Source organism: Scleropages formosus, chromosome 2 (assembly GCF_900964775.1).
Source record: "Scleropages formosus chromosome 2, fSclFor1.1, whole genome shotgun sequence".
Lineage (NCBI taxonomy): Eukaryota > Metazoa > Chordata > Actinopteri > Osteoglossiformes > Osteoglossidae > Scleropages > Scleropages formosus.
This window is the reverse complement of record NC_041807.1, coordinates 18,523,933-18,590,044: the sequence shown is the minus strand read 5'-3', so window position 1 is coordinate 18,590,044 and position 66,112 is coordinate 18,523,933. Positions and strand designations below refer to the sequence as shown.

The 66,112-nt window shown below is 47.9% G+C and overlaps 1 protein-coding gene across 2 annotated transcripts; it reads right to left on the bottom strand.

The window, feature by feature from the left end:
• Positions 1-27,138: 27,138 nt before the first annotated feature.
• LOC108931598 (GRAM domain-containing protein 4-like) lies at positions 27,139-65,901 on the bottom strand. Of its 2 annotated transcripts, XM_018747477.2 has the most exons (19): positions 65,612-65,901; positions 59,953-60,160; positions 52,506-52,626; positions 40,768-40,888; positions 40,289-40,350; positions 39,081-39,216; positions 37,926-37,951; positions 37,661-37,752; positions 37,095-37,186; positions 36,723-36,771; positions 36,547-36,618; positions 36,411-36,454; positions 35,535-35,644; positions 34,596-34,750; positions 32,825-32,972; positions 32,586-32,679; positions 32,410-32,500; positions 32,199-32,267; positions 27,139-30,048 (listed from the first exon to the last, which is right to left on the bottom strand). In XM_018747477.2, exons 1-19 carry the CDS (start codon positions 65,638-65,640, stop codon positions 29,950-29,952), a joined length of 1,818 nt encoding a protein of 605 aa, XP_018602993.1. In that variant the 5' UTR covers positions 65,641-65,901; the 3' UTR covers positions 27,139-29,949. The 2 variants fall into 2 exon arrangements, with proteins under 2 accessions (XP_018602993.1, XP_018602994.1); XM_018747478.2 differs by lacking the exons at positions 59,953-60,160; positions 65,612-65,901 and adding an exon at positions 52,730-53,675.
• Between the last annotated feature and the right edge of the window lie 211 nt (positions 65,902-66,112).

Below are 66,112 nucleotides of genomic sequence, written 5' to 3'. Positions count from 1 at the left end.
ATCAGTACCCTTGTGTGAGAACGTAGGGGCCACTGTGACTGGGAGACCCCCTGTGTCGGGGATGTTTCTGAACTAACAGAGCGTCCGGAAGATGTTCTCTGCAACCTCAGTCGCCTCTTTGAGCCCCATTCCAGTAAGGATACTTTAAGATGGGAACTGTGCAAATTCATTGCAATATCGTATCTCCATGTCCATATGAGGCTGCCTTAACATACGCACAGCTATATGGAGTCTTAATTGTGGAAACTTTTGTGAACTCTGGATAAGTGTTCACTTGTACTGCAGCAGCATTCTGATCCCAGTAAGGGGGTGTGTCCCCTGGGGAGGGTGCTCGTTCTACCTTATAACATCATCTGTCCTCCAGGAGTCAGGCTGCCGAGTCTGCAGTACAAACATCTATGAGTGGGGAGGCAGGCTGGTACCCTACCGTGACTCCGCTGAAGGATCAGCGCTGCTAAGGGCACCATCACTGCGTGTTAACCGGTTCTTTTGGCATTGTCAATAAAACCCAGTAAGAGTGGAACGTGCGTACTTGATTTTGATACTTTAGATGGTGTCAGGGTGGCCATTCGCAGTGCTGTTGAAGAAACTCTTTGAAGGACCCATGTGATCCTCCTGAAATGATTAAAATAAAGAAATGTTTATAATGCACCTCATCAGTGTCTTTGTCAGTGTTATTTATGCATTTTCCTCGAGTTTGTTCACTCTTCGTCACGGTGTCCAGGCGACTTATGTGGCTCCTCTGGATGGGGGGGGGGGGGGGTTGTCAGCTACAGGATGGTAGAGAGTGCACATTACAGCTGAAGGGTGCGGGGGTTCGTTGCATGAGCTTCAAACCAAATCGGATGAGAAAAGTGTCTGTTACAGCGATGAGAATTTTTGCTCACAATAGTGACAGCTGTGATGAGTTAAAAATTTTGCTGTGCTCTTAGGCCCTTTAACGTCTTTCCACATGATCAGTGATTTTATTTTAACTTGCTGAAGATTTCCAACAAGGTCCCGTTACAGTAATGAGAGTCCATGGTGCTAAAGGGGTTGCAGAGAAAACGTGACATTTTTAAGGTATTAAACACAAAAGATCATCTTGTCTTCATCTTCAATTGTCACTTCTTGATGAGGCATCATGGAAGAATCAGACTTTATTTAAACCTCCTCTGTAACTATGAGAAGCTCTAATGTAAAACTAATGAAGAAATGTGTCCAGACACCATAACTGCACTTAAAATATTTTTATTGTATGTACTGGATTGAGCGTATGTACTGTTTTTGTGCGTTAGTATTTCAGATTTTTAATAATACTGTAATTATGGGTTGCTCTAAAGAAAGGTGCCTTTGATTATAGGTCATTTAAACCTGGATACATTATAGTAATATTTTTAGTCAAAAATGTAATATATATTTAAATGTTTATCTCTACATTAGGAAGGGCCATAATATAAATAATTTCACACACACACACATTTTCTGAACCGTTTGTTTTTCCAAATAGTGTTGAAGACTACTTAGCCTTAAACAAGCTACCATTTGTAGCTGCCATAGAGATCGTTTATGACTGGTTCATAAGACTGACCCCCTGGATGCGTCTCTGTCCCCCGGTGCTGCTCTCAGGCAGGAAACATGGACTGCATTCCCTTCATCCCGAGTCATCAGTTCACCTTAAACTCGTGTTTTTGAGGACCGTGGGAGGGAACCCACGTGAACACAAGGAGAGCGTGCAAAGACCACACAGACCGAGCCCGACTGGATCCCATTTTCCCAACTGCTTTGAGGCACCAGCACTACCCACGCCACCAATGCGCAATCAGAGATGACAATATCATCTTTCCAAAGACGCTTAAAGCCAAAGTTACAAACCACAAGCCATTTTATTTTTGAAAATACCAGGAGACCTTGGGTGACACATGTTCAGAGTTATTGACTCGTCTGCCGGTCTGTTATTGTGCTGTCCTTTAAACCCAATCGCCTGTGTTATCCTGGCCAGCCAACGCCACTCTCAGAGCACACATAGAGGTAATATTTCGGGAGTGCGGCGAGCCGGTTGGCATCCCTCGGTGGCATTCACCAGAATGTTCATATCAAAATGGCAAACGACACCGGAGCGTGTCTCTTGGTTATCTTTAGGGACCTTCAATAACACAGAACACAACACAAAAGCCCATTTTGTTGACGAATACAGAGTGCCTGGAACAGGACAAATGTGATGCTCCACAGTCTAATGGGTTTATTATATAAAACTGACTGGGGGAGAGAAATAAATTTTACCCGGCTCTTTCCCCCGAAGTGTGATGGAAAGATATTTTTGCTTTCTTCCAACGACCGACTCACTCGTCGCTTTAATATCGGCCATACATTACGCTGCTATCTGGGGCAGCATGACAATGAAGCCAGGTAATTTTCCTATCTCCCGACTGCAAAGTAAATTCCATTTCCTACCCTCTTGAACACACTTGAGTATTTATTCATTGATTTATTCAGTGCCTCACAGGTAAAATCTCATTGAGGGCCACTGTCGCGTTCTCAGCCCTATCTCAGGGGACATAACGGAGACAAACAGCCAGTCGGTGGCTCACCGCTTTCAAATGACACTTCGGTGACAGAATGCGGCGAGTGTAATTACGTCCGGCTCGCCACGAGACTATGGCGCACCCCCCACCGAAATTCCTAGCTTAAGTAGCGCTGGGATAAATTTTGCCCACCCATCACCCTCGGTCTTATACAGTGCCGGAACGTAAGCTCAGACCGCGAGAAATGTGATGATGGAAGCAGAGGAACCCTTATGTATACAGTACATTTATAGTGAAAGTACCATGTAGTACTATGTCATGCATCTCGAAGCATTGCTGGGAATCATTTCCTAGGCACACAAGTTCATACAAGTTCTTTTGGACAGTTTCGGGCAAAATTAATTGTGCTGGTTTCTTGCTGAGGCTGTTGAATTAAACCGGATCCAGTCTGGCAGCTCTCTAACTGCGGGGGTGATGAGATGAAGCAGCAGTGCTGTTTTTGCGGTTTTTTCCCTACAAAAGCTAAGCCACAGCGTCCGGCTTTATGGCGTCACCTGTAGTTTGCAAAGCCTGGAGCCTGAGCCTTCTTCCCAATTACATAAAGAGTCACATGTATGTATATACAGTATGCATGAGTGTGTCTATATGTGGTGGGTTGGCTGGGATGCACCTCCTGGCTTTGCGGGTGATTTGAATCTGGAGTTCCAGGCTGCTACTGGTGTTTCATACCTTGGCAATTCAGTGTGGCACCAATTAGACTGTAGTGGTACCGCAGAACATTTTAGCAGGCCGATTGTATTATTACAGTGGATACGAAAAGCTATCAGTTATCAGTGCCATTTTCTATGAATTTGTTCCATTTAAATAGTCATCTGGGGAAGAGAACATGTTTGAGGTAGAGGTGTATCTAGGAATTCTGGGCCCTTTAAAGAATATTGGTCTGCCCCGGGAACCCTTTATATGAAATAATTACTACAGGAATTTTTGTGGGCTTTGTCCAGGTTTGAGCCCCTAAAATCTGTCTCCCAACTTGAATCCTTTTGAAAGCCTGAGTATGAACTGAGGAGAACAGTTCACAAGTGCAAATCTAAGACTATCAAGGGTCTTAATATGTTCTCCATGGAGTCGTAGTCCAGGGTCCCTCCAAAAGTGTGCTCCAAATTCGTCACACTTTACTGGAAGAGGCTCAGTGCTGTTGTCTTTGCAGGGGGAGGATTCTTCAAATCCTAACTGTGAAGGTGCCAATAATTTTGAAACCTACTTTTTGCAGAAAATTAACTCCTCTGCAAAATATTTTGTATTTAAAAAATTACTTTGTTAAAACTGTATGACTTCCTTGTATGTTTGAGGTGAAAATATGACTTGTGTTATTCATTTATTTTATATATTAATTTTTGCTGTTTCGTGAAGGGTGCCAGTACTTCTTGAATTCACTGTATTTTCAGTGACCTGAGTTTTTATGCAGTGTCATGGGAGATATCATTACAAGCCACTGTAATGGCTGTACAACATTATTGTAATCTTGTGGCCCTACTTGGTGGTATGGCTGATTAAACAGATAATATGATCATAGCGTCACGTCAACGCCTGGATCATCGACAGCACCTGACACAGATTAAGCACCGGACACCAATCAGTACATGCACCCTTAAAAGACCCTCCTCTGCTCCTGTTCCCTTGTGGAATCTCACTGAGACAACTGTCCCTCTGCGCTATGTCCTGCTCTTCCTCATCCCTTGCTTCCTGTGTCCTTTCTCCGACTTTCGACCCTTCGCATTATCCTCTGATCACATTCATGGATCCTCACTTTCATTCTGTCCGCTAATAGACCAACTCTTCGCCCGTCCCCGACAACGAGAACTCGTCTGACCCCTTGGTTCCTGACGAACGATGCTGCACTTGGGTCCAGCCACCGTGGTGTCCTCGGTTTTGCGTGACATGTAGACTTTCATGGCGTCACCTAAGGCTGTTATCATGTAATTGTGAAAGGCTACGAACCAAATGGCATGGAGGTGAATTTTAAAAGATGAAAAGGGTTGAGTGTGATGGAACTGCGCACTGCACTTCAAGGTGGGCTTCCTTATAAAGACGGGATGTTTTTATAGCCAAGTGTGTGCTTGTTTTTTTATTGTCTACCCAGAAGATATCAGAAGATTAATCCAAATACATTTACGCCTCCCAATACGGGATCCCATTGTAGGAAAGCAGCCCACCGACAGGAATTTGTCTCCGGAAAGCAAAGCTGGCAGACAGCAAAGCAAAGCCCCATCAAGAATGAGCCCATCCCCTGCCTGTCCCTCCGTTAGACTTGCTTGGCAAACCTGTAGAGGCACAGTGCTGACAATTCCAATCCGACAGTGAATATTCATGTTAATTCAGCCCCTTACATCATTTCAGCAGGACCCGTATCTGCAGAGGATCCTTCCCAGATGGCAGTTTACAAACAGGCCGAGACAGATGGATCATCGAAGGATTTTTATATCCTTGTATTGAGCACAGCTGAAAACATTTGCTTTGTCATGGTCTGCACTCTTCTCAGATCTCATTTATACCTCATTTCTGTCACAGAATTTTTTTTCTCTTTCCTTCAAAAAGGCTCATGTACACATCCCCGGTCCTATTTCGTTCCTGAAAACAAACCGAATATTGAAAAAAACTGAAGATATTGAACGAGATACAGAAAGTCCATGGATTATGAACGAGTTTCATTCATAAGTTTGTGTTTAAGTCGGATTTGTACGTAAATCGGAACAGGTACTCTTCATATCTAACCTCAGTTAGACAAATGTTTTTCATAGTATGTAGTATACAGTGTACCTTTCTATGCATAAAACATTAAACAAACATGTTCAGATACACTAATACATCTTTAACAGAAAAAAGTCTTTGTCCCACTTTCATGCACCCACAAGGCACATATGACCTTCTACGTCCCCTGCATCCGCAGGATTTTTCCTTCTAGAAAAGAAGGATGGAGGGCTCCGCCCCTGTATAGATTACCAAGGATTAAATCGGATCACAGTCAAGTACCCACATCCCTTGCCCCAATCACGGTGGCCCTGGAAAACATCCACCGCGCACAGTGGTTTTCTAAGCTTGACTTCCGGAGCGCGTACAACCTGATCCGCATCCGTAAGGGCGACGAGTGGAAGACTGTTTTCAGTACCACCCTGGGGCATTATGAGTATCGGGTTATGCCCTTTGGGCTGGCGAATCCCCCTAGCGTCTTCCAAGCATTCGTAAATCATGTCCTTGGAGACCTGGTTGATAACAGAGTCCTTGTTTACCTAGATGACACTCTTTTATACTCCTTCACTCTGGACCAGCACATCTGCTCAGTAAGACAGGTGTTGCAATGTTTGCTGTGTAGCCGCCTGTATGTAAAACTTGAAAAATGTGAGTTTCATAAGAAACAGATCTCATTCCTAGGTTTCATCCTCACCCAAGATGGTATTGCAATGGATCTGGGTAAAGTGCAGACCATTCAACAGTGGCCTCACCCCACCACAACAAAAGCTCTTCAACGTTTCCTAGGGTTTGCAAATTTCTATTGCAGGTTTATTAGGAACTTCGGCATGTTAGCTGCTCCACTGACTGTGCTCACTGCAAATAAGGCACCTCGTTTCCCATGGCCCCAAAGTGCACAAGAGGCGTTTGAGACCCTGAAGGAGAAGTTCACAACCACACCAATTCTGCACCAACCAGACCCGGACTTACCTTTTGTTGTGGAGGTGGACGCCTCAGAATCTAGTGTAGGCACTGTTCTCTTCCAAAGACAAGGTAAGCCAGCCAAGATGTATCCATGTGCCTTTTTTTCCTGAAAATTGTCAGCCACCGAAAAGAATTATGATATAGGAAACCGGGAATTACTAGCAGTCAAACTGGCCCTTGAAGAGTGGTGGCACTGGTTAGAAGGTGCTAAACATCCCTTTCTGTTGCTGACCGATCATAAAAACCTGGAATACCTGCAATCAGCACGATGTTTGAAGCCCTGGCAGGCCAGGTGGGTGCTCTTTTTCTCGCTCTTCAATTTCACAGTTTCTTCCAGGCCAGGATCAAAGAATACCAAGGTTGACGCCCTGTCTCGGCTTCACAAGGAGAAACAGACTGACCCCGACCCAGAATTCATTCTGCCCTGAACCTGCTTTGTGGCACCTGTCCAATGGGACTTCTCCCAAGACCTCATCCAAGCCCAAACCTTGGAACCAGAACCACCCGGTAAACCACCTAGAAAGCAGTACGTTTCCCCAGGTCTGCGAATCACACTCCTCCAGTGGGCCCACAACCACCCTACCGCGGGTCACCCGGGCTTTGGAAAGACCCAGGCTAGAATCCAGCAACAATACTGGTGGCTGTCACTCCCAGAGGATGTACAAGACTATGTCCAGGCTTGTCCAACCTGCTCCCAAGCTAAAGTGACGACTCAGAAACCTGCAGGGCTTTTAGAACTACTACCCATGCCAACCAGCCCATGGACGCATATAGCCTTGGACTTCTTGGTGGACCTGCCTCCTTGCGACGGTAAGACCACAACTTTGACTGTCTTAGACTGCTTTTCCAAGGCATGTCGGTTAATACCTCTTCCAAAGCTCCCCACAGCCTTGGAAACTGCTGAGCTTCTCTTCCACCACGTCTTCCCCCTATATGGCTTACCAGAGGACATCGTTTCTGACCGGGGACCCCAGTTTACCTCCCGTGTCTGGAAGGCGTTCTGGAAGAAACTTGGAATCTCGGCGAGTCTGACATCAGGATATCACCCTCAAGCTAACGGGCAGGTGGAAAGGCTCCAGCAGGATATCGGCCAGTTTCTAAGGAGCTACTGTCTCGAGAGACCACACCAGTGGGTCAGGTACTTTCCCTGGGCTGAATATGCACATAATACTCTGACCCACACCTCCACAGGTTGTTCCCTGTTGTTGTCACGAACCACGTTGCAGCTTCCCAAGTTCGCAAATGACGAGACTGACTCCTGGGGTTCTAATAAAACGTTACATTTAATTAAAATACCAACAAATATCCGTCGCTCCACTTGTACACTCTGAGGCAGACTCTTCTTCACTACTTCTTTTTTCATTTACGCAAAAAGACCAAGGAACTTAATTAACGTATGGACATCTAGTGGAAGTTCTAGAAATCGCATTTAAAATTGTACAATTAAACTCAATGCCACTCATTCATCAGCAATTACAAGTTGACAACCAAATACAAACGACACTTTTCCACACAACACCAACTCAGACAATAAAAATACAACATTCCCCATTCCAGTGTGTTTTAGGGTACCAGCCTCCGTTGTTCCCATGGCAGCCCAGCTCTAGTGATGTACCAGCAGTGAACGACTGGTACCAGACCAGCAGGGAGGTGTGGATGTCAGTCCAGCACCATCTCCTCAAGAGTCAAGCGAAGGACAAGCGACAAGCAGACCGCCATAGGTGGCCGCTCTCCTTCACACCTGGACAACGGGTGGGGCTTTCAACCCGGGGACTTCAGGGGCCATATATGTCCAAGAAACTCAGCCCTAAGTACATTGGCCCGTTCAAGATCATCTGTTGGGTCACCCCGGTCTCATACCACCTGCAGCTCCCTCAACATTTGCGCACTTACCCAACATTCCATGTATCCTTCCTGAATCCCTTGGCCACCTCTTTACACCAACCCACACCAATGGCGCCAGCTCCGCTGCCCCTGCAGGATGGGGGCGCTCCAGCTTATGCCGTTCGGGCACTCCTTGATTCCCAGCGCCGCGGTGGGGTCCTCCAATATTTGGTGGACTGGGAGGAGAATGGGCCAGAAGAACGGTGTTGAGTGGTGGAGCGAGACATTCTCGACACGGACCTCATCTCAGACTTCCACAGGGATCATCCGGACGGTCCCGCGCCTCAGCCTCGGGGTCATCCTCCTGGTCACCCTCGAGCATCAGGGGCCGCTCCTGGAGGGGGGGTACTGCCACGCCCACACCCTCAAGCCGACACAGAACACCTGGGATGCGGTGCAGACTGGGGCATAAAAGGCTAAGTCAAACCAGCAGTTTTCCGCTCTGCACTTGGGTCCACCACTTTCTTCCAGAGCCGGCCATGATAATAATGATTTCGTAACCTTGCCATGATAAAATGTGTGGAGTGGCTTGAAGAAGAAGAAGGCTATAATTTACATTTAAGGAGTAATTATAAAATCAAAGCACAATGATGAAAAACAGGACAAAAACACATGAGTACACAGGCGGATCCACAGAGCGCCACACCACTACTGAGAGCGTGGGTACATGGTTCCTATAATTCCATGCATCTCACAGTCACTGTCACTCAGCAGTTTGGTGCAGTTTGGAAATGTGGTCTCAGCTTATCACTGAAGGCTGTGATTCAGGACCTGATTTCAAAAGATAGAAAAAATAAAAAGTCTGGACTGATTAACACACAGAGAAATGGGAAGAGTTGTTCTGAAGCCCTTTGCCTAATCCAGGTTGCAGAAATGAAAGCAGAACTCCGTTATCCTCTCAAGCCTTGTTATCCTGCAGATCTAATGATGCTTAAAGCAATTACACCTTGTAGTGTTACTTTCCCTCTTCCTCTTCACGAGATGCGACATGTTCAAAGCCCACTGTACCGCTTACAGCTAAACGATGCAATTAACTATCAAACATTTGCTGACTCACGAGCTGCGCAAAGGATTCATTCACAGGCAGTCTAATTGACGAAAAACAAGATCCTCTTGAAAAACGGCACACCTGGAAACTATACCGCGGTATGACAGTGCATAATTTTAAGGGGTTTTTTTTGTCGGGTCTATCTAAGCGCTGGAAGGTGAACCTGCTGAACTCAGTTCCTACAAGAGCGCCATCCCCAGGGTCTCACATGAGCACTTTGTTGCATGCTTGGTGTACTGTCTGATTAAGTTAATACTCAACTAACATGACTCTCCAGTTGTTCCCAGTGCCTCTCTCCTCTGGTACGTACTGTGTCCTGAAGCAATGAAATGGCATTTCAAGGTTCTCATTAACACACCTGGTTATGTAAAGCAGGTAAACAGTGGTATACACACACACACACACACACACACACACACACATACTGAAACCGCCTGTCCCAAGCGGGTCTCGGTGAACTGGAGCCTAACCTGGCAACACAGGGCACAAGGCTGGAGGCGGAGAGGACACACCCAGGACAGGACGCCAGTCCATCACAAGGCACCCCAAGCAGGACTTGAACCCCAGACCCACCAGAGAGCAGGACCTGGCCAAACCCTGAATTGATACAGTAAGATTACTGTGCTATGTAAATTCATAAATCATTGCAAGTTTCTTTGGAGAAAAATGTCAACTAACTGAGTAAATATAAACATCTCCTAGCAGTGTGCCGCAGTGTGTCTGCACTTGTCTTTGCTTTGTGGGCTTTCTGACCAACTCACAGTTCAGGGAGCGAGGCCACATACCTGTCTCTTACGCTCTGATATCGAGATCATCCAGAATATTCCACCCCAGTTGTCCTCTGTTGTCTCTCTGTGGAGCAGAGGATGGCCTCTGACAGGAGTGTACAGCTTCTCCTGCTCATGCCGCTCTAACAGGTTTCCAAACCCACGTTGTTCGGAAGAACGGGCTGCCAGCTCTCGCGGGCGCAGTGCTTCAGGGACACCTGGGAAAATGTGGCATAAACCGAGAGGGGGAATAAACATCGAGGTGGAAGAAGCATGAGCTCCCGCATCTGTGACCCCCCCCCCCCGCCTCCACTCAGGCCCCTTGGACCATGGCTGGCCACAGCTGTCTTTCCTGCTCTCAGGCGTGTGGAACGAGTCCTGCGGTGCCCCCAAGTGGCCACCAGGACCAAAAACAGCTTCTCTTCTCTGTGGTTTTTTTCAGAAACCACAGAGACACAAACACCTCCGCTAAAAGGGCCAACAGTCTTTCACACCGACAGAAAACCACATTTACTCACATGTAAAGGACAGAAGTACTGTAAATCCCCAGGGCGATGGTGAATTTGAAAGACAGCAAGGCCCTCTTATGTACAGCTTAGGTGTCTTTAAGCGGGTGGAAAACCGACTCTGAGCTTTCCATGGAGCGCTGGGCAGCGGTGGAGTCAGCTTGAGGAACCAAGAGGCCTCAGCATAACCTTCACTGCCGCAGAAAGGCAAGAACACAGGGCTGCTCCAGACGAGAGCACAAGAGGCTCTTGGTTTTCATCTACATTTCCCGTGACTCACATTCACATATACAGCTGCTGGTGTGTGCAGCTACTTCAGTTGCTAAGGGCAACAACTTAAGGTTGCTGGTTCAATATATAGGAGAGCTCCAGCTCTGGTAACTTTGAACAGCCATCTCACCAGTGAAATATTTAGCTGGATATGTAGGTAAAATTCTTCTTCTTATTATTATTATTAATATTATTATTATTACTACTATCCTCCATACCCAAGAATGGCGTATGTTTTAAACTCCCTCACTGTTTATTTGAACAACTGTCAGCCCCAGGGAGACCATGACCACTCGTAATGACCACATTGATCATGTTTAGCCTCTGACATGTCACACTGCCTCCACGTTCCCGCACACAATCAAAAGCTCATCTTCATCTCTTCTCAGGCCACTGCCCATGGAGAACATTGTTCCCACAACCCTCTGCCACACAGCCAATCCACTGCGGGTCATTTGCCCCCTCCTCACTCAGGCGAATGGAGTTCGTTCCCTCCAGGCTCACCGAGTGTTCATTGCAGTCCGGATGCGTGTCTGTCGTCTCCGCACGTATGCGAGCCAGCGGGACCCTGGCTACGAACAGCCCGTGGCCAACTGATGCGTGTCACTCACTCTGCAGCCTGAAATAGACCCCTTTCCTGCCACGCGCTTCAGAAATCAGCAGACTCTTCAAACAAATTATCATCTGTCTGAAAAGTGGCGTCGATGGTAATTTGTCCCAAATATGATTTAAATCACAATTTTATCCAATTTATATTCCAGTGCCCTCAAGAAAACCCAGAAGAGAATGAAAAAATATTTTTCTATTAAATCGAAATATCTGCTAGATATCCAGAGCATTAGCAGCAGTTTGACGGTGGGGGTGGGGAGAATGTGGTGAATGTCGCAGCAAACGGCTCCTGCGAATTAGAATATCATCTTGTGCATTGGGTCTCTTCCTTCTCACTGGAGATGTGACTCTGCAGTCAGTCACATCATAGTCACGGTACCGAAATGGCCATGGATGGATTTCATAGCTGTGGACTGCAGTTCCGTACAGCTGCTGCTACTATACGGTGGAGGAGATACCTTTAGCATCCCTTTCCTGTCCACCATGTGCTCCCTGACCTCCTCGTCAGTGCCGCACATCCTCCTGGCTGTCATCTATTGGCCATCAAGGGATACGATAAGGGGAGCCTCCTGTCATTTTGTGCTCAAAAAATAAGTATTAATTTGCGAATCGACACCCCCCCGAAATGCAATGTTGCCAGGCTATCGACGTGTCAAGGTGTTGGAGGTTTGCCAGGGAGCTGGGGTGGGTACCAGGGTCCAGTGGGTAGTAACCACACGCAGCATTCAAGTGACGGTCACCTGTCCTGCCGCAGATTCGAAAGGCATTTGCCGTCTTCTGCATCTTTTCCTCATTTTCATGTCTGACTATGCTGTATGTTTTCCTGCACATTTATCAGTGCCTCCATAACAGAGCTGTATTTTCCAGGAGGGCAAGGTGGAGGCCATGGCCAAGGTGGGGTAAGGTGCTGGGATTGGCTAGAGAGCTCAGGAAGATGTCTCTCTCAGCAGCCCTCTTGCACCACAGCCCACAATCCATTACACACGCTCCTGTGGCTTTGCGGCGTCGATGTCCAGCTTGGAATGGATGCAGCCAGCAGCCGGCCGGAGCGACAGCGCTGGATTAATGCGGCGGATTAATGTCTGGCGAGCTCCTGCTAACTAACGACTTCATCAGCGCAGAGGGATCAGCTGTCACATCATGTGTGCAGGTTAGTGTGTGAGTCTGTGGGATTACATGTGCACGGGGGGACGCATGTGCTATTCCATAGCTCCTCTTCCCCTCTGGAGAAATGCCCAGCAACCATTAAACACGGCCAGTTACCAGAACCACATGCTTCCTTCGCCATCCTTCTTTCAGGCCCAGTTGGGGGGGGGTGGGGGGTTGCAAAGCAAGAGGCCTGTGTGTTATTATTTCTTTAATTTAGCTTCCTAGTACTTTACACACTGATGCACCTCACCTGTTTCTTTGTTCACCTGACCGTTGCTGCTGTATTGTACTTTCTGTGTTGTCTGATGTACTTGTACTTGTCTTCACTTATAGATACATCTGCATAAATCCTCTGTATTCACACAAACACACCCAGGAGGGGTGGGCAGCCACTGCGTCAGGGACGAACACTGGAGACAGGTAAGTGGAGGACCCAAGTGCGGGTGAGTTTTTATTCAAGCAACCAGGTTCCAGGGACAAGGCAAAATCAAGGTCGGGGACAGGCGAAGAAGGTCCGAGAGGCACAAACGTCATAAACGGGGTAATCCAAGTCATGGTCGAGGAACAGGAAACAGAGCCCTTTTATGCCCGGTCTTCTTGAGTAGACGCAGGTGCGGCTGCCTGGACCGTACCCGGGGGTGTGACACACTGGTACTTGGACCCCCATAGGTTTATTTTTCTCCCCATCATCTCAGCTGGGAGCTTTTTGTTTTCCTCTCCTCAGCTGTCAGCTGCCCTATTTGCCTACAGTTTAATACATTATTGCTGCTCTTATTTCTGTTTTATTAAGATCAGCTTTGCTCTGTTCAGCACTGAGAAGAGCTCTCTGTAAAAATAAGTTGTTCTGCGTTGTGTTAGGAGCACCTTCCCTGCCTCCTGCACACAGCAGGGGTCCGAACTCCCTGTTCGTTTCCTGTGTCGGACCTTTTCCTCTCCTCCCTCATGCTTCCATCCAGCTCCCGACTAATTACTTGTTTCCTGTGTTTATACAGAGGCGCCAGTGACGAATCCCCTGTGATGGGGCTCCTCATCAAATGACAGTCACATGGAAACAGGTAGCGGCAACTAGTTAACTGGATGCACGGACAGAAGGTTTCAAGCTCAAACATCCGAAGGGAAATTCCTTTTTCCCCCACCGTGGGGTTCGAGTTTGCCCAAGTACATATGAATTGTTTCGGTAAATATCCAGCTGTGCATAAAATTGCAAGCTGTGCAAATGAATGAAGAGTTGAGGGGAGCGTAGCTTGATGAATAGAATCCAGCAAGGCTGATTGCTGCTTCTCCCCACCACGCGGAAGGAAGCCTGCCACCAAATACAACTTTCCACTCACGTCCTCCGTGAGGTTTCGCTGGGGGAATTTAGGACCGGCTCCAAAGGCAGCAGAGTGCCTCCTTATCGGGGTCCGGGGATGAGTACACTGGCCCCGATCGTTCCACCCACCAGATGTCTTCTGTCCTGCCCTGGTGACTCTGCACATAAAGGACCCCCACCAAATGAGGCTCAGACTTATACATCTGGAACTCGGTGACCTGACTGACTACTGGTTGAGAGAAAAACCAAGGAAGAATTAATGTTCTCAGCAAACCCTGAGCAGCAGAAATAATGACCAGCCCGTGCTGTTAACTGAGTTCATTATCAATCTTTCTATGACCATCAAGGGCCACAATTGTTGTATCAGCCAAGGAACTGAAATACTTCTGCTGCTTTACCAGGAAAAAACATTCTGAACTGTTTTATTCAACAGCAGTATTATTGTTCTCAGCTTTAGATCTTTTTATGCGTGTTGTAAAATTGCACAAATGACAATGAGTTTTTTAATCTTAGAAGGTGACTGGTATTGAATGGAAAGATCATCTTTCTTTGCATGCTGTATATGTTTTATGTCCTTAGATCTATGTATATTTTAATGTAAGGGACAGTTCGAATGTGGTATGTATTTAAGTTTATTTATTAAAGTTACTGAGAAAAAAAAAATCCTGTTCTTGGCTTTTCGTAAATAGAGCCATCAGACGAGTAGCCTGGAATCCATCTTCATTCCACGCTCTCTGTATAAAGTCAAGTTTGGTGTGAGTAAAGGGGTGGGGGGGCTTTGTGGTACTGATCCGAGCACACGGAACCAAGCTCTGCGGGACCCACACAGGTTCTCACAACTTCCCGGGGAATGGGAGCCGACTCCGGCCCGATGGTGATTTATGGCACCCTAGCAGAGGCAGTCTTGCGAGAAGATGAATATTCGGCCCGAGCGCAGGAGACAATGTGATTACGGCGCCGATGAGCTTTTCATCTTCATTCTGCGGCCTTTCTCGCTCTTGCCGTATTGATGACAAACACCAGCTGCGAGTATCAGTATCCCCCCATCCAAACTAGAACACCCCCCCCCACTCAAATGGAGTGGAACGCACTGTGTGTCAGCACCCGCTACACAGACCCTGCGATCCAGAGACGAGGACGAGGGCCAAAGATCAGGCCAAAAGCCCAAACCAAAGACCATTTCCCAAATCCAGTTCAGGCATGACAACTGATAAATATGCAGTCTGACTCCACTCAATACCCAACTCTTTATCAACTTCCAAAGAGGGGTGAGGGTGTGTTTACTCCTCCCCACACCCAAGCACATGCACCCCCACACAACTGTAGCCTCCTTGAGCAATTCCAGTTGGCAGGAGGTCTTGGCTCTACTTGCTGCAGACTGTTCACCAGAGCGCCCTGCGGCAGGTCCCACCCACCCCAATAAATCCAGGCCTGCCTCCAAGCTGTGGCCATGGAGCCTGAGCAGCTGAGTTTCAGTGACCCCTGGTATGGCGACACCTGGGGGGATCTCTGTGGAATCATCGTGACCCACACATCAGCTTTTAGGGGCTACACTGCTGCTTGAAAGTATGTGAACCCAACAGGGATGGTCATTATTCTTCTGTAAAATGTTAAAATAAACATTTACAATCTAAATGTTACCTCTTAAAATAAACTTACTTATAAAATGAATAAATTACCATGATTTACAAATCTGATTCTACTTACTTACTTGATTTAACCAGTGCAACTTGGGGTCCACTTTACTACATTTTTGTACCTGCACTACTTGCGTGTTTCTAGTACACAAATGATTTGCTCTAAACTTACATGTGGAACTGGTCATTACACACCTGTTATGTCACATCAGAAAGACTGATTCTTATTAAATACCTTTCCATGGTAAAGCCAAGGGACACAAGGGTTTCACATACTTTCAAGCAACACTGTACATGATGACAGATGCCAACCTTCACATAAGGGCCTTTTATATGAAAACACAGCTAAATCCAATACGTGTTGATATCTTATGCTGTGGTTTGCGATTCCCAAACCTCTGCTGGATTCTAGTCTTTCTAGAACCCCCAGTGATGTAGCTCACACAGCGACCTGTTTGTACCGAGAGTTATGCGTTCAGTGCGGTTTAATGTCTTTGAATATAAAATGTACCCTGAAACTGACCTGAGACAACCGGAACCTGACGCTTGGTCTTTTACATTGAAAACCACTCAAGATGTAGTTTAAATTATTACATATTCTATATAGTAATTATAAACTACATATTATTTAAATTAGGTATGTAAGTATTTAACAAGTATTCAAGAAAGCTAAAAATTTAAAATATTCAAATATTTACATTTCTAACTGAGCATCAAGATTTCAGTTAAATGTTTGGTATGTAAATAACCAACCAACCAACATCAACAACTGCTTGTTTGCAGCGAGCTGGAGCCTATCCCACAAACACAGGGCACAAGGCTGGGGGAGGGACCCTGGACGGGATGCCAGTCCATCGCAGGGCACCCCAAGCAGGGCTTAAGCCCCAGACCCGCCACACAGCAGGCATCGGCCATCGGCCAAACCTACTACGCCACCACACACTCCCCCCTTGTATGCACACACACCATCTGAAACCGCTTGTCCCATACAGGGTTGCGGGGAGCCGGAGCCTAACCCAGCAACACAGGGCAGAAGGCTGGAGGGGGAGGGGACACACCCAGGGTGGGACGCCAGTCCGTTGCAAGGCACCCCAAGCAGGGCTTAAACCCCAGACCCACCAGAAGGCAGGACCTGGTCCAACCCACTGCACCACTGCGCCACCGCCTCCCCCTTGTATGTAAATATTTAATTTTATTTTCAGATTTAAGATTTTGTTTAAGTATTTATTTTTGGGAGGTGCGGTGGCGCAGTGGGTTGGGCCACGGTCCTGCTCTCGGGTGGGTCTGGGGTTCGAGTCCCGCTTGGGGTGCCTTACGGCGGACTGGCGTCCCGTCCTGGGTGTGTCCCCTCCCCTCTCCGGCCTTATGCCCTGTGTTGCCGGGTGGGCTCCAGTTCCCTGTGACCCTGGATGGGACCAGCGGTTCTGAAAGTGTGTGTGTGTATGTATTTATTTTTGTTAAATAAACACCTTCATCTCATTGAGTTAAACCTGCAATGCAAGTTTTACATTGACTTTTTTAGGTTCACACACATGTGAAACAGACAATATTTCTGTTAAATCTTGGAAAATGTACTGAGAAACATACACATGGTTTTACCAAAGGCAGCTCATGCATCACGTCCAGGTGAAAAAGGAGGGTAAAAAGAGAGACAAAAGGATAACAGCCAATTAGACTTTTCTCTTTTTACTGATTTCTCTTATAAATTATCCCCTGCTGTCAGGCAGCACATTAAATGATTTCAATTTAAGACCTGAATCTATCTTCATGTCATGTTCTCTTTATAATAATAATAGTGTTGGGTGCAAAAGAAGGTTTTGGGGGAATGAAATTTGATGATGATTCAGTCCCTCCTTGTACTCATTTATGTCAACTAAGACTCTTTACACTGAAGGATATTAGGAGATCAGAGAGCAAACAGCAAACTGACACATTGTCTGAAGCTCCTTGTCCCAAAGGGCGGGGGGGGGGGGTCACGGCAAGCTGGAGCCTAACCCAGCAACACAGGGCGTAAGGCTGGAGGGGGAGGGGACACACCCAGGACGGGACGCCAGTCCACCATAAGGCACCCCAAGCAGGACTTGAACCCTAGACCCACCGGAGAGCAGGACCCGGTCAAACCTGCTATACCACCGCATCCCCTAAACAGCAAACTCTGTTCAGTATTTATTTTTCTTTTCTGCATTCTCGCCTCTGCAGGCACCTGACACAGGATACACTGTCCAGCTCTAAGTTGGCCCCATTAACCAGCTTTCGGTGCTTTCGGCATGTTCCTCAACTGCATGTGTGGACCCACGGACAGGTCCGCGCGTGGAGGAATGCGGCGCTCGCGCTTGCTGAGGGGCCTGAGGAAGTTTGAAAATATATCACTTGGGACAGCTTGGTTCAGAAAGCAGTGATGTAGTATTGCTATTTGGAGAAGGACAAAGTGGGTGGAGATGCTCCCAACAGCTCAAAGTTGAGTCCTTTGGATCCCATTGCTGATACGCAGGGGGCACCGTACCGTTTCACAGCAGAAGACAGGAGACACGTACGTCTCACCCCTTCCCTCCAATTTCTCCACTCCATACCTCATACCTGTTATGTATCTTCTGGGCTCCTCTCCATACCACAGCCTTGCCCTTGGCTGCCTCTGGCACACTCTGGAGTTTTTTTTTGCTACAGGGTTGCCTCCCAGTGGCTAATACTTGCATGACATGATCTGCAGAGATGTGTGTTGTTGTGGGGACGGACGGACGGAGGCGGGAAACAGATTCCAGCCCTCGTCGCTCAGCCGCCCGCAAATCAGTGTTGCTTTGGAGGCCATAATTACTCAAATAACACCTGACAAGTGAGGGTCAGGAGGTGGGTTTGATGAAAAGCGCGCCTCCTCTGGAGAGGCGGATGAGCGCGGAGCGGCGAGCAGTTTGAGCGACGCATCCCACCTCTGCGCTTGTGACTTGCCTCCGTAAGCACTGTAAATACGAGCCGGATTAAACACGGAGTGCAAATGGCAAACCCAAAATGTCAGACTGCGGGGGCGATAATTTATTGAGCTGCAATTTGTTGGCGTTCGCCTGCCGAGCAAATGGTTCGGCTTTGTTTGCCTACAGTAATTTATTTTTGTATCGGTGATATGACAAAGACATACGCCGGTGACAACTGCCAGTGAATTTTAATGGGTCATAAAAATTCCACATGATCCAAGGAAACGATGAAATATTATTCAGACATGGATCTGTGGGTAATTTCCTCGTTGTAATACAAAACTTGGCTTCTTAACACTTCTTGCTTCCTTTGATGCTTTTTTTATCAACAACTGTGCGGTTCCCAGCTGGAAACTGGGTTTGTTTCAACAAAACAGTCAAGCTGTCAGAAAAGAACAAGACCACAAAGTTTACCATATATTGCCTTGTCCTGTACCTTGTTCTCTTTGTTCCTTTACTCAACTGGAGGGGAACTCGGTGTTCGAGGTCTGTTTTTCCACGGTAAACCCTGCCAGACCAAGCACAACCACAACTCTCCCCCTGAATCCCCATGGTCACTTCTGGTCCCCAGGTAAACTTGGGCTGAATGTTCGATTTCACTGGCATTCGCTTGTGACAGGCGGTTAAAGAACAGTCGAAGAATCCAGATGGTACAAGATACCCCCAGAAGTGACCCTGTCTGTCCAGTGTGTGACTGTGTGAAAGGATCCAGAACACTGTACTGAGGATGTAATCCACAAACCCCCCCCAAGATGCCATCACCCATCACTAAGAGCTGTCCAGATGGCAGAGTCCTCTCAGCGGCGAGAGTTCGGTCTTCTTCACAGACCCCTCGCAGATCACGGGGGAGAGAGATAAGGCAGAGATTTAGGCTGCGGATGCTCATCTGTCTGGTCTCCAGGAAAAAGCATCGGGCACTGGTTCTGTGGTCCGTGCCGCTGCCACAGAGTTATAGATCACAGCCGCTAGCGTCATCATGGGGGAAACGGTTATGTAGGGTCACAGTAACCTTTGATCCTCAGCTCTGTGAATAACCCAGCTGCCTTCTCGTTCAGGGTAATGAGACTCAGCAGTGGTCCTGCTAGGGTGTGTGTGTGTTGAGCCTCCTTAATTCTTCACAGGTCAGAGAAACCTCCCAATATCTGGATAAGTGGACCGGAATGAGTGCAGCGGTAAGCAAAGAGAGGCTCCAAATCCAGTATGCTCAGCCATCAGAGTTGGGAGAGTAGAGGAGGAGCGTTGGCTTGAAGGGCAGCAATAATTCCCCATCGGATACGTTGCACAGAGGTTTGAGAGTCCCGAAGCCTGGAACCAGCAGCCTCTGTCTTGGGGTCCTGAACAGGCAAAAGCCACACCCAAGCCAGTGTGCACCCATCTCCACACCTCCACTGTCACCATGTCTTCATGAAAACAAGGCCCGCAGACCTCTCCAAGACTCAAGCAGCTCTCAAACTTCAACCATTGGGCAGCACGGCAATGCCTGTGGCTCAGACGGCTTTTCCCAAGGGGTCCACACATCCTGGATTTCCCCGCCGGTATGTGTCTCACATCTCGATGCCTTGGTACTCCTGTCAGACAGCCCACGACAGCAGCAATGACACTCTGATTCTCTATGTCTCTCCCCTAAGAATCCAATACCCTCCTGGTGACGGGAGGCGAAGACTCCGTGACAAATGGTTGCTTTCCTTCTCTTCCGAAACAAGATGTCGCAGTGACAAGAGGCGACAGCGTTGTTTATTGTATTGAGTTTTATTACGGAAGGAGTGCCTTTCTGGTATTAACTCCGGGGATGTGGGTGACCGGAGGTCAAGTGAGACTCTGACGCTTTTATTGAAAGGTGTGCTCCTTTGTCAACAGAAATAGACACTATTTAGTGGACGGTCAGCACTAGCAGCGAACGCCATCTATCGTTTTCGGTTATTGAGGAGTATCGCATTTCTCTTGCACCAGGAATCTCAAAGAAAGCTCATATTTCTGTTCACTCAGCCCAAACTTTTCCTGCTCTTACATGCTTTCCTACTTGCATACTACTGCATTTGTCCCACCCCATACTTGGGTTACAGAAATTTGACTTCATAAAGAGTTTCACTCTATAACCCTTCTTCAACTTACAAGGCATTTATTCACATTTACTCGGACTGACGTTGCATTTTGCACCTCCCAACAGCTGAGCAGCACAATACCGTGAGCTCTTCTTCTCAGTGATGCTTTGTCTTGTGATGGATGCAGTTCTCACCCTCAGACCTTGTTTGCTACTTTCATCTGTTATGATCTCAGTAATTATGGACTGTGCAAACCATGTCCACAGAGTGTCAGTTCATTTGCATTGTTTTGATTGATTTCTTTTCTCACCACTGTTCTGTTTTATTTTGTTATGAAGTAATTAATGACAGGAAACTGCCTTGTTACGTTGTATGATAACTATTGTGGCCAGTTACGGGGCAGAGACAGCCACATGGGCAAGACCATGACACCAGATGGCAAAATTTTTTTTAACAAAACTGATTTATTATGAACTAACATAAGAGCCCCCCTGCCTTTTTTTTTTTTTTTTTTTTTTTTTTTTTAGGGAAAACACCAACAAAAACAGCCATCCTCAAAGCAGACTCCAAAATGCTGCCCCTCTGAAGTCCTCAGACCAGCTGCCTTTATAGTCCATTCGCATGTCCCCTAAATGGGTGCAGCTGGCCATCATTATTCAATGAGGGCAGAGGTCAAGCTTTGAGTGCAGTCTGTCAAACAGCTGCTACCTCCTACCCTGGGTTGTCCTGTCCACCCGCTCACACTACAAAAAACAGTGTTCCTTTTAATGAGATTTAGTGATATTTTAGTATAAACTGGTGTTAATTTTGGGGCTCAATGATGCATAAAAATTTTTACCATCAAAACTAACTGTATGTCTGCCATTTATGAGAATTCACTTTACAAAGGGTTTTTCAGGAAAGGAGCACCTTTGTAAGGCAGGGGAAGACTGTATCCAGCAGTGGAAAGTAATAACTTAGTGATCATGCTTGTTGAAGGACAAGACCAGCTTAGATGTCAGTGGAAAGCACACACACAAAACACACATATGTTCACATACCAATGACTTCTCCCATCTGGAGATTAATAAAGCAGAATCCGCTGTCCAGCCCTACAGCAAATCTGAACCATTAAAAGAGTAACCTCCACCTCCCATGGTCCAAACCTCTGCAGGCGATCTGCGGTCATCCGCCGACTGTCTAATTAGAACAGACAGTCTGACAGCTGTAACTTGAGGACAGAGCCAGGAATTGAAGAGCAACAGCATTTATCCCACTATGAGACTGGCATTCTAATTACAACATGGTAGTGGAAAGAGATGGTCATTTGCCAACTGAAATGAGATGATTGGATGCACCAGCAAAAGGCTTTCAAACACAAGGGCCTCAACGGGAAGGCCAACTAAGTAGTACCCTCCTCTGAACATATCTGAAGCACTGGGAAGCTCCAGGATCAGGCTGCAAAGCAAGCTGGAAGTTACACAACAGGAGGATGAGGTCATGCAAAGCCAAGTTTATGCACAAATAAGGAGTACCCAGCACTCAGACAGGAAAAAAATGTGCAAGGAAACCATTTCACAGCATGTAAGAGGTTTTCAGTAGCACCCTCTCCCACCCAGCGCAAACAAAGGTTTCAGATTAAAAGCCTACAGCAGGGACTTGACTGTGAGGAGCCGAGTTCCTGCGTTAATGCTGATGTCATGTTAGCTCAGCATCACATACTATATGTACCCCTATGTTTTGTAGATCTTAACTAGAACCTCAGAGACATTCTGCAGTTACAAACCCTGCTGGAAAGGTAAATATACATTTATTAATTTAGCTCATGCCGCTTTCCAAAGCTACTTACAATGTTAAGCTGTTTATAGCAACTTACTCACCTATACAGCTGAGTATTTTTTTTACACCACCTGCAACCCCCTAAGATGATGGATAATTGTTGCCAGTTAGTAAGAAAAGTTTTGTTCTAAGATTTTAAAGCAGCCCCACACCACAACATGTATCATTTAAAAGCAAAGAACATCCTTGATAAGGTATATTTTGGGTGGGGTGGTGGGTTTAGCCAGGTCCTGCTCTCTGACGGGTGTGGGGTTCGAGTCTTACTTGGGGTGCCTTGTGATGGACTGGCGTCCTGCCTGAGTGTGTCCCCTCCCCCTCTAGCCTTACACCGGGTTAGGCACCGGTTCGCCGCGACCCAACTTGGGACAAGTGACTTCAGCTGGTGTGTGTGAAGTGCATTTGGACTCAAAATTGTGTTCTGTTGCCGATACACATAGAAACGTCCTCTACAATGGACCGAAAAGAATATAACTAGGTCTCAGTAGAACAGGGAAAGGGATATATCTGAGGTGTATTAGTTTCTCAGGCAATACAAAGGTAGACTGTATTAAGGAACTGAAGTAAGGGGAAGATTTGCTTTGAGCCACCAGCAAATGAGGTTATGAGACTCTTTGGTCACCAAGGAGCTGAATGTCCGTACCAACTTGTGTTCCTCCTCCTTCCAATTGGCTCATCTCTGACACATGCCGAATTGAATGGCACTCCATTCGCAGAGTAATAAAGGCAAATATGTGTGACAAATTTCAACAACGTTCACACATGAGGGAAGCAGGGGAAGAGTCTAGGCATGTAACAGCCAAAGCATAGCCCTATTAACCCTGATTACCGCTCGAGCGATATGCTCAACCTGTTATTAATAGCCCCGAAACGTCTCTTTCTGGGTGCGTCACTGTAATCTCTGGGCGACCTGAACTTTAAGGATGTATTACACAGCAATTAACAGGAACAGCTGGGCAACCGGGGTTGGATTCCAAGCATAATTAGCTTGGAAATGTCAAGTTTCGATACCGGAGGGATTCTTCGACGCCGTGCCGACGGCTCAGTAGACATCGCGGGTAGCGCCTGGCCGTCACGAGACCAGTCAAAAAATTAAAAATTTCCCACATAACAGCAAGAGGCACAAAACAAGCATAGGAAGTGGACATAAAATGATTGAAGTATGTGAGACAAGCGATAAGGATTAAAATTATATATTTTATTTTTTCTCTACAGTATTACTTCTAGAAGCACTGGTCCCCCAGAAGAACATACCAGTCGAAATATATTCTCGACATGTATTCTCGAAATCTGGATACTTTAAGCTTTTCATGGTTGGCCACATCAGCGCAGTTCTGAGTTTTAGGGGCACAGATGAGTGCGAAATTCATTTAATACGAAACAAGTCTGTTCTGGCTGTGACACGGAGGAAGCTAAACTACAAATTACCAATTAAAATGCAGGCACAGGCCAGACGCTTCTCTCGTTGCTTGTAATAGTTGATTTCTGTGAAACTATATGGGAAACGCTGAAGAAGTGATGAATGGGTGAAAAAAAAGGAGGGAAATTATCAGATAGCACACGTGTTCTGAATTTAGAGGATCCTTACGGGCTGAGAACCCGTTTCTCTGACACGTGTCTACGGGGGAGTTAACGCGGGCCAGCACCGTGAGCCAAGTTGTTAGGCCTTTTCTGTCATAGGGATATATTTTGGTTTAAAGGATTAGTGATGTTGGTGTTCGGAGACAGTTGGAGGCAGAGGAAAGATTAGAGCAGCATAAAGAGATGCAGCTCTGCCTGTTCTGTCCCATGAAAAACAGGCCTTGTCATCTCAGGGGGTCCCTCCTGGGGGGGTCGCTGCTGAAGATAACACTAAATTTCAGAGCCCTCCCTGTGGTGGGATACGAACAGCTGACCTTCACCACACACCTTGCAAAACGTTACCAAAGCATATAGAAGCTAAACCGGTGGTTACCCAGGACCGAAGGAAAGACATGCTGTCTGGTCCGAAAGTGAGGCGGCCATAACATTTCACGCAACATTGAAGCTACTAGTCTTGTAAAAGGCGTCTGAAAGAAAAGAGCTGCTTGCTTTCCGACTGCACAGACACTCATAGACGGAGAACTTACCTCGCAGGTTAGTTGTGTTGCTACCCTCGGGATGCTAACCGTTACGGCTGGTCCCACACAGCTACAGTGTTGTGGCTGCAAACTTTCACGAACCCCCGTGTACGTTCAAGGTGTATAGATGGGGGAGTCAGGACACACCTTGTTCAGCAGTTTTACCAAAAAACCATTCAAACACACAGGGTCCTTCACAGTGTGTGGAAAAGTTAGCTTAGCACAGTGCTCTTGAGACGATGCGAGTTTATTGTCATAGGTACAAGTACCATGTAGAAGTATCATGAAATTCTTCCCCACAGACTATGGACAAAGACAATAGAAATACTGCACAAACAAACAATGACAGCGAGTAGTGCAACAGCAATAAATAATGGTAACAGTAGTAACAATAATGCCAGTGGACAGTCAGAGAACTCAGAACGAGAGAATGAGAATGCTTTAAGTGGCACTATAATTTACCAATGTGCTTGGGTGGAGCAGTCCAACTCTAGTTACGAAAGGTAGCAGCACATTGGTTAGTGTTGTATACTCGTACAGCAGTGGGGTAAAAGCTGTTCCTGTACCTAGCTGTGCGGGTTCGAATAAACCTGAGCCGTTTTGCAGATGGCAGGAAAGAGAAAAGTGCCCGTGCGGGGTGACTGTGATTTCTCATGATGTGCATCTTCTTTCTGAGGCGGCATGTGGTTGGTGTCCTGTACTGCTGGTAGCTGTGTGCCCATGATTTCCTGTGCCGTTTTGACCACCCTCTGCTCTGTAGGGCTTTCTTGTCCTGTATGGAGCAGCTGCCACCCCAGGATGGGATACACCCCGTGAGGACGGACTCCACAGCACACCTGTAGAAAGTGGTGAGGACTGTAGTGGACATCCTGGCTTTCTTCAGACGCCTGAGGAAGTGGAGGCGTTGATGGGCCTTTTTGATGGTCGATGCCGTGTGCTCAGTCCATGTGAGTTTCATAGTGAGGGTGACCTCTAGGAATGTGAAGCTGTTGACCCTCTCTACAATGTCCCCTCCTATGTGGATGGGTGCCTGAACCATATCCTGTTTCCTGAAGTCAATCACCAACTCCTTAGTTTTACTGACATCAAGAGACAAGTTGTTGTCCTGGCACCACTCTGCCAGGAGCCTCACCTCCTCTCTGTAGGCCATCTCATCGTTGTTGGTGATCAGACCCACAGTGGTGGTATCGTCAGCAAACTTTATGATGGTGCTGGAGCTGTGACTGGCCACACAGTCATGTTTGAAGAAGGAATACAGCACTGGGCTCAGGACACTTCCCTGTAGAGTGCCAGTGTTGAGGGTCAGTGGGGAGGAAGTATTACTGCCAATCCGCACACGCTGGGTTCTGTTGGTGAGGAAATCCAGGATCCAATTGCACAATACAGCACTCAGTCCCAGACCTAGTAGTTTGTGGATCAGCTTGTTTGGATGACAGTGTTGAATGCTGAGCTATAGCCCACAAATAATAGTCTTGCATTGAATGGAGGCACGGCGACCTTCTCACTTGAGCGCTCCTTCACAGCGGTTCTCCTGTCCACCTCCAGGAAGTCTCGTGGGCCGCACTACCTACAGTTACCTTCTCCATTCCAGAGCAGACTGACCAAATTTACCTGATTCCAAGAAATTATTTTGTAGAACTAAACAGTAGCAGTGAAACCTTGGTGTTGCACCACTCTTGGCACAGTTAGAGTTGTACATCGCTTTGGAGAAGAGTGCTTTCTAAATTAATAAATGTAGACACCACACTGACTCACCAGGTACAGTTATGAACTCTCATTTATCACAACAGTTTGCTGACACTAATATCTGCTGAAGAGAATACTTTATTCATAGGACTATAGACACCAATACCTGGAAACATGTCTTTAAGGTCTTCTTCAAAGCAGCTTATAGTCCAAGACTTTGAATACTAAGCTACTTACATTTATCCATTTATACAGTTGGATACTATTTTTGATACTAGAGCAGCTCAGGCATGTACCATGCTCAAGGATACTAGAGCAGAATGTGGGACTTGAACCTATGAATCCAGAGATAACAACACTAACTACCTTGCTGGCCAGGTAGACATTAGGTTCATCACACTAGATCACGATGTTTTTACATTTACATTTATTCATTTTGCTCACGCTTTTCTCCAAAGTGGCCCATAATGATAAGCTACTCACAGTTATTTATCCAGGTACACAGCTGGATAATTTTACTGGAGCAATTTGGGGTAAGTACCTTGCTCAAGGGTACTACAACAGCAGTTCAGATTTAAGCCAGCAATCTTCGGAGTCAAATCAGCAGCTCTAACCACTAGACTACAAACAGCCCCTTCTTCGCTGTAGTTTTTTGATTGGGAAATATAGGTAGAATTTTTATTTTTAATGGCGAGGAAAGCAACTGAACACCACACGAGTCACTGGACAGGTCACTAGCCAGCCGCACATCCCCACAAATCTTATACTTGGGTGACACCGTGCGGCCGTTCCCTGGAACTGCAAGCGTTCGAGGACAGTCGACGAGCGCCCCCTACTGACAGGGATCGTCAACGGACCTGTTTGCATCAGCCATGTGCAGATTTATGTGTTCTTCATGCGAAGGGACTGTTTGGCAAAGACACCACAGATTTTGCATCTCAGCATGAAAAGCCTGACAGAAACCACAGGAAAAAAGGCCACAGCAGAAGTACTTTAAATTCATTTACTGAAATAAAAAAATGTACATCACATTTTTACAATAGATACTCTTTTTTTTTTAAAGAAACCTATACAGATTCTTTTTTTTTTTTAACATTTTATATATAAATTCCTTTTTTAAATGTTTTCAGACACCGGTGACACAGCTTCCAAATAAATGATCACAACTTTTTCGGATGACCTCGGAAATGCTTCGCCGTAGTTACACACATATGGATTTGAAACATGGTACAGAGTTAGCAAACGGTTACACACAGTTTGAGCGAATACTCCATTTAACACCAAGAGCCACAGTATAATACAGCAGCGTTCTGGGAGCATCTCCCTGACTGGCTATGAGCGTTCTTTGCGAGCTACAGCTCAGCCTGTTTGGTCCTAATGAGAAGATACAGCGGAGCCCTACTGGCAGCGCAACACCGCAGTAAGACGGGTAAAGGCAATCTCTTCTCACGTCAGGTCAGAGGGCAGCACAGCATCCCCACGCAATGACAGCAAAGACAGGAAGGATGCTTTGGTCGGCTTTGGGCGCGTCACTTATAAGCCCGTTTCTCTGGTGCACGATCCACTTACCCAAACCTTCACTCTGAGCCTCTGGAAGCATCAGAAACCAGCCTGAGACAAGTGTGTCAACTATTGAGACATTGCGAGGAAATCAACAGAGTGGGACAATCAACACATCGGGACCAACAAATTCTGGAAGAGTAATGTATGTGTTAATCTGTGGAGTTCATTAATGACAATTAAATTTTCACTGAATTTTTTTTAACTGTATTCAATTTATCTGACCAAATTCAACTAATATACCCCATCACCTGAGGGGGCTGGAAAGGACTACTAGGACTGCCCCTTAACTACTCAGACCTGTCACCTTGGTGACCTTCTCCACTAGTGTTCACAGCTTTCCATGTGGTCTTCATGTCCCCAGTTCAGAAAAACCAGGATTCTGACCGTCCAACCCCTCCCCCAGACGCTGCCTGGCCTCCATCAACACTTCAGGAAAGCAGAAGTCACATAAAGACCAAAACTTTGGCAAAATAACATCATCATCAACCTACGTGTTCTGCGCCTCCTCAACATGATCATTCGCGCGACATGTAGAATACCAGCATGCATCAGCGACTGAAAGGCTGTGCATTTGCTGAAGGAGCCATCCTTATGGGCCACACTGCACACGGTCACTTGGGTCCACCGTGGTCTCCAAGGAAAAGCATGTGGAAGAAAAGGAATCATGTGTGATGGAGGCATCACGAGGACACTCTTGCTTTTTGGGGTGTAGCTAAGGAAGGAAGGTCAACTGGGGACAAAGAGGAGTTAAACACACCAACGTCAGACACTGAACTCTCTGCTCCTGATAGTTGTTGACCTTTTCCCTCTCAGTAATTGCACTCTAGCGTCGTAACCCCCACTGGGCCACCAGGAAGAGGACAGGGCTGAGATGGTGGGAAAGCCCACAGCTGAAACTGGCAGGAATGAATAGCAAAGTGTGACACAGCCCCCCTGGGACCCCTCCAGCGACCGGTGTAGCCCGGTGGGTGACCAGGGCGACACAGCACACCACGAACACCCGGGAAGAACATGCGCCGCATACTCCTGATTGCCTTCGCTTTAACGATCACAGCACATCCCGAAAATATTTGGCATCAAATCTGTGGAAACCAAACCTTCCTCGAAAAAAAGTCCAGCTTTTATTCATAAAGGTTCTACATTCAATGAAACCTGCACTGAGATGACAGAAAAACGCCCTAAAAATATTCACTTCATTTTTTTTTTACAAGTAGCCAGGAGAAAAAGGGGAAATTATCACTCCAGTGTAAACTGGGACGATTATTTTTAAATGTCGTTCATAACTTAAGACAAAACACATTTTCCTCTCTGCTGCTGTTTCTATTACTACTTTGTTGCTTAGTTTATTTTTTCCAAACCAAGATCATTTTCAGCAGCTGGGAAACACTGCATGCCAGTGCAGGTGTAGTACACACAACTCACCACTGGGTGGCAGGGCATCCCACAACTGACAGCCATGTGGCTACACTGTAAGCACATTGCTAGGCACATGTGGACAACTGACACTGGGTGTCAAAACCAAGGAAGACTGACCAGCTCGCATAAGGATGGTGGTCTTTAATGACACGGTTATATGGAGGTACACTTAACCCAGTAGTGTGTGTAATAAAACAAGTTTCGTTTAAAACTAAACGTTTCCCTCCACTTTAACACCCCAGTGTGCTTATTTCATGGACACATTCGTCAGCCTCCGATCGCTCAATCACACACTATTAGAAAAACAACTGAAATAAATAACAATCATCTCACCACAAAAGGTCCGCTATTTAAAACGCCCACTGTTTAAAACGCTGACTGCTGCCACGCGACCCACAACGTGCGGTAGACAAATCCGTTAACCTCCGGCCACCAACGAACGCTGTAGAAGAGGCCGGAAACAGAGCCGCCGAAACGCAGCATTCGCTGAGAGTCGTCTGCGCGCAGGACAATGTAAAGGAATGGACAAAGGTCTCCGTGTGCTTTCATCCCCGTGGCTCTCGGCATTGCAAAAGTGCGACGTACCCTCGGCTTGCGGTGATGAAGATGCCAAATCGAGGAAGGAGGAACACACACACACACACACACACACATCCACGGGCAGCCACAAAACACACAGGCTGTAAGTACAACTGCCCCCCTCACACACTGCCAGCACACCGCATCTCCCAGGCCAGAAACCAGAGTAGGGGTGGGGGCCGGGGGGCAGAGGCCCCTCCTGTTTCCCACAACAACCACAGTGGAGAAGCATGTGCTAAGTGACTAAGATGAGTGAGCGAGGACCAAAGGCTTGTTCCATCTCTGGGTTTGGAGAACAGAGCTCATTCGGAGGTGCGAGGCACACCGTCCTCCGCAGCCCACCCTCAGTATCGTCCCTCGAAGGACAAGTGCTCCCTCGCCAGGCACTAGCTCTCAGGATTGTTGGCCGTCACTGTCTTCATGTACTGCGTGAAGATGGCCTCGAAAGCCTCATCCCGGTGAATCATGGCACCAAACACCAGCGGCTGTGTGTACGGAAGTGGGGGGAGGGAGGGGGGTACACACTGTATTACTGGAGTCATAACCTTGCTTTACCGTTTCATGGCTAAATTATTTGTGCATCCTTTCAAAATTACTACCTGGGACTTGAACATGCTGCAGTTAGAAACAGGAGAAATTCAACATGTTCAAACGCACTTAAATTAACCGGTAGATGAGTCTTAATGATAACTTCAAAACTTTCCAGGACTTGCGCTGTCTTTAATTCCTTTAGATTTACTAACACAGGCAGTCACCGCGGTACGAACGTCCAACTTACGTACAACCCGTACTTACAAACCACCCCCCATAAAGCCTACTATATTAAAAATTTGAGTTACATACAATGGTTCTAAGAAGAAACAGGCTACTTTGCAACGCGCATCGAAACATTGCGCGTCTGCAGCGGTTCGGTGGCTCGTGTGCGCGTGAGCCTAAGGTATTACTAAGACTTTGTTCTTTTCAGTCGAACTGCCACACCCATGACCTCGCTCCGAACGTCCGCACCTGCCCGAAATCAGAGCAGTGGGATATAAAGAAGCCGCGCGTGCACACCCCGGTTGGGGAACCTCATATGAGAAACTCGTCTCTCCAGGGCTCTCGAGCGAACCCACGACAACCTACCCCCGGCCTTCCAAGTCCCTCGTTCTCCACGATCCCTCGTTCTCCTTGTTCCCGCTCCTGACGTCCACGACTCCCGACAGCTGCATCGCCTCCTCGGCCACGACATCGGATTCTCCCCAAGACTTACGTTTGTGCATCGACTGAACCGCGCCTGTCCCCGACCACGAATCTCAACTGCTCCCTCGTGTACCAACAATAAAGATCCAGCGATTGGGTCTACGCACACCTACCTCAGTCTCCTGCCCACTCAATATGACACAGAGCACATTGCTGTTAACAGTGTCTCATGTGTTACTGTATTTAGATTAAATTTTTTTGTTTTTACCCTCGTAACCATGGCACCGAAGTGTAAATGTGACGCAAGCGATGGTGATAAATCAAAGAAAAGGAAAACGATCACGATTGAAACTAAAGTGGAAGTAATAAAACGATTGGAAAAAGGTGAAACGCCAACAAACATTGGAAAAGCGAACATTAAAGTTTCTTTAATGTTTTTAATACCTTTTCTCTCTCCTCTTCCTCTCTCTATTATAAATACTGTAGTAACAGTTATTATTATTGTTATCATTATTATTACATCATTATATTGTATTATTACTGTATTGTTATAGTAAAGATGTTAGTGTATCCAGAAGTGTTTCTTTAATGTTTTTTATGCATAGGAAGGTACACGATATACAATATATCAGACAAACATTTGACTAACTGACGTTAGATACCCGCTGCACCGAACTGTTCCGACTTATGAACAAATCCGACTTAAAGACAGACTGAGGAACGGAACTCGTTCGTAATCCGGGGACTGCCAGTACAGTAGTAATTTCTTGACGTGGACTACACCTGAATATTTCCTCTGTACATGGATAGCGCAAGGAATGATAAATATAACATTTATCTTTTAAGTTGTACATTTATCTGACACTTTCTCCAAAGCAACTTATAACATTAATCAACCTACAATTATTGCTGTTTATTTTTTATTTCCTCATTTGTACAGTTGGGTAAGTTTACTGAAGCAATTCAGGGTAAGCACCTTGCTCAAGGGTACTACAGGTGGAGGTGGGATTCGAACTTGCGACCTTTGGGTTCAAACACACCAGCTGTCCCCACCACACACACACACACACACACACTTTCCGAACCGCTTGTCCCATACAGGGTCGCGGGGGAACCGGAGCCTACCCGGCAACACAGGGCGTAAGGCTGGAGGGGACACACCCAGGACGGGACGCCAGTCCATCGCAAGGCACCCCCAGCGGGACTCGAACCCCAGACCCACCGGAGAGCAGGACCCGGTCCAACCCACTGCGCCACTGCGCCACCGCACCCCCCTTCCCCACTATTTAAATATAATAATAATTTATATGAATGCTAGACACCTTGTTGGAGAGTGGATGTTATGAACAACGGTAGTGGATCTGAACTGGTCACGTTCCGTTGCCGCGGTCCAGGGTCAGATTTGTGTGCAAATATAACGCAGCTGTAGGAGAACCTTAAACCACAGGCTTCCTACCTTCTGTGTTGCAGGTGTGGCGATTGAGATGCCCATTCCAGAGCCCGGCAGCACTGACAGAACTTTGTACTGCGAAAACATGAAGAGGAGGGACGTACAGTTGCAGTACCACACTCGCCAACGAGAACGAGACACCCTGTGTCACGTGCACAAAAGTGGCGGTCAAATGAACCCGTCAGGTGCGTTAAAGTGTGTTAAAGCAAACGTCCACCTTTTGTATATCTGTGATGTCACACAGCTTGATGACTTTATTCTTCTTTGAGGAACCAGACCTGGAGCTGGAGCTTTCAAAGCACAAGTAGCTGGAGGGACAGAAACACACTGTATCACTGGAAATGGGTGTGCACACGTGCGTGTGTGTGTGTCTGCGTTCAGACAAAGGCTTACTTCTCCGTAACGTAAAGCACACCGTTCCGGATGTAGTCGGTGGGCATCTTACGGTCCCGGTTGATCAAACAGCATCTCCATCCGCTCTCACACACTGCGAACGCAAGAACTGTAGCAGCGACGCAAACACACCCGCTGGCTCCGGATGAAAACCGTACGCACTATTGTTTCCTAAACCGCTCGTTCCTTTTTGGATCATCCCTCAGCCCTCAGCGTTCGACGCACCGTTTCCCACACACCTGCTAGGGGGCGCTCATTCTCAGACAGGTTGAAGACCTCGTGGAAGGGCCCCTTCTTGGTGCTGTGCGGTCGCCCGCTCTCTTCCTCGCGGGTGACACCGCACGGGACGCTGGTCGCCAGGCTGCTGCGAGACACCACGGGCTGGACCTGGAGGTGGGGCGGGGCGTGGCGGGGGAGGGGCAAAGAAGGCGTGACTCCAGAAGCACACGGTACAAGAGGCACTGGTCAGTAAGAAAGCGTCTGCTGTCAGTCAGTCGATCTTTCTAACCGCTTCACACATTTTAACGCACAAACTGCCATTAAGCGCTCAGCAGTTCATTCTGCAGTCATGTTAGGAGGGGGGTCGGGATAGTCTTGTGTAAAGTGCCAAGCTGGGTCACTCCCATAGAAGATATTCCATCTGCTCCGGATGGAAGGTGTCAAAAATCTGGACTTTTTAGTAGGTACATTTGAGAGTACTGGCTGAGACACAGAAGCTCTGGAAAATCATATTACTGAATATTTTGTGTCATAAATGCAGAGGTATAATAGCCTAGTAGCAGAAATATTTCCAGTAGTATTTAAAGGTGTCATACACAAATCCCAGGAGCACGCCGGCATTGCGCATCCTGACCACACCTGGGAATAAATGTGACCACAAACAATAGACCCTTCAAGATACCGTTTTTCATTAATTATCCACAATAATCAATTTATAAAGCATGTTTGTCGTATGTCTGGTGGTTCTGCTTTATGGGATATGAAAGGTAATCCCATATTATATGTATCATGTAATTATGTACTAATGTCACTGAGATTACAGATGAAATTTAGCCCCTCCCACTAGTAACAGTGAGCATTTTGGGAATTGCGTCTGTGAAGACGACTCTGGAATGTCACCCCTTTGGAGGGCAGTAATAAGACCGCCAGGTGTCGGATGAAACAGCTCCAGGATGTGGCGAAGGGTCCTGGCCTGAGATTCGGAGCAGCCGAGCGCGGTCAAAGCAGGCGCAAACCAAGGCGGTCGCTAGTTCGGCTTCAACTTGGGCTGTTTTATACTCTGTTTTACCACTCTGTTCTCGCACGGCGAAAGCATGTGATCCATGCGAGTTGATCCACTGCCGAGTTTCAAGGTCTGTCTGGAAACCCCACACACACACACACACACACACACACACACACACACGGAAGCACATCGCTCTCCCTACCTTCTCATACCCAGGGAGCTGAGAGGGAGAAACGAGAGAACACACACACGTGACCGGAGCAACATCACAGTCCTGGACACGCCAAGCAACCAGGTGGAAACCGGAAGATCGTGAAAAACGCACACATGCTCCCACACACACGGAGATGCACAGATATGGAGGGTCACCCACACTCACATGCACCCAATACACACCTGAACAAGAAAAGTAAGGCTTTCTGCTTTATATAAAACTAATCAAAGCCATAGCTGCGCAACAAATACACTGCGACGAACAGTAATCACACAAATCAGTGTGTGGAACAAGTGCTACCTGAATACACACACACACACACACACACACACACAGAGGCCTACAGCTGCAGCTGATGTAAGTGTCAGGCTCACAGCAACACCAGACGTGAAGTTAGCAAGATACACAGCAATTACACACACTTCCACCTGCTGCACTCCGTGTACCGCGGCGATGGAGAGATCATACAGCAATTACCCAGGTTCACTTTACCCACTTGGCAAAAAGTGGGAGCAGGAAGGAATGAATTAGTGTGAGCCAGTGTGTGTGTCAAGGCTGCGCGAGGCCTCACCCGCCGGGACGTGGTGACGTTGGTCCGCTCTTTGAGCTGCGGGTCCGTGGGCAGGCTGGTCCATATGATGTAAGGGGTGTCGTACTTGTCCCGCAGTTTGGGGCAGCTCTTGAACAGGAAGTCGATGATGAAGAACTTGATGCCAGCATACACCCCTGGAGGAAGGGACACCAGGACCCCGCTACCTGCACTGTTTAATAACTCGCCCTTCGCTTACATTTATTCATTCAGCTGATGCATTCCTCCAGAGCAACTTACAGCAGTAAACTACTTACATTTATTCACTTAGCTCACACTTTTCTCCAAAGCGACTTCCAATGAACTCTATGTAGTGTTATGATCCCACACACCTTATTCACCAAGATGACTTACACTGCTGGATACACTACTTACACTGGGTCACTCATCCATACATCAGTGGAACACACTCTCCATCACTCACGCACTATGGGGGAACCTGAACAGCGTGTCTTTGGAGTGTGGAAGGAAACCAGAGCACCTGGAGGAAACCCACGCAGACACGGGGAGAACATGCAAACTCCACACAGACTGAGTGGGGATGGAACTCACGTTCTCTCGCACCACCCAAGCGCTGTGAGACAGCAGTGCCACTCACTGTGCCACCATGCCACCCATATTTATTTCTCTGCCTTATGCCTTTGTTCAAGCGCTCTGTGTTACTGTGTGAAAAGAGTGCTCTACAAAAATAAATCGAACTGAACTCTGATTTACCCTTTTATACAGCTGGGTAATTTTTTACGTGTCAGTTCAGGGTAAGTGCCTCGATGAGGAGTCCTGCAGCAGGAGATGAGATTCGAATGCGGATCTATTGGGCGCAAAAGCGGCAGCTCTAACCACTACGCCACCTCCTGCCCCAAGTTGGGAACTCAAACCTTTTACTGAAAGGGGCCTGGAACGGTAATGACTCTGGACGCTCACCAATGATGAAGCCCATGAGCTTGTAGGGCAGAACACAGGAGGAGATAAAGGCCACCCACAGGGCGATGTACAGCTTCTGCGTGATCTCCGGCTGTACCCACATGAAGAGGCTGGAACACACACAGTGCCGTTAGAAATCTGTCACACTCTCTCTCTCTCTCTCTCTCTCTCACACACACACACACATGCACAGGTGGACAGGCTCACATCTATAGGGCTTAATGAGCTCTCCTGCACATACTAAGGTAGACATGTGCTAAAAGGTTTCTGAACCATCTGGATTTCTGTACGAACAGCTCGAAAAATCAGACATGACCTTCATCTAAATCATAATAATAAAGGACCCACTACTCCAGCTACCCTTTTTCCAGATGTCAGTATCCTAGAGGTTCACATTTTTTTCCGGTTTTCCAATTACCTTAAACCATTTAGTGACTAAAGACACGTACAAGTACAATATTGTACGTGTTGCCGACCATACAACAAGGGGGAGCTGGTAGGGTACTGGATGGAAATCTTTAGATCCAAAGACTGCAGGTTTAAATCTCACCTCCAGCCATAGTACCCTTGATTAAGGTACTTACCCTAAATTGCTCCGGTAAAATTACCCAGCTGTATAAAGGGTTAAATAAGTGTAAGTATCTTAATACAGTATTATACTGTAAGTAATTTTGGAGAAAAGCCTAAATGAATAAATAATAAAAACACCGTCTTCATTATTATGACTTAGGTGAACATCAGATCACACCTGAGAAGCCGATCAAGCAGAAATCCAGGTAATTCCAAAGGGTTCGCAAACGCTTCCCCAGAACCGCAGACATAAGTCGAATCAGTCGCTCAGATGTCGGAGAGTGATTCACAGTGGATTGCACTCACTTCTTTATCTTCTCCAAGACGTCAGCCATCTTGCCGAAGAGGTTCTGTTAAGGAGGAAAAGGCGTTCGTCCTGAGTATTTCCCCGCATCCGGACGTGGGAAAGCGGACGCTCGAGGCGACGGCGTGTGTGACGTACCTGCGCTTTCTGCGCAACGTCCAGCACTAGCTGGAACTTCTCGGAGACGGTCAGGTCCTCCTTGGGAGGTTCCTGCATGGTGGAGGAGCACGGTGAGAACAACACGGGGCCGCAGCACAAACTCCGCCAGCGGCGTCCCTTGGGCGGCGAGTCCAGCGACACGGAAAGGATCTTACCACAGGCTCCGAGACCTCAGGCACGATACTCCATTGTATCCTCCAGCCCCTGAGAGGAAGACAGCAGCACCATTCCTTAATTCATGAACAGCTCAACAACGTCCGCCCGTTTCCCCAGGACTGATCAAGAGCCGACTGGCACGATTCCTCCCGTCACCCCATTAGCCCAGGCCGCAGGACACAGTCACATGACCATCTACCCAGCATGCCTTGTGTTCCTGGGTAAGTGACACAAAGGTTTCCTCCCAGGTGGCACACTATTGACCAGGTGGCTGTTATAAAAGGGGGCTGTTATGGAGCACGACCGCTCCCGTGGGGCTCGGCGTACAGAAGAGAGTCCCCGTGGGGGGTGCTTCGGGCTGAAAGGCCTACCTGGCGATGAGGTAATTCAAGGACAACCTCAGGATGGCTAAGAAGAGAAACATGGGAACGGCCCAGCCGTACCACGCTGCATTCATGTAGATCTGTGAAAGGGAGCGGAAGGAAAGGCATAGGGTCTCCGCTTGACAATTCAACGCTCCGGCCTGCATGAAACGTTGCTCACGTCTCCCTTTCATCTCACATATACTGCTGTTATATTATCGTGCATCTGCTAACATAACCATTACGAACTTACATAACACGCAATTTTACCGTGTGACCTCGCGAGACCCATGAAAAATGGTTCGGGGATTCATTTCTACGATGCGTAGGAGGTAGTTAAAGCTGTAGCCCCAAACAGGCGGCTCCATTTAAAAGTGCAGAATGTGGTCTGGAAGGTCCATTACGACATTGCGCTGTAGCACGTGTACGTTATACGCTTCAGAACGTATGGTGCTCACAACGACTTGGTCTCAAGAGGATAAAGACGTTTTCAAGCCGCCGATTCCCCTCTTAAAAGTGCGGTTCTTTAACCACCGCATCGCCTGCTGTCCCGCACGGGCGTTCCGAGCACTCACGATGAAGGCAATAGCCGACGTGTACACGGAGTGCCAGTTGGATAAGGCGGAGAGGTTCCTCAGGAAGTTAGTGACGGGTTTGGCGCCTCGTTCTGAGAACAAGAAGAGGAGTCAGTTCGCTGGCTGAACCATGGCATCGCGTGGCACAGAGAAACGTCCTAAATAAAACGGACTACACATAACCACGCGACACACAACAACCACAGTTCGCCCTGGAAAGCACGGCACTGCACTAAACGTAAAAGTGACATTTGGAAATACTTACTAAGTCGTCTCATGTTTTCCGTTAACCTGAAAAAAAGGTGGAAGGACATCAAATAGAATTAAACACAGAGCTACAGCACACGGAGTTCTGAACACTGTCTTTTTTGCGAAGGACTGAGTCATACTGAATCCACAAATGGGGACACTTCTCTCTCTCTCTCTCTCTCTCTCGCTGGCTCTCTCCTCCACATGGCGAATGATGGATTGCATCTGGAGCTCCGGCTCCAGGCTGACATTAGAGCCTCGTGACAGCCCCAGAAACCTCATCTCCGCAACAGCACGGAGTCACACACCTTGAAGAGTGTGTTGAACCCAGCTGCAGTGCGCCTACCTGCCACCAGGGGCAGCATTGTGCCTTAAAGAGCACCTCCAGAAGAACCACAATGGGAGCAATGGAACCTCCTTCCCAGTGGAAATGCACTGACAAGAGCCAGAGGAGAAGCAATAGGGAGAGGTTTTGACAATAAACTGAGCTGCAGTTGCCGTGAGTGATCTGAGAGTTTAACGGTGAATTTTTACATGAATCCAACTCATAATGGCCCCCTTTTGTGAACTAGGCTCTAACAAGAGGACAAGACAGACAGCAGCGGAGGGAATTAAATATCAGCAAAATGTCACGGGCAGCACAGTTCCTGTAAGCAGATCAGAATAATCAAACTCAAAAACGGCAGGGCCGACGTCGAGATACGTGCGCAAAAGTAGGTTGCGGCACTGAAAAAGAGTCCCGTTTCAGCAGGTTCATTTACTAAATGGCAGCTCAGGTGGAACCTCCCTTGAGGGATTACAGAGTTTATAGTGCTGAAAGGAAATTGGATGGACCGCAGTCCGTCTGGAGCAGCAAGGCCGCTCAGAGGCCGCGTGATGCGGTGTCATCCAGAGCTCTGTCCTTGAGCCAGTGAGCATCCCGCTCGGCACACCTGTACAATACGACAGCTGGGTTGGGAATGAAGATAAATCTTCCTCTCCACATCATGTCATACTAGACATGACCAAAAAAGCAGAACAGCCCGCAGAGCAGCACAAAGCACAGCTTTCAACTTGAAGCAGCGGTCTTCTACAAGAGTATGAAGAACAGCCACTAGGGAACGCTATTCATACTGTCAAAAAACAATGGAAAAGTGTCATCCGCTGGAACGGTTTTCCGTTCTGCACTCACCTTTTCGCACTTAGTGGCTCTTCAGCTTCCACCGTGTTCTCCTCAGGCTGGAAGCGGAAGTCCTCGATGTAGACGCCGAACCGGTCATTCAACCACTTCTGCAGACGCGAGAACAGGGTCTCCTGCTGTCTGTCTGCTGTAGGGAGAGAGAGGGAGTGATGGAGCTTATGAGAGCCCCCCTCCACCATCTCCCACCCACATCGTCTGAACCACTTTTCCCATACGGGGTCACGGGGAGCCGGAGCCTAACCCGGCAACACAGGGCAGAAGGATGGAGGGGGAGGGGACACACCCGGGACGGGACGCCAGTCCGTCACAAGGCACCCGAAGCGGGGCTCAAACCCTAGACCCACTGGAGAGCAGGACTCGGTCCAACTCGCTACGCCACCACACCCCCCTCCATCTCCCACTCAAAGACCCAATTTGCTCTGCTGCAGAATCCCTCCAGATTCTCATTGGCTCCATATTCAGCGAATGTGCGTTGAACTCAACTCAAAGGCCACGCTGTCCCACATTGTCTCACCCACACATTTAATCCACTTCCAAAAATACAAGGTTCACCGGAAGTGAGACCGTGCGGCGAGCCTGCCGTTCCCATTGGGGGGTCTGGGGCGGAGGGGGGGCTCGGCTGTTCCACATAGAACGCAATCTTTCATTCGAAACAGTAAGCAAAGGAAAACCCTTCACCGTCTGCCGTCTGCTCCGAGTTCCCACAGGGACATTAATTCGACTTCTGCGGTCGCCTATTTATCGTGTCCTCTACAAGAGTTAAACACAGTGCAGGTGGCCCTTGGTCGCATGATGCAGCAGAGGACTTTTGATTGGCCAGTTGGTTTCGCGGAGCGAGAGGTCGCACTGTTTGCATCCCAGCAAATGAAGTGAAGGGCGCAGTGAGGGCGGAGCTGTCCTCCAAGCCTCAGTGTGCGTACTGTGTGGGGAGCGTGTGGGGAGAGCAGCCACCCACCCGTGGTGATGCTCAGCAGCCGATCACATCTTCTAAAGGAGGACCAGAGGGAAGACCATTCATCACGCTGCACCTCACCTCCTGCGGTCAACTAAAGCTGTCCCACTGTGACACCTTTCCTGTTTTAGAGCACCCCCCCCCATGAACCGTCTCATTCCCCTCCCCACCCCCACTTCTGCAGTGCACACAGATACCCACAATGCAGCTGGCAACTTGGAGACCCTCTCCAGACATGAATATTTACCTGTCCCATTGACAGCAGGGGACTGAGCCTTTGGAGGGGGCTGCGGTGGAGAGTCCTCCAGCCTGTGGGGAGAGATCACACACACACACACACACACACACACACACACACACACACACACACAGAGAGTCCCAGTGAGGCTCTATTAATACCACCCGCTCCTGTAAACATCTCTCCATGTAGTCGGTGCTTCTGGTGCCCACGCTAGATGATATTTATGGTCCAGGGACACAGTGGGTGTTACCAGTAGCATGTCACTGTGTGTGCTCCGTGACCGTGTGCCACGGGACCGACCCCTCGCTAACACACGCCGCTCCGCCAGGAGTTCGCAGCCTCTCATCGCTGCCGGCAGGCACCGTCTATTTTTAACTCGGCCCTCATGGTGACCCGCGAACGCCAACACCCCACGGCAGCCCAGAAAGGCACCGCCCACAGGTTCGCATGGCAGACCCGGGACCGAGAGCTCGCTTCGCGCTCACCTGCTTTTGACCACTTCGTTCAGTTTGTGCTCCAGATCCGCTCTTTTTTGCCGTTCCTTTTCCAGCTCTTGTTTTAAATTCTCAATGTTGGTTTCCTCTCTGAGTTTTCTCAGCTCTTCCTCTAAAAAAAGAACAGAAGAGAACAGACATTAGCATACATACAAGAACACGCACACATACGTAAATACATATCTACGTAAATAGAGCAAATCACATTACAAATACTCCTCTGAAGCACATCTGTTAGGGGAAAAACACCAATAAACAGTCAGCATGTAGTACTGCAAAGTAGCCTTGAGGTTCTGAATATTCTCCCCTGCAGTGATTTCCTGATTATTTTTAGAATCTCGATACAGGCATACAGTCATGACAAAATTTTCTCTTTTCTTGCGCTTCAGCAACAACACTCTGAGAGTGAATGGGGGAGAGGAATCGTGGCAGGTCCACGTGAAGAAGCTCCTTTTCTCCAATGGCCTCGTCCACATGGGACTGGAACAAACTGTATAGCTGGAAAGCAGCCTAAGGGTGACGAGGGTGGACATCTATTTATTTATTTATCTGACATTTTCTCCAAAGCAACTTACGGTGCTGCATGAAAGTGTGCGAAGCCCTTGTGTCCCTTGGTTTTACAACGAAATGGTTATTTAAGGGGAATCAGTCTTTCTCGTGAGACATAACAGGTGTGTCATGAACAATTCCACATGTAGCTTTAGAGGAAATTGTGTGTAGTAGAAACACAGAAGCAGTGCAGGTGCAAAAATAAGTGAAGCCCAAGTTGCATTGGTTAAACCAAGCAGGTAAATAGAATAAGATTTGTAAATCATAATCATTCCTTCACTTTATACGTTTTTATTTTAAGATTTAACATTCAGATTTTGTAAGTTTATTTTAATATTTTATAGATGACCATCCCTGTTGTGTTCAACGTTCAAGCAGTTAAGCTGCTTGCACTGATTTACTCATTTATGCAACTGGGTGATTAATAATTTATTCAGATGGAGTAATTCAAGGTAAGTGCCTTGATTAAGAGTACCACAGTAAGTTATAGCTGAACTTCACTCCTCTGGGTCCAATGGCAGGAACTGTAACCACTACACCACTTGCTGTTCCGGGCCTATAAATACAATACGTGAACAACTGTTATGTCCAGCAATAGTTGTCTACAGCTGCTAGTTGTGAAGGAACAAAGCCTTGAGCCCCATCTTTTTACCCTGCTTTACCAGCAGAAAGCTGCTAGTACTACGGACGTCCATCCCTGAACGGGCCTTTCACCAGCGTTCACAGTCAAGTGGCCTCCCCATGAAGACTCCTCACTCAATGCCAGGTGATGCGATGGTACAGCTGTACAAGACAACTCTTGAACCTGGCCCCACGTGCCGAACGCAGGGGTGTTAACGCAATCATTCAGATGAGGGCTCCTGCCAAACCAAGCTTGGGTTTAGCATTCCTCATCTTCTCTGCGTCAAAGCAGCAGCCTCAAGTATTGGAAAACACACACACACACACACCCTGGGTATGTGATAAAAAAAAATCACATCAACGCACAATAAGCCGCACCTCGTCTCCCTGAAGAAAGGTGTGACATCCTCTGGGAAGTTTGGAGAAAACTGTCCTGTTTCTCCAGTGCATTAACTTTTGAGGAAATGACCGCAAGTCATCATTTCAGAATGAGAAATGAAAACCAGCTTTTGACAATTGAGTGCTGCGAGAAATTAATGTATGCACAGAAGATATAGGACCTGATGATCATACCTACACCATGTTCTTCATATTACCCTGTGAGGTGGTCATAGTGTAGTGGTTAAAGCTGCTACTTTTAGACCCAAATGTCATAGGTTCAAATCAAGTGTGTGTGTGTTCCAGTGAAAGTACAAAAGGGTACATAAGTCACTTCTGGAGAAAAGCATCAGTTAAATGAACAAATGTTGTGTGGACTGTGGGAGGAAACCCACACATTTACATGTGCTCCAGGTGAACTGGTCACTTTAAATTGCCCATAATGTTTGTGTTGTGATGTTCTACTGTACTGATGTGTGAATGACCGTAGGGAGTTTAGTGCAGTGTATCTAACACTGTAAGTCACCTTTGACACGAAGGTGTCTTCTACATACTACAAGGGTAGGACCCGACTGTTCCTTCCCAGCTCTCCGCGGGAACCACGAACCCATGATGTGGACACCACAAACCATACTATGGCTCCAAAGCCGCACGGCGAACCCCAACTCCTCACCCTCGGTCCGAGCTTCATTCAGTAAAGGCACAACATCGCGCCCACTCCCACCAACAGCCCTCCCATCGAGGACCAGGAGAGATCCCAGTGCTTCGACGATGCCGGAAGCTTCCAGAGGACAGCAGACTCCCCATCACCTTCATGAGGGAACTGTTTTAAAGGAACACCGGTGTCCTGGGGCCAGAAGCATTTATAATTCATGGAAGCTGCACATTACAAGCAATCCTCTAATGAGACAGGGAACTGCGGGAAATGGGTGTAGAGGTACAAGAGACAAAAAAACCTCATTCAGCCTCCACCTGTTACCTGCAATTAAATATTAATGGCCTCTGCAGGGGAATGAAGGGTGCTGACGTACGGTCTCTTTTGTGCTGCGGGATAAGCCTCCGGTCTCATATATATGAACACAATACAACACCAGCACAGGCGGGGTGGGGTGCTCTGTCTCCTCTGTTTACTGCCCCTTTGCGTTCGAACCACTGCATGTGATGTACAGGTGGCATTCAAACACAGTAAATCCCGGAGGCTTACCAGCATCTGATGTGAACCGTAGTGGTGTGAGCTCCTGCCTTCGGAGCTGAAGATTACTGGTTCAAATCTTATCTCCAGCTGTAGTACCCTTGAGTAAGGTACTTACCATAAATTACTCCAGTAAAATTACCCAGCTGTATAAATAGCTCAAGGTATCTGAACATGGTAAGTTGCTTTGGAGAGATGTATCATTTAATATGACTACTCTCATATCGCTCAAAGTGTTCCACCATAATGTCAGCAAGATGAGGGACAAAACATGGTATTTTTTGTACCCAGGATACCCATTTGACAGATAGCCAGATACTATGGGGAAAAGTGGCAAAAAGGGTGATTCCCAAGCGCTATACACACATAAGCATACATACCAAGTTCTATGTGCAGCATACTGGACTCACACATCATCACCCAAAGGCTATAAATGTTTTATGGCTGAAGTATTGCTTCTGCCACAAGTAAATGTGCCACACAAATGTGTCACACACTTAGCCGATAGTAGCAGGCTGATCCTAATGAAGAAGGACCTGACCTTCTCCAGCACCAACGTGCACACACACAGTCTACCCGCCGTCCACCTCTGGTCACCAACAGCCCCACGCAGAGCTGGGTGAGTACCACTGAGTATGGCACACAGCCACATCCAGCAGTCCCAGAAGGTCGTGGGAGAAGAGAAGTCCAAAAGGAGGCACCTGGCAGAAGAAGAAAGTCCATAGGACCTCCCTACAATCATTCATACAACAGAGCAATGTAACACACTCATTCACACACACTGCAGGCAATTTAGTGCAATCACACACACACACTTTCTGAACCGCTTGTCCCACACAGGGTCGCAGGGAACCAGAGCCTACCCGGCAACTCACGGCGTAAGTCCAGAGAGGGACAGGACACCAGTCCATCGCAAGGCACCCCAAGCAGGACTTGAACCCCAGACCCCCTGGAAAGCAGGATCTGATCCAACCCACTGCGCCACCACACCCCCGTTTAGTGCAACCACTTCCCCTGAAATACATGTCTTTGCATTGTGGCCACATGGTCGTCACTAGCACCCCAAAAACCAGGGTCTTGGTGCAAAAATGCGACTGAAAAGAAACAGCTTCAGCACTGTCTGGGTTAATCTTTGGCTTAAGTAATAAAAAAACATCTATATACATCGTGATGCCTTATGCAAATGGAATTATACAAAGATAGCAAGAATTAATGCAAATACCCTTAAGCACACTAAAGAAACCAAATGTGAAACACTGAGGTGCCCAAGATTTGTGTGCAATATAAAATAAATGGAACCTAAAGCTATAACGAATCACAGGAAATATTTACAGATTCATTAATAAGAAAGGAAATCCCACGACTGAAGATGATGCAGGCACCAAGAGAACCGTTCAAACACTTGCTTAGCACTACCCTCATTTTCAAAGCTGGGTCTCTGGAAAAACATGAATATGCCAGTATATCCTGATCAGTGAGTTATTTCCCCTTCTCGTCGCTCCCCCAACAAAGCGTGTCATTCCGGAACCCACATTTCTGCGCAGTAACCAGCCAAGAGACTCAGAAGGGAGCTTAGAGGAAAAAAGCAGGGAGAATGTCCTATATAATTATGTAAGTATGCCATTTGCATGCAAGTCATTGAAGAGCAATTTCACAGCCACATGTCGCCTGCGGTCTGAGCAGGGGAGAGACGGTGACCGCCACGGTGACCACGCCTGCCCTCGGAGTTGACTGGGTCTCCACAATCCGGAGTCGTTCATCACGGACTGACCTTCGGCACACGCCCCACAAGGGACCGGTGTCCTCGCCCAGATGGGAACAACCAACTCGGTAGTGTGTCAGTTCAACGTCTAATTCCAAAGAGTTTAATTCAAAGATACACCCGATGAGCTATTCTCCCATATTGCTACAGCTACAGGAAAGGAAAAGGATTCCCTGCACAGCATCCAAGGCTGTAATGCCTTTACAGTTAAGTTAAGGGCAGCAGGGCGACTACTCCAGGATGTGCAGACTAGCTCAGACACTGGAGGCTGTAGTTTAGAGTGCCACAGGCAAGCAACAAATCAAGACTTCCACTAAAGAAAAGTCAAGAAGTCATTAAGGGTTTGCAATAACAGCGAATGAATTGCAGCCGTCTTGTGCCACAATCCACAGCCAAGGTAGCTCGTGGAACTTGTCCTCAGGCATCAGCTATGTGCATGAATGGCAAATAGGCAGCCTATTAAGTACCATAACAAACATCACCACTGCATGCAAGGGAATACGTGCAGAAAACTGAGCTGTTAGCTCAACACTCAACTTCAAGGGTACTTAATCGTCTCATTTTAAATAAGTTTTTATGCGGCGGTGACAAGGTTTCTCTAACCCCTTGTTTCCAGCTGTTTCCAATCCACATCTCATTTTACTCTTATCCTCATTTTCAGAAGCTTCATTTTACCATTATAATGCTTCAGTTTGCAGTAAAGCACAGCGAAATGCTCTGTGGAGAAACAAGAGCTCTACAACCAAGATGTCATACGGGGCCAAGGGAACCGGGACGGCAGGACCCGTGTGCGGAGTCGTTCGTCTGGATTCAGGGGATAAGGCAAGTTCTTGGAGTCGGGGACAGGCGAATGGTCGGTCGATCGGCGCTCGGAGTCAGAGCGAGGATCCATGGACGAGGTCAGGGGACGAAGCGAAAGGTCGGTCGATCTGCGGTCGGCGTTGGAACGAAGATCCGTGGACGTGGTCGGGAAACAAAGCGAAGGGATGAAAACCGGAAGATGGGAACGGGGACCAAGTGTTGAGTGTGCACTTGACGTCACGAAGGAGGGCGGTTGTCTCTGTCGAGATTCCGCAGAGGTATGGGAGCTGAGGAGGGTCTTTTAAAGGGTGAGCAGTTAGTCAGGTGCTGGACCAGAGTCAGGTGCTGTCGGTTGAGTTGTGGGCGTGAACGTGACACAAGAGCATCAGCACAGCTCAATTATGCCTCAGTTAGCAAGACTCAACATTAATACTGTCTGCCTGTCCAGGACAGGTAATTTGCAATAGTTGGGCAGGTGGAATTGTCACTAACTGTGTTGTCTGTATTTTTATGCCAAAATTGTTTGAGCAAAATTTGATGGGAGAGGAAAAATTTAAAAAGAACCTGTCCTGTATGCAAACAAACGCTAAAAATTAATGCTGAGCTCTGATTAGGCCAGCAGGGAAATAAAGGTAAAATATCACCCATGACACAAGATGCAATCTTACAGCAGAGCCCTCTAACAAAACAGGTTTTCTCACTTCTAAAAACACGCCATTGACTTTTTTTTCAGTCTGTTGAGGTTAAGGGTTCTATCAACGGTTTGGCATACCCTTTGGGCTACAAGCGTCCCCTGGCAGCTACAGCCAGGTGTTTCACACACCACAGCCCTGGTGCAGGATGATGGGAGATCACAGGCTGATCAGTCTGGTCATATGGCTGTTAACCGCTTAGTTACTCAAATCATCTGAGGGAGAATTACTAAATAAAGCAGTCACACACCGAGAGCCACGCAAGCAGCACTTGTGCGAACTTAATCCGTGACATAACTACAGCCTCCAAGTCACCCGAGACCACACGCACGAGAGGGAAGATCCTTCCAGAAAAGAGGTTCAGCGGGGCACAGCTGTATGCCATGCCTATCATTCTGATTTTAGAACCAAACTGGTGCTGTCGGTACAAGAAAGACCTACAGGATTCCCTGTCTTTTCAGTGAGAGAAACAGCAGTGCAAGAAGTTGTCACATTTTCCCCTCAGAGAATTTCAAATCTGCAGCGAACTCCCTGGATGTGATGCCCCTGACACTCCTTTTCCAGACAAAAACACTCAGAGGAGGTCCAGCTGTTCATTAATATTTGCCCCTCTCCTGAACTCGCAAAGTTACACAAGACGCTATTTTTAACCGTTGCGGTCACTTACACGCCCCGACCGGAATTCCCTCTCTGCCTTCTGCTGTGACCTTTACCGTGCTCCGGGGGACTCGCGTAAACTTAAGTGGCGAAAAGCAGGACGAGACACTTTTTCATCTCATTGTATCTAACAAGTACATTTCATTCATTAATTTCATTACTATTTTTTCAACGAGTTTTTCAAGAAGGCGACACCAGCTCCGCCAAGACCTATGCACTCTTGAAATTCTTTCACTAACGGAAGCATGAGGAAGAAACTAACCATTATTATATACTGCTTAAATATTGCACGTGGGGTGCATTGACGCAGCGGGTTTGGCCGGGTCCTGCTCCCTGGAGGGTCTGGGGTTCGAATCCTGCCTGGGGTGCCTTGCGACAGTCTGGCGTCCCATCCTGGGTGTGTCCCTTGCGCCCCGTGTTGCCGGGTTAGGCTCCGGTTTGCCGCAACCCTACTTGGGACAAGTGGTTTCAGCCAGTGTGTGTGTGTTAAATATTGCGTGGAAAAGGAAGCCATATAATTTTGTTATTAAAATTGATCCAGCCACAGCAATAGACTACTGGATGTTTCAAGAGACAAACTAAACCTCAGGCACTTAGCGTGTCACATGCCACGGCTGAACCGGGGAGTTCCTTCTCAAAACGTGGTACTGGGTGGTACTTATCCCCCACTGCAACGCTACACTGTAGACGGCCACAGTTCAGCACCATTATGCTGTGTGACCCCTGGGCAGACAGAAACCCTGTGAGTGAGGCTGTGTACTAGAGTGGTGCAGCACCACTGTGTGTGCAGGTGTGTACCTACGCACATGTGGATGATCCTGTCATTCTGGCCAGGTTTGACCGCCGGCACTAAATGAGATGTACCACTTGAAAGGAAGAGCACAATGCCATGGTGTTTTATGTCATTTTTTCCCTGTATACTCTGACTAATTCTCCAAGTGCCAGAGTACCGGTCTCTACATCTTAGCAGCCATAATCAGAGCGCAAATCAGACCAAGCGACTAAACACCAGTCACTGCTGTGGATGCAAAAATATTAACAGAAACTGCCAAAATTATCCCCAATTAAGTCACATACGCAGAGGCTGAAATAAACACAGAGAATTTCATATACAAAATATGAAGCACAATACATTATTAAAGCTTAATAAGGAGGCAACAGGTAGAATAGTGAGTGGTCAGAGCTGCCGCCTTTGCATGTGAAGACCCAGATTTAAATCTTTACTCCTTGATCAAGGTACTTACCATGAATGGATAGTGTAGAATACAGAAGAATTACCCTACTGTATAAATGGGTAACTTATTATAATTAGCATTAAATTACATTTAGCAGACACTTTTCTCCAAAGCAACTTACAACACATACTATGTAGTGTTACTAGCCCACACACTTTATTCACCAAGGTGACTTACAATGCTAGATACATTACTTACAATGGGTCACGCATCCATACATCAGTGAAACACACTCTCTCTCTCTCTCTGTCACTCACACACTATGGGGGAACCTGAACAGCATGTCTTTGGACTGTGGGAGGAAACCCACACAGACATAGGGAGAACATGCAAACTCCACACAGACTGAGCAGGGATCAAACCCACGTTCTCTTGCACCACCCAGGTGCTGTGAAACAGCAGTGCTACTTGCTGTGCCACCCTATACATTACATAGCACTAGCATTGTAAGTTGCTTTGTAGAAAGCATCAGCAAAATGAATGAATGTAAAATCCACACACAATTTGAATAAATAGCGGAGGCGGCAGTACGCACTTGCTGTGCCAGGTGAACCCCTTAGTCTAATTACCAGGTGCAGCAACCACTCAGTTTGGGCTGCTCCACACGCTACTAAACAGGTGTGTGGTGGTCAGTGGTCCATGTGTCTGCCGCTGAAACAGTTGCTGTCTAAAACCTTGAACAAAAAGTTTGATTTATCCCCATCTATTTTCTTTTTAAAATACAAACTAAACTATTTTTCGACGGAACACAGGGAAATTTCTCCTGCATACTTGGCAAGGAAATGCATTTTAATGCTATGATTTACAACCAAAGCCCCGTCTGTATGTATGTGGGTCACCAAATCTGCTGAAAAAGTTAACATTTGATCTGCATGGCAGTTTAAAGGAATGTCTGGAAACCCTCCCAGAACTTAGATTATGATGACTCAACTGTGATGAGCTCTCCTTCTAGGAGCTGGAACATTAATAGACATTAATAGGACAGATGTGAGGGTTCGGGGGATTCCATCTTCCCACATCAAACACACACCTTTAGACTTGGTGTTGTTAATTTTGCTAATTGCCTTAAATACACAAACAGCTTTGAGCTTTTATGTTCATATCCAGCAGTTACACATAGGCTCAACTCTTTGAAATACTTAAATCCCACGAATGTGAAATACACCGGCGCTAAACACTAACGGTTGACCAACTGTGCAGGACAAGTAATTTGCTTAAATTTTCAGTGCGACAATAAGAATCATTCTGACATCTGCTTGTGGACAGGTTAACAGTAAGTTAAGGTAAAATATTAAGAAAGTCAATGCCAAACAACAATTGCCATAATAAAGAAAAAATGTGACATCACTAACTGCATCATCTGAATTTTCATTTCAAAATCGTTTTCTTCCTCGACAGTATCTTATTGTTCCGGGCTATTTCTTTTAAGCAATTGCTGTCGGCTGAAGTACATAATAAAAACATAACATATTATGGTGCACAAAGGGATGGCAGTCTGTATTTAGCCTTTTTCACAGCAAGAGTATCTTTGACCGAAAACTTGGAAAAAATTCAATTTTAACTAGAAATTGGAAATTGAAGAAAATTATGACGGATTAAAACGTCACAAAACATTTATATCGTCGTGTGAAGGATCATTCCCTGGTGTCAGGGACGAGGGCGGGAGACCAAGAGGTTGGTGTGGACTCAACTGCGGGTTCGATTATTGTGGAAACCAAAACAACGACTAAGCGAGGATCGTAGTCGGGGACAGGCGTGGATCGTTCAAGGCGCAGACGTTGTTCCTGGGACGAGACAGGAATCTAAGTCGATTGGGCGAAGCGGGAGATCTGAAACCGCGAAGGCAACAAACGGGGAACGAAGGGCAAGGGGTGAAGACGAACTGGAAGGAGGTAAAAGGGGTTCTTTCCCTATCGCAGGATAAGCGGGGAGACTCAATGAGGTTCCGCAACCAGATGAGCCGGCGCGGCTTCTGTTAGACCTGGCTGCTGTAATTCAGGGCAGGTGCGGATGATCGCAACGAGGATGCGGGAGTGACACCTGCCCTGGAAAACGGTGAAAATGATCTGATGAAGAAGATCAAATGACTCCGCTCAGAAGGTAGTTTTTTTACGACCTCTGTATCACATTGCAAAGAAAATGTAATCTGTAAATTTGCGAACAGTCAATGTTTGTGTTGAGCTCCTGCCGGATATCCTACAGGATATTTATAGACATTTTTTCTTCGCATGTCTCAAAACTGGACAGATGGGTTGGGACAGGTAAAATGTGAAATGTCCCTGTCCTGTAGACAACCAAGCACAAAAACTTAATTTCAAGCCCTGAGAACAAATGTGCGATGGATGACCATAAACAGGACAGTTAAGGCACTCATGTCTTCAGGTACTCTACTTATGAGTGTCTGCATCTTCCGCATACATAAGTCTCTGATCCTCTGACCAGGGCCTCTCAGTCAGCATACATGTGTCTGAGCTACAGGGGTCCCTAAGGCTGCTGGTGTCCTGGCCCTAACACAGCTCAGGGTGGATCAGACCCTACAGACTTGACTCCCACGAATGTGAAAAATGCAGTCGAAGCACTGCGACGCCGAACTGGAATGTTCCCTCCAACATTTTCATAAGGCAGACCTAAACTGGGCCCAAACGTCACATGAGTGCTAAAGCGGCCCACCTGGTACGTGGCCGCTAGACCCCAGAACCCAGTGGGATGGGGCCAGACCCAGGCTGCAGAGGAGTCCCTCACAGTAACGGTTCCTAGAGGGCTGTCCAGGGGACAGAGAGAAACAGACAACATCACCGCATACGGCTGTAGAACCCGCTAGCCTGTGGGTCCGTGACAGTTCACGTTTGTTCGCACAACAGCACTTGGTGAACATGACTGCTAAGAGCCACATGAAATCAGCCCTCAATATCAGAGTCATGTCACAGCGACATTTTACTGCTTCACACCTAGACTTAATCGTTCAGCACATGTCTGTCGTCTCCAAAGCGACGCACCATGATTCATAACTGGCATTTAGCAGACACTTTTATCCAAGATGACTTACAGTGTTAGATTCAGCTGGTAGCGTAGCAGTTAGAACTACTACCTCCAGACCCAAAGGTTGCAGGTTTGAGTCCCATCTCCACTTGTAGTAGCTCAGACGAGGTACTTAGCCTAAATTTCTCCAGTAAAATTGTCCAGCCGTATAAACGGGCAAATAACTGAAGGTGACTTAACTTTGTAAGTCACTTAGGAATAAAATGGCAAATAAAAGTAGATGCACTAAACTACCTGCTACAGTCATTCACACATCTGCACAGCAGAGCTATGAAACACACACACACACATACCATGGGCAACTTAGAGCCTCCAATCCACCTGAAACACATGTTGCTGGACTGTGGGAGGAAAGCCAGGAGAACACAGAGAGGACATGCAATCTCCCCATAGACTGAAAGGGGCTCAAACCTACATCCAGCTGCGGAGCCCAGTTGCTGTGAGGCATTTGCACCATTACGGCAAAAACAATGGGCGGCATCGGTGTGGTCCAAGCGTCCACAAGCTAAATGCATATTAACTTACTAACCGAGGGAGAGAGGAGAGCATGAGGCTACCAGGACGTGTGAGAATTGTGGCAGTGTTACATGACATGTTCCATCACGCTAAGTTTGCAGAGCTGGTTTTACAGCGAGGGAAGTGCCCACGAGACGGAAGCACCTGCAGAGGTGCGGTTGCTGCCACAGCCGTGAGTCACCTGGGGCATCCCCCCCCCCCCCCCCACACACACACACGGACAGGTGATCCGGTGGGAACGCAATGTTGTGGCACTGCGGTACCGTGGTACGTTGGGTGCTACTCACGCAGGAAGTGCTTCTCCAGCAAGGCAATCTCCAGGTGGCCCTTCACCTCATTCAGCCTGTCCAGCTCAGACCTCTGGAAGTCCTGCACGGCCGTGGCCATGTTGGGAGTCCCTGGACCAGCCTGCGGTAAAAGGCACACACGGGCACACACATACAACGAGAAACATGTTAGAAACACATGAGAGGAGTGCGTGCACCAGCAGGCAGCCCTGAAGGGGACTCACACGCGGTGTGTCGCTTCCCGCTCCCGGGCAAAACAATTACGAACACAGCGGACGGTCCCCGGCGGTCCCCGGCAGAAGGACCCGCCAATTCTCGGCACGTCGGCTCTCGAGACAAAGCAAGGCGCTGCGGTCCGTGCGCACGCTGCTGGCCCTTTAAGGAGCCCTGCATGTGCTGGCGTCGGGGGTACGCGCACGCCAGTCTTGACTGCGGCAAAGCGCGGCACACACACACACACAGAGCACCTCCGAGAAAGAAATGCAGGAAAATCCTGAGCGACAGGGGGAGGAAAGAGTAGTACGAGGGAGAAAGAGAGACAGGACACACTAAGGAGTGGCACATGCAACAGCTCCAGGGCAGAACCGCACCGAAGGAAACGGTATGTGATTCGGAGATCGGAGGTGGAGAGAGCTGCGCCTGCGAAGGAGCGCAGCGAAGAATCCCTGCGGTGCACCGTGGGAGCGTAGGGCAAGAGACAGGAAAGGACAGCTACGCCGAGCCAGACCGGAGGTCAGTGACAAGTGAGCGGACAGTGCGGAAACCTCCGGAAAATTCCTCTGCGGTGAAGTCCGGGTCTCTTTAATTCGTTCCGTAGCATCCCTGGCACCTGCATTGACTCCCTGCCCGGCACTTAACGACCGCTCGCCTGTTACCGTGTTTCTCTTCGGTCTGGTTTTTGGCCTTGAATACGATTTCATCTTTGTGATGCAGGGAATTTATAAGAGGCCTAAGCATAGAGACCGTGCTCTTGTTTTAAACCTTACTGGATCGTTTCTGTCCAAAACCTGATTGATGAATAAGCTCTGATCACGCAGCGGACATGTAATCCTTCGGGGGGGGCGGCATTCTGAAGCATTTATCGACTTCCTATTGGTGATACTCTGTGTCGGGCTTTGGCCCTTGAACCTTCAATAAACCAATAAAATACTCTACTCAATTTACCATAACCCCTCTTGATTTCTTCCACAACAGCAAAGAAGCGGAGGGACGCGGTCACATAGTCGGGGTCCCCCACAGAGTTGTGCGTTACATGGCAGAAAGAAATGATAAACACCGGAAGACACAGCAGTGGGGACGTGTTGCACACCAAAAGCCAAGACCAGCGGCATTTTCAAATGTCAGACGCACTGCTCACTTCAGGGTTTACAATCAGAACCACGTGGCCCTGAGTTGCCACAAGGCAACTTGTGTAGAATAGGGAGAAATACACACGCTACGACTGAAACCGCTTGTCCCAAGTGGGATCGTGGCAAGCCGGAGCCTAAGCCGGCAACACGGGGCACAAGGCTGGAGGGGACGCACTCAGGACAGGGTGCCAGTCCATCACAAGGCACCCCAAGCACGACTCGAACCTCAGACCCACCAGAGGGCAGGACCTGGCCAAACCCACTGTGCCACAGCACCCGAGGGAGAAAAAAAAATGCAAAGAAAATGTGAAATGTACCGAATTCGAAACACGCTCCGACACCCAGATTGTGAAGGTGCCCGATGGTGTACCTGGTAGCGTAGCAGTTACAGCTGTTGCCTTTTGGACCCAAAGTTTTGCAGGCTTTAATCCCACCTCCGACAGTAATAGCCTTGAGCAAGGTACTTACTCTGAACTGGTCCAGTAAAAATTACCCAACTGAACAAATGGTAAATAATTGTAGGTAACTTAACAGTGTAACTCCATCTGGAAAAAAGCATCAGTTCAATGAGTAAATGGTGTGTTGGTCTGTCACACATCCGTGTGTGAAAGCACAGTGATGCCCTCCAGATGACACACTTAGGCAAATGACCAAGTCATTGCGGGACGAGGGGCTTGGATTCATCTCGTGGTGCGACTTGGAAAAAATAGCATGCGAGCAGTGCTGGACTGCTGCAAGAGCCGTTTCCATGGAAACCACCAAAAAAGCTCCTGAAACAATGCCTGGGGTAGAGAAGAAAGACCAGAGAGGAGAGGAACTCGGCACTCAAAAGTGACGGCACCTCCTGGTGCGGTCTTCTGTAGCTCCTTATTAATTATTATAATTAATTGACTATCGATCAATCATGACCAACTGAATTAAATGACTGGATTAATTATACCTGACTGAAATCATACACACTATGTCATTTAAATTAATTGAAATGGAAATAGAAGAACTGAGCTTCCATGTCGGGTAACAATTTGAAAGTAAAGATACGAAGTCAGGTGGCGTAGGGGTCAGTGCCGTTGTCATTCCATCGAAGGCCCAGGTTCAAATCCTGTCTCCTGCTGTGGAACCCTTGATTAAGGAAGTGACCCTGAATTACTGCAGTTGGCCTACAATTAAACTGGTGTCTAAATGGGTAAAACATGGTAAGCAGTGTGGTGCACAAACTCAACGGTGTACCCTACCTTGGAGTAAGGTTTCATACAAGTGACAGTAAACCTAAAACAAAGAGCTGATGGACTTCTCCAGTTCCAAGAAGACACACAGGTTAAACCCACTTGTCCCGAGGTGAACCGGAACCTAAACCGGCAACACAGGGCGTAAGGCTGGAGAGGGAGGGGACACAGCCAGGACGGGACACCAGTCTGTTGCAAGGCACCCACAGCAGGACTTGAACCCCAGACCCACCCGAGAGTAAGACACAGCCAAACCTGCTGTGCCACCAGAGCTCCGAGAGCAACGCCTACAAATTTAGAGCACCTGCTTTCTAATAAATCCTTCCCAGTTCATTCGGAGTTGCTGACCCACATCCCCGGCTCTCTGCAGCGCTGCTTACGTTCCGGCTTCCGCGAACAGCGTACAGAGCCATCGAACGTCGGGCGTCCCGCGTCCTCCGGGGCCTCCGCAACTACGAAAAAGCCAACGATGGGCTTTTTTAGCAGAATGAACGTGATGTGAAGAATGATAAAATGTTTGGCCTGGCCAAAAGCAGCCATTTCTCCCCCTGTGCTGCATTTACATTTATTCGTTTAGCTGACACTCCCCTCCAAAGTACCTTACGCTGATTTACCCATTTATACAGCCGGGAATTTTTACTGGAAGGGCTCTGGGTAAGTACCTTGGTCAGGGGCACTACAGCAGGTGGTGGGATTCAAACACGGGTCTTTCAAGTGTAAAGCAGCAGCTCTAATCACTACGCCCCCTGCTGCCCTTGACCAATCAGGCTCTGAGTTTCCTACTTCTGTACGAATAGCAGGCGGTAAAGGGAACCGTTACGGAGGGACAGAAGCACCGTTGGTGGAGATCAGGAGGAGCTCACAGCACCCTTGCCCACGCAGTCGGCACGGGAGGGGCGCAGGACACGCTGGGTTCCGTGCCCACGCTGTGAAATGTCCCGCGTCTCCCACGGAGATGCCTCCAGGCACAGAGGGAGCGGCTCACATTTACAAAAGCAGATAAGCTCACAGGACAGAGCAGACGCTTACCTCGCTGGAGATGACCTCATGAAGCAGCTTATCTAATGTTGTCTTTATGGGAAATGGAAAAATAAATAGCACAGGGAAATTAAAAAGAAGCAATTAAGAACAAAATTGAAAAACAAAAAACTGAGTCGCGAAACCTGATATGCAGGACTTAAGGCCTGGTTGCTATGGAAACAGATATTCGGAATCATAAGTGACAAAAATAAGTAAATACAGCTGTTGCACTGAAAATGAACAAGTTTTACATATATATATATATATATATATAATTTGCTATATATTTAACTCACTATAAATAAAAACAGCAAATATCTCCACCCAAGGCTGTGTATTTTCAATAACCATTTTCTGAAAAATTACAAACACACACTGTCTGAAACCACTTGTACCGAGCGGGGTCGCGGTGAGCCAGAGCCTAACCCGGCAACACAGGGCGTAAGGCTGGAGGGGGAGGGGACACACCCAGGATGGGACGCCAGTCCATAGCAAGGCACCCCAGGCAGGACTCGAACGCCAAACACTACAGTGAGCAGGACACGGCCAAACCCGCCACAATACCGCACCCCCATTTCAGAAAAATTAATATTACCCAAATTTTCTTACAACTCTCAAATGGCAATAACTTCTATCGGCATACACAGCCATCCCGGGACACTTTGCAGCATAATGAAATTTTACACACAAGAGCTTTACCATAATACCAGAACACAATCAGTGAAAGAAAACCGATGATATTAAGACACCTTTCTGCTCACTCCCACCCTTCACGTTAAAGAGGGATTAAATGTGACTTAGGAAAAAAAAAAAAAAAATTAATGAAAAAGACTGCTTTGATGTCAGATATGTCGCATGGTTTAAACAAAGCTCTGGGAAAAAGTAATTTAACTATTCACAGCATACAATGCCGCTTGGAAGTGTGTGAACCCATTGTGTCCTTTAGATTTTTCACAAAATAGATATTTAATGAGAATCAGTCTTTCTCATGTGACATAACAGGTGTATAATGACTAATTCCATCCATCCATCCATCCATCCATTTGGGGGTGGCACGGTGGCACAGCATGTAATGCTGCTGTCTCACAGCACCTGGGTAGTGCAAGAGAATGTGGGTTTGATCCCCACTCAGTCTGTGTGGGTTTCCTCCAGGTGCTCTGGTTTCCTCCCACACTCCAAAGACATGCTGCTCAGGTTCCCCCATAGTGTGTGAGTGCCACAAAGACAGTGTGTTTCAATGATGCATGGATGAGTAACCCCTTGTAAGTAGTGCATCTAGCAATTCACCTTGATGAATAAGGTGTGTGGGCTGAAAACACTACATAGTATCTGTTGTAAGTTGCTTTGGATGAAAGTGTCTGCTAAGTGAAGAAATGGAAAGGAAATTGTGTGTGGTAGAAACATGCAAGTAGTGCTAGTGCAAAAATAGGTGAAATTGTTCCAGGAACCCTAACTGACACTCCTGGACAAATACCTCTCCGAACTGGTATGAAGATAAGTTAATTTTTGTAGTTGAGACACCAGCGGAGTGAAAGGGTACAGATTCCAAGCTGAAAGACATCATTATTTCACATGGCGTGAGCCTTAGCAGCGGAGAAACGCTCCCTTTACAAGAAAAGGTGTGTTTACGCAGATGCAGAAAAGATTGAACCCTGCTCGATCTGGTTTTTCCCGATTTCTCTTTGACGCAGAAGCGAGTGGCACGATATGTGCGTGCGTGCGTGCGTGTGCGGTTTACACACACACAGATACTCAGGAACAGGACCGCAAAGAAAGGACCGAATAACCAAAGCTCCCCTTTTCAGACACTGTGTCACGCCCACACCGTCAAGCCAGACGACCGCACGTGCTGCGCATCGGAGCAACCGGGGATAAAGGAAGCCGCGCCGACGCACAAGGTTGCGGAATCTCACTGAGCCCGCCGCTTCTCCCGCAACGATCAGCGAGACCCGCTTACCTCCTCGTGCTTACAGTCCCTCCCTCTCCTTTGCCCTTCATCCCCTGGTCCCTGTCTTCTCGGTTCCCGATCTCCTGCTTCGCCTATCAGCTTCGATTCCCGTCTCGTCCCCGACTACGATTCCTGCCCGTTCCCTTGTCCAGTCCTCCCAGCATAAGCGAACCCGCGATTAGGTCCTCACCTACTCCTCGGTGTCCTGTCCTCATTCCTGACACACAGTCAATTCCCATCATACTAAATATGAGTATGCACGTCAAGCCAAACTTTGCTGGCTTCTGTTCTCCTTACACGCACATACGCACACGCCGAACAGGGCATCCAGTAGTGTAGTACTCAGAGCTGCTGACTTTGGACCCAAAAGCTTTAGGTTTGAATCCCGGCTCCACCTGGGAACGAGGTACTTACCCTAATTGGTCCGGTAAAATTACCCTGCCGTATAAGTGTGTAAATAATTGTAAGTAGCTTAACATTGTACATGTAAGGCCTCAACTTCACACCCAGGTGCCACAGCAGTAACCTGAAGGTTATCATACCAAACCCCAGGAAAGGTCCTGCTCTCACAGTACTTACTGATCAAGGTATCTATGCTAAACATCCTCAGGAAGAGCTAAGCACCTGTTACTCCAGGACAGAAAGTACACTTCTTGGGTAACTTTTTTCAAAGTAAAACTCTTTTCCCAGTTACAATGAACAGTTGGGATGGTAATACAATCGTAAAAAAATAAAATGTATTTGTCCATCCATCAATCCATCCAACCGTTTTCTTGCCCGCTTGTCCTTCTAGGGTTGCGGTGGCAACAGGGAGAGCAGAGAGGCCCAGCTGCCCCTTTCCCTCACAACTTCCTCCAGCTCAGCCCGGGGGATCCCCAGCCGTTCCCAGGCCAACTGTGAGACATAATCCCTCCAGGGCCGACCTCGGGCCTCGTCCCGGTTGGGTGTGCCCGATATACCTACAAAGGGTGGCGCCCAGGGGGCATCCTTATCAGATGCCCAAACCACCTCAACTGGCTCCTCTCAATGTGGAGGAGTTTCGGCTCTACTCCGAGTTCCTCCCGGATGTCCGAACTCCTCACCCTATCGCGGAGAGCGAGTCCCGACACCCTGCGGGGAAAACTCATTTCAGCTGCTCGTATCCATGATCTTATTCTGGAGCCAGGCCTGGGGATAGTGTTCCTCGCGCCTGGTGGCCGGGCAGCCCACGTAAGCCGGCTGGGCTCAGCCCGAAAAGGCAACGTAGGATGGCCATGTGGACCCATCACCCGCGAGGTCCAACATGGCGGTCGGGTGCGATGCCTTTCATGCAGCAGGAGGGGGCAGGGTGGCGCGTGGTGTTGCGGCCCCTCACGGCAGAAACTGGCTCTTATTTATTTATCTGTCCATTAATTCATTCTTAATAACAGTAGTGTTGAGCTGTGGTCTATACTCATAGTTCTCTTTATACATGGAGGATGTTAGTAATGAATTTTCTTCTCTCCGATAAAATTCGATCCGAACGACATCCCATAGGTTCGTACTTCTTCGCACAACAGACCTGGTTAACGGCTGTTGGCCACTTCTGAAAAACACTGTTATTTGCTTTCCTGGATTTGTGCTTGTAGTTGCAGTTTCGGTATTACTCTGTGTTGTTACCATATTCTGTATGTTGCAGTGATCCAATGTCGCAATAAAAAAACTAAAAAACAAATAAGGACTGATAGATAGATAGATAGATAGATAGATAGATAGATAGATAGATAGATAATGTGAAAGTATAACATCCAGTGTACTCTCATTAATAAATGGGTAAATCACTTGAAGTACCGTAGTATATACACCAAAAACTGTACGTCACCCTGGAGGAAAGAGTTCGCTCAGAAATAAACATCTCTACTAAGCCGTACCGAAAGAAGCTCACTTACAGGGTCTCGCAGATCCTCCGGGTCTCTGAGCATCGGCCGTAGCTTCACGGCCACGTCGTCAGTGCACTCGTTGTCCGACGCATTCGGGGACTCGGCCAGATCCGGGAACTCGTCGCGCTTCTGACCTCTGAACCGTATCTTGTCCAGGCGCTTTAGCATGATCAGCAAGGGGTTCCTCTGCTTTACTTTCACATGGCGAACGGCATCCCTGCGGGGGGACAAAGCGCGGGGTCATGGTTCTGCGCGTGTACACACACGGACAGGGGGTGCGGTGGCACAGTGGGTTGGTCCCGGTCCTGCTCCTGCTCTTCGGTGGGTTTGGGGTTCCCGCTTGGGGTGCCTTGCGATGGACTGGCGTCCCGTCCCGGGTGTGTCCCCTCCCCCTCCGGCCTTGCGCCCTGCGTGCCGGGTTAGGCTCCGGTTCAGGCTCCGGTTCCCCGTGTCCCGTATGGGGCGAGTGGTTCGGACAGACGCGCACACAGACACACACAGGCTGCCCCCTGTTGCTTTCAGGACCCCAGCACACACAACACCCAGGTAGTAAGTGGTTCGGCTCAGCAGCCAGGAGCTCAAGGTGGAAGGAAAGGCCTGGAAACACGAGGTGAGATGTGTATCAGGACTTCGTCTGACCCACTCTACTGCGGAATGACCCCAGCCCAGAGTCTGTGCCCCACGTCACCAAACCAATGATCTCCTCCACCTCCGTGCCAAAGGAGATGGATGGCCACATCACATATAATGGGCAGGAAGAGTGGTGATGACTGCTCCTCTTCATCACACACTGATGAATTACCCACCGCTGGGTAATTTAACCTGCAAACTAGAGGCAGCCGTGTCATCGAAGGGCTGAGTCACCCCGCAGAGGTCATTCCAGGCTGTGACAGAACTGCTAATGAAATACACATCTATCTTATTTCAAAGGACAGCAAATGTGGACGACGCTTTTTTTTGCTATTCGACAAAATCTGTGAAAAAAAAAAAAAACGGGGTGCAGGGCTGCGAAGAAGCTAATCGAGCTGAAAGCTGCTCGGTTCAATCCTCACCGCTAACGTTGCATCCAAATAACTTCATTATTCTCTCCAGCCGCAAAGAATAAAAAAAAAGGGGCGGAGGCGAAATAGTGCCCCTTTGAATTTCTGCAACTCCTGCGGAAAAGCAGCTGACAAAGGAAATGATTTTCCAACAGCTTTGGGGTATTTCTCACCCCCAACAGGGGGCGACAGAGATGCTGCCATTAAATGAGACCCCAACACTCAGGCACCTGCCAGCAGTGAAAATCAGCTGGACGGGGACCCGACAGCTTCCACTACTGACCCTTCCCATCCGCTTGTCACTGGAGAGCAACATTCCCCAAGAGGGAGGGGAATTTACCATGTACACTTTGCTCAGAATACCCCCTGCGCCACCCTGGGCAAAAACAGTGGCGAAGTACAATGCACTCCTGAAAGATGCTGAGTGCCTAGATTTGAGCCATTTGTCCTTCCTGTGTCTCTCTCACACACACACACACACACACACACCCCTATCGGAGCGCCTGCGTGAGACGATCTGGATAAAAGAGTAAAAGCAAAGTACACACAGGTGTCCCACCTGGCTTTCCTGCGCCAGTTGAGACCCGCGTTCGGCTCATCAGCCACACCTTTGTATGGGGCCTGTACTGATGCAAATGTGAGCAGGACCCACGGTACGAGTCACCTGAAGCCACCCGACAGACCCTCCACTCTCCAGCATCGGCACCCGAGGCTCCGCATTGGCCTGTATGGTAATGAAGACAAGGGCCTCAACGGACGATATCCAACCCAGACAGATGTTCTCGTCCCAGTGAGAAAAAAAATTCATATATACATATATATATATCATTGTTATATGTTCCATAATGACTCACAGCTTTTAGTGTTTTTCACTTCACTGTTGTCACACTAGATTTTGCCAACATGTGTGGTCCAGAAATCAGTCCGAATGTACGCCTGGAATTGAAAGCAGCATCGGACCAGCATTCAGTACCTTCGTGTACTTCCATCAGAAGCAGCAAAATCCTTTTCATTACTAACAGCTGGACAGGAAAACTCTCTGCGGCAGAGTAATTCAGCAAAAAGGCGTTTGCTTTGCACCACGGTAAGAAATGTGTGAGGGGTCCACCAATCCCTTCCTCCTGTTGGATACGAAATAAAAAGAGGCAAAAAAAAAAAAAGAAAAACACCGTACAGGACGAGAAGAATGAGTGCAACTAGAGAAAAGGCAGTTAAATTAAAAAAAATCCAACATTAGATTAAGCGAAAGCAATAACTATAACCAAACAAACAACTGGTGCCCAGAGAGCCCAACCCCAACCCCAACCCTAACCATAAACCTAATCCTAACCCTAATCCAACCTTAACCGTAACCCTAACCCTTAACACTAACCCTAACTCTATCCCTAGCCCCTAACCCCTAACCCTAAGGAAACAGGCCAACAAGATGGAGAATTGGTTTGGGACATTACCCTCGTTACCGGGTAGGCTCCGGCTCGCCGCGACTCCACTTGGGATAAGCGGTTCTTGACAATGGATGGATGACTGGATGGAAAATAATAATAATAATAGCAGACTTACTATATCTGACCACAAGAGAGGGGCCTTATTGCACACACACCTGTTTCACGGAGGAGGGTCTTCGACGCTAAAGCTGGACCTTCTTGTTCAAGTCTCACGTGACACGTCACTAACCAATGGACCCCAAGACGAGAAAAGGTACAGAAATGGGTGGCAGCATCCCGTCTCTCTGCACCGCACTTCAGAAATTACCAGAATAATTAAAGTGATTCACATAACGCCATGTGTGTTTCCTTTTCCTGCAGGCAACTAAAGCGCGCCGTCATAAAATATTAACTTGGCCCAAACAATGGGAGTCCCTTTAATTTATTGTTCATGACCTTTGAACCCATTTCCACCAGGGGACCTTCTGTTCAGATGCCGTGACCAGCAGATACAGATGGCGAACGGCTCATATCCAGGGGCGGTTAACGCACACCAAGGCAATCGCCGAAGGGGCGCCAAATTGTGCTCCTAAAGTCAAAAAATAAATTGTAATCTTTGGGAAAATTAATTTTAAAAAGCCTTGCTTTCTAATAAAGAAACTGTTTTGTTAAAAAAGAAAAAAAAAAAACTGAAGATCTGCTGCCTTGTATATTAGGTAAACATTGTATGACGCATCGCCGCTCCGTGTCTTCGAAATGTTGCAGCTTTGTAGGTGACACCAACTGTGGCTCTACGCAGTAAATACTATATATCTTTCAGTTCCCTTTAAAGGCTTCAATCTCAAAAAAAAAGTTTGGTTTTTGCTTAGTTGATGCTTTACTCCAAAGCAACTTACAGCGTTAAGATACCTGCAATTATTGACCTATTTATAAATCACAGAGTCTTCCAGAATAATTAAGATATCACAAGGGGGGATGGGATCTGAACTGGCAACCTTTGAGTCTAAAGGCAGCAACTCTACCTGCTACACTATGAAATCTTTTCATTTACTGAGCTCTATGTATTTGTGTGCTGTGCATATACAGTGTTCACAAGTTGAAAATACATTTTAAAAAAAAAAACTTTTTTTTTTCCCCCGTTCACGATCAATACATCCATCCATATTTTGCCGTTGATTTCGTAAATAAAAATAATTTTTTCATATCTGTATACGTACATTTGCAAGTTTAGTGGTAGAAGGATAGCGGCACCCTGCCCTGGTCATTGAGGAGATACCGGTGAAGAGATACCATCAGCTGTCCAAGTGGGGGACATAATGGACATGCTGGGACACAAAAGACACAATGAAGTTAAAGAAAACAGAGATGCGATGCAGATCTATTTTGAAGAGGCACAAGGCATACAGCATCCCACACGAGGAGGACGAAGAGCACTCAGCTGTAGGTGGAGAGCGGCGTGCGAGTAAAATATAGACCGGAACATCTCGATTCACCGCGCTAAGATGAGACAAAGTGTCTTTTCATCGCCATGTGCGGGAGAATTGAGACACAGCGGCTCTCGTTGTCACGGAGACGGGTGGGAACGCGCACATTCTGCAGCGTGTCCACACAGATGAGACCACAGAACGTTCTGTCCAAGCTGGACAAAGTAAGCCACTGAGGACGGTCGCACTGTCGGTCAAAAGTTTGAGTACACCTGCTGGAAACTAATCCTCCTCAGGAGGCATTTACTGAAATGAGCCAAAGTTTCCTCTGTTGGTCGTGTTCAGCAAGGGGTAAAAAAATTTATTCGTCTACAACGATGTCATTCAGAAAAAAGGTCCCAGGTGACACCTTTCCTGGCTGATGTTCGGGCACTCGGGTGTAGAACCGGTCATCGGTTTAACACTTTCTGTGTGAGGTGCACAAAGTGAGAGATGATCAGAACCAAACATTACTCTCGGTAATACTGCGGCTCCAGGTGCTGCCCACTGCTTCCATTCACAAGGTCTGTAGATCCACATATTATGGGAATTTTACAGCACCGCTCAAAAGTTTCACTACATTTGTCATGAACAAGTTTTTCCGCCAAGGTAGCGGGTCAAAAAGTGTGATGGTAAAATGAGGTTCCGCGTCTTCAGTTCCCCTGCAACAGTTCCCAGACAGGTGGGACACCCGTGTGTCGCTTCGCTTTTGCTCTTCTCTCCAGATCGTCCCATACAGGTGTTGCCCAGCTGTAGTCACACATCCGTCTGGCGTCACAAAGGAGACACGGTTTAAATGAGAACTGCGACCAGAAGATCCCAAAAAGAGTGACCCAGCACCTCAAGGAGAACGCGGTCCCCGGAGAGTGCCGATCAATAACTGTTGCTTCAGGTGTTTCCGGAAAGTGTCCACGCCACAAGGAAGGCCACAAGGAGGGTCCGCGGGGAAGAGACAAGAACGAGCAGCCATGTGACACTGGCTCATGTCAAACATCACCATCACGCAGGTGTGAAAGGCAGCACACAGACCCCGCTGAGGTCCAGATCAGAGGGACATATCACGTATACCTCAAGCCCTGACCTAAAATACCAGGACAGCACCGGACAACAGTGACACCCGCGGCGCGGAGCGCACCACGTCACGTCATCCGGCTAAGACTTTTTTTTCAACGTGTTCGCAAACGGCGGAATCGCGCGGGCGAAGAAGCCATGCATGCATCATACACACGAAAACGGCGGTGTACCACAAACATACACATGCAAGCATTCAAAACGCTGCGAACATGCACACATGCCGTGTGTCACATCCGCACGCACGCACGCACGCACTAGAGGCACGAGCGCACGGGTCGTGTACAGATGCGGATTACGTGCAGAGGCGTGTGAATAACGGATGTGGACATAGGTGGATTAAAGCCGTGTTGGTGTGTAAAGCGTGCATACCGTACGTGAACATGTCGATGTATGAAGAGTACGTCACAGAGCCCCGCGACAGGGTCAGCGACAGTCGCAAGCGCATGACAGTGATGATCGCAGGTCGCGCGCTACCCGCCCAAGTCGTGTTACATTCACTGTAGAGTGATCGGAACGATCGGGAAGGACACGCTGTTACGGCAGTGTAAAACGGTGTACCGACTCGGAGCGCCACAGTCACGGTGTGCCGACTCGTAGCGCGCGACGCACCGTTACTCGCGCCGCTGTCACGGCCGTGAACCCGGTCAAACGTGTCAAAGTTTCTTACCCGGCGCGCGAATCGCGGCAGAGTTTCATGAACAGCGCCGTTCTGCTCCGCTACTATTGTTGTTGTCGCTCCGCTGGATCACAGCCTCTGACGATCTGCTCCGAGGACCCCCCCACCCGGTGTGGCCGTCGACCCCCCTCCACCCTCCCTTCCCGGACTGGATACACGCGCACGCACTCACACACCCCCTCACGCAGACAGCCCAGCCCCCCTCCCCCCCACATGGGAGGAGCGCGTGTCCGAGCTGCGGAGCACCGGACGGGTGTCAATGAGCGCGATGCCCGTGTCGGGTGGAGGGGTGGAGGGGTGGCGGGGCCGGGGGGAGAGGGGGGAGAGGGGGGGGCTGGTCGTGAGCGCAGCTCTCGAAGCCCGAGAGCAGGAAATTTCGTCAATGTGGGCGCCTCTCTTAAAGGGCCAGCGGATCCGCTAACTGTTAATCGTTAACCAGTTCGCCGCGCCCGACTGCGTTACAGCACAGTAAAATACAGTACAACACCTCCC

Bases quoted from the DNA above. Each gene is read 5' to 3' on its own strand.
- LOC108931598 (XM_018747477.2), bottom strand. From the start codon at position 65,640: ATGAAACTCTGCCGCGATTCGCGCGCCGG. The intron at 37,753-37,925 runs GTAAGTATTTCC...TCTTGTTCTCAG, and splicing joins GGAAAACATGAGACGACTTA to AACGAGGCGCCAAACCCGTC. The intron at 32,973-34,595 runs GTGAGGCCTCGC...CCCCACCTCCAG, and splicing joins ACGTCACCACGTCCCGGCGG to GTCCAGCCCGTGGTGTCTCG.